This window comes from Amia ocellicauda, chromosome 7 (genome assembly GCF_036373705.1).
Source record: "Amia ocellicauda isolate fAmiCal2 chromosome 7, fAmiCal2.hap1, whole genome shotgun sequence".
NCBI classification, from domain to species: domain Eukaryota; kingdom Metazoa; phylum Chordata; class Actinopteri; order Amiiformes; family Amiidae; genus Amia; species Amia ocellicauda.
In genome coordinates this window covers 38,492,849-38,553,796 of record NC_089856.1, presented here as the reverse complement: position 1 = coordinate 38,553,796, position 60,948 = coordinate 38,492,849, and the positions used below count along the sequence as shown (strand labels likewise).

Sequence of the window (60,948 nt, the reverse complement as noted above, 5' to 3'; positions counted from 1 at the left end):
AAGTTTTAAATACAGATATTTTTCTTACACAAACACATCGCTTTGCTTTTACTCCATTCTCCATACGTGTCTGTCCCGCCGAAAGCAATTGGAAGAAATTAAGTGATTTAAAATTTTAATCCAATCAAGGTAGCGGAATATTCCATTGGATATAAAATAGGTGAAATCATAAAGCATTATTCATTTAGAGTGTTTTAATATTGTACAGCACTCAGGGAAAGTAGTATTAAGAAGAAACAATACCAAATTTAAATACATTATATTATGAAATGTTATCATTTAAACAGATTTTATACAAAACCCTATGGATGCAGCGCAATGGAACCGCCCTTAAATTTACGTCACTGGAACGAACAACCATTAACACTTGTGCCAGTTTCGCGTTTTTCACCATTTTGTGCACTTGAAGGTAAATGAGATAAAACATTTTTTTGTATTTAATTTCATTTTGTTAATCAAATTATTTAGTTTTGCATGGATGTAAGAAAGAAAGATATACATTCTTATAATTAGCGTGTATAAATAGTGCGTTAGAAATATTACATTGTATTCTTAGTTATTAGAAAATTACAGGTTAATACATTTATTTCCTTCTCTTTGATAATTGATGTCATAACCAAGTAAAAAGGTAGCCAACAGTCTTTTGATCATTCTAATTTCCATTCAGGTGGCATTTAAGGAGCAGCTTAATTCAGTGACACGGTCAACTTTACAAGGTACATTTTAATGTTGCTGTAGACTCAGCTATATTTGCTCAGTGCACATATCTATAAAAGACCAAAGCCTAACAAGGAAGCAGTTGCTCAACTACTTGACCTTGAGTTTGATGCTCGGAGAGCCTTCATAAACTTGGACTGTTTCAAGGATCAGGACAGACCTTCAAAGATACTGCAAGCATACCCCTGTTTCAGAGAGCTACATCATGTAAGTAATATATCCGATAATATATTTTAGTTCCTAGTGACTTCAGTTGTTTTTACAAATTTGTATGTGTGGGATTATTCCAGGTGATGGATGAACTCTAAACTTCTAAAGCAATTTATTTGATCCAAAATACAGCAAAACAGTAATATTGCAATTGTATTACAATTTAAAATAACTATTTTCATGTGAATATATAGTAAACTGTAGTTCCTGTATTCCTGTGATCAAAGCTGAATTTTCAGCATCATTACTCCAGTCTTCAGTGTCACATGATCCTTCAGAAATCATTCTAATATGCTGATTTGCTGCTCAAGAAACATTTCTGATTATTATCAATGTTGCAAACAGTTCTGTACCATTTGTTCAGGATTTTGTGATGAATAGAAAGTTCAAGAGAACAGCATTTATCTGTAATAGAAAGCTTTTGTAACATTATAGACTACTGTTCCAAAGTTTGGGGTCAATAAGATTTTTTTTTTAAATTAAAGAATGTATTACTTTTATTCAGCAAGGATGCATTACATTGATCAAAGGTGACAGTAAAGACATTTATAATGTTAAAAAGTTCAAATAAATGCTGTTCTTTTAAAATTTCTCTTCATCAAAGAATCCTGAAAAAATGGTACAACTGTTTGCAACACTGATATTAAAAATAAATGATAATAAATAATACATGTTTCTAATATGCAGCAAATCATCATATTAGAATGATTTCTGAAGGATCATGTGACACTGAAGACTGGAGTAATGATGCTGAAAATTCAGCCTTGATCATAGGAATAAATTGCAGTTAAAAATATATTCAAAAAGAAAGATTTTTAAATTATGAAAAATATTTCACAATATTACTGTTTTTGCTGTAGTTTGGATAAAAAAAATACAGGCTTGCTGAGAAGAAGAAACATTAAAAAAATCTCACTATTCTAAAACATTTAAACGGTAGTATTTTTGAAATCAGTAACAGATTGAAACAGATTGTTACGAAAAGCTTAATTAAAGTTAATAATCCTTTTGACTAAATCCCAGTACTTTCAATTAAGTTTTTATCCCTTTTAATGCAAAATTTTTATATGACTGTATCAAGATTAGGAGGCAAAGTGAAAATCTTAAAGGGATAGTTCACCCAAAAACATTCTTCAAAATATGTTCATTTGTGTTCAACAGAAGAAAGAAACTCATACAGGTTTAGAAAAACTTGAGGGTGAGTAAATGGGTGAACTATCCCTTTAATGCATGCTCAACTCACTAATTTCAGTAAATTGTAAAAGACTGTTATCCTCAATAGTGAAATGCTCCATAGCCTTGATGAAGGCTCTTCCAGAGATGTTCCCATCACCTGTAGCCCCATCAAAAAAGATGGGACATGCAAGTGAAGCAATGCTGCACATCCTTGAGGTAAGACATATAACCTTATTTATATTTCTACAAGACCAAGAGAAATAGAGGAGTGGTCATTTATATCAAGATGTATTGCTCAGTAATTTTTGTGTTTGTATTTCTAGCCAACAGAAAACCCAGATTCCTTCCTCAAGGGGAGACCACTCTTCAGGCCAGTCCTGATCGTGTCAGAGGACAACTGCATGTTGGCCATTGATACTACGCCTGTTACAACTTTTCCACAAGAAGACCTCCATGAAGGTGTGCTATACCTAATGGCATACTATTATGCACTTCATCTTGTGTACCCAAAGTGTGTTGCAACTCTACTGTCTGTGCTTTAGACAGAAGTAATTTCAGATGCAATCCATGGGCGTGATGCAACTTCCTCCAACAAAAAAGCTATTTCGGAGTGGAAAAAGTTCATTGGGGAGTAGTGAAAAAGTCAGACTTAGGTCCTTTGATCACTAATTGTTGACAGCAGTTGTTTTCATCAGGTTCTTATAGACAGTAGTTGTTTTAATTCTAAATCAAAATAAAAATGCAGTTTTTCTTGTTCATTTTTTTTCTTTTTCTTTTTGTATATTTCACTGTCTCAGTGATGTATCTGTGTAACCTTGGCCAAGCTTTGTTTTTAAAGGCTTACCATTTGCTGTGATATGATGAGTTGCAGTCATTTTCGAACAATTGTTTGCTTTACTTTTGCAGTTGGAGTTAATAAAGCAATATTAAGAGCATGTTTGTTGTACCTGATTGTATGTCTTTTTCAGAGCTTATTTTAGCACTACAGTCTAGATTGAGAGGGGACATCCATATTAGTTAGTCTTATTTTAAGACTTTATATACTTATTTTAAACCAAACCTTTCCCTCAAAATCAGCCTGACACTCTTAAAATGTGTATATATATTCTCATATCAAGACATTTTTACCAAGAGTATTTTAAACTAACCACAAATAAAAAAATAAAAAAATGCTACATTTTACTATTTTGTCATTGGTTTCTAGACATTTATACTGCTTGAATCTAGTTAAAATATCTAAATTTACTTATTTTTTTTCTTGTTTTCAGATTTTAAGAACTTTTTTATCACAAGTTTTTTGTCTTGTTTCAAGATGTCTTATCAAGTAAAATGTTCTCACCCCATTGGCAGATAATTTTGCTTGATTTGAGTTTTATTTTCTTAATTTATGTTTTATTTTCTTATTTTTGCATGTTCATTTTTTGCAGTGCAGAGGGGGCTGCTCCTGTGGTAAGTGAGGACACATGAGCTGGTCTCCTGTTGCTCCACTACATTATTTGGCTTTGATGTCACAGTAAATCTTGTCGTCACTCCTCTCCTAGCTGTTCTACTTGAGCTGGAGGTGACTGCTCCTGTGTTAAGCGAAGGCACAAGAGCTGTCTCTTGTTTGCGCCACTTTCTGCACAGTAGCTGCTATCACCCCACCCCTACCTGCTAGTTGGCAGAAGGTGAGTACGACTGTGTTCAGCGGAGGCTACATGAGAACATCTCCTGTCAACCCCTGCTCTGTATATGGTCTTAGTATTGTTGAAGGTGTGGGTAGAGGCGCTATTGGCCCTCCCCTCGCTGCATTACTGTTCCCAGTAGAGTGTGACTAATGTCCTTACTCCTGGGTCACCAGAAGGTGGTCCCAAGGGGCCCTCTGGCCGTTTTTACCTGGGGGACCGACATGTCTCACGTGTGATTGCGCTGTCTCCTCTATAAACCAAGCTTTCAAAGCAGCACCTCTCGCATTGGATTGTGGACACTATTACCATGGCCTATGAGTCCACTGGCACCCCGGTGTCTGGACACCTGGTGGCCAACTCGACATGGGGTGTTGCCACATCATGGGAACTTTTTCAAGGTGCCCCCTTTGCAGACATTTGTGCAGCTGCATGGGCTTCGCAGCTCACAATTGTCCTGTTCTACAGGTTGGATGTGGCGGGCCCTGTCCCTTCCATTGGGAACCTGGTTTTGGCTTCAGTGGCCCTAGTGTTACGACCCCAAGTGGCTGATGTAAGGGGATAAGAGGAACGTAACATAAAACACACAAATGCAGTAGCGGGAGAGTGAAGGGAGTGCAAAAACCAACACAATATCAATAAGATAGATATATATATATATATATAAGAAGGGTTTATTTACAATGGGGAGGGGAGTATGTACAAGTATGTACAGGATACAAAAACACATGATGATAATGATATAAATAATGAACAAATATACAGAGGAAAACACCCTGGGCAGTGTCGGCTAACACTGAAACAAAACAAAACCTATCTAAGCTAGTCTAAAAGAGTAAACCACTACCTGACTTGTATTTGTAGGATGACCCTAACTAGCTACACTAACTAAACTATCTAAACCTAACAACTAGTACAGAGGGGTGATCACTGCCCCTACCTAAATACCTAATGTGCTAGACAACATACATCCCTACGTGTAACCGTGTAACCCCATGGGTTTCTCGCCTATCTACCCGTTCTCCCCTGAACAGAGCACAATACAGAATACAATGTAAACGGAAACAAAACATAGAAGAAAACAGTGGGTATTTACACAAGGAAAAACAATCACAAAGGTATTTTACACAAACAGACAGGGTAGCAACACGAAATGGCATTGCAATCGGTAGTCTCCCGAAATGGAGGAATGACGGGGTATTTAAGCAGTAGTTGGAGACATCTGATTGGACAGGAACAGCAAGGAACAGCGGAGTTGAGTGACGGGGACAAGAGCCAATCACAGCGGGACACCTGCGTACAATAGGGATAGGAGGACAACAGACACAGAGCACCCCGCCAGTGGCCAGAACGCACGCACAAAACACCCCCACCCTTAAAGAGCAAAACCCTCAGGATTTGTGATACCCACAAGCACCCAATACAGTATTTTAGATATAGATAACAAATTCAGAGGGGGGGGAAGACACAAGTTGGACTAAAGACATTTACGTGAAGGGTATGGTAGTTATACACGAGAAAGGGCATCAGCAATAATATTTTCCGAGCCTTTCTTATGTCGGATGTCTACATTGTAATTCTGAACAATGAGGGACCAGTGCATAAGACGCTGATTTTGGTTGTACATGCGCTGCAGGAAAACCAAGGGATTGTGATCAGTGTATACAACAATCGGCAGAGCACTGGAACCGATATAAACTTCAAAGAACTGCAACGCTAATAATAATGCTAATGCTTCCTGCTCGATTGTGGAGTAATTGACTTGGCACTTATTGAATTTCCGTGAGAAATAACACACGGGGTGATCAACACCATCACCACCCCCCTGTAACAGGACAGCACCCGCTCCTCAAGCACTCGCATCCACCTCCAACTTGAAAGGACGTCCAAAGTCAGGGGCAGCGAGAACAGGAGTACTGCACAGGAGTGCTTTAGCCTGTTCAAAGGCATCCTGGCATTCATCGGACCAAACAAATGCAGACGAGGGACTAAGGAGACTGGTGAGTGGAACGACTACCGCAGAAAAGTTTCTGCAAAAACTACGATAGTAGCCCGCCATGCCTAGAAAACGCCGCAACTCGCGCCGGGTCGTAGGCGTGGGAAAGGAGACAATAGCAGTTACCTTGGTGTCCAGTGGACGCACCTGACCGTGGCCAACCTGTTTGCCAAGGTAGGAAACCGTAGCTTTTCCAAATTCACATTTATCCAGGTTGTGTGTTAATGACGCCTGGGCTAAACGCTCAAATACAGATCATAACGTCATGATATGAGACGACCAGTCGGATTAATAAACAACTAAGTCATCCAGATATGCATCACAGTGTTGAACGTCAGACAAGATTAAATTTCCCAAACGCTGAAAAGTGGCAGGAGTGTTGCGCATGCCGAAGGGCATGACAGAGTACTGCAGAAAGTTATCTGGGGTCACGAAAGCAGAGATCTCGGAGGCACGAGGGGTTAATGGTACTTGCCAATAACCTTGCAGGAGATCCAGTTTACTAACAAAGATGGCGGAGCCAACCTTATCTATGCAATCATCTAATCTTGGTAACGGGAACGAATCTGGGACAGTCACGGCATTCACCATCCGGTAATCTGTACAAAATCGGAAGGTACCGTTGGGTTTAGGGACCAAAATACAAGGGGAACTCCAGGGACTAGAACTCGGCATAGCAAGGTCATTTTCAAGCAGATATGCTACCTCCTGTTTCATGACGTCCCTTTTGGTAGAATTAACGCGATAGGCATGTTGTTTAATAGGAGCAGCATTTCCCACGTTTAAATTGTGTTCCAAAACTGTAGTGCGAGTGGGGACATCACCGAAAAGACAGGGGAAATCCTGGATTAATTCCATAATGTCCTCTCTTTGCTCACTAGGGAGATGGTCTAATTGGGAAGGGAAGACCAGCAACATTTCAGAATTAAGCAACCAAGCGCACTGCTGAGGAGTGTTTCGCAACACCAAGCCATCCTCATCACCAAAACTAACCTCCATAGTGTCAACCACAGAGACTGGGACAGCAGAGCAGACATCGGGCTCTGCAATCTTCTCTGACGACTTTACTGGAGGGTTCAGTCTCGAGTGATATAACTTTAACATGTTAATGTGGCACACTCGAGACTGGCGTCTGCGGTCAGGAGTTCGAACCACATGAGTGTCACTTAACTTTTTATCAACCAGGTATGGACCTGAAAACCGGGCAGAGAGGGAGGACCCTGGAATAGGCAACAAAACCAGAACCTGGTCACCTGGCTGTAGAGAACGTGTGACAGCGTGCTCATCATAGTGACGTTTCATTTACCTCTGTGAAGAGGAAAGGGAGTCTCTTGCTAGAGCGCACACCTTGTGTAACCGCTCATGAAAACAACTAACATAATCCAGCACATTTGTGGGTGTGGAGGAGTCAGTGGTCAGTAACTGATCCTTCAACACCTTCAGGGGACCTCGAACACTGTGACCGAAGACTAAATCAGCAGGACTAAAACCCAGCGACTCTTGCACTGTTTCACGTATAGCGAACAAAGCAAGGGGAACACCTTCATCCCATTCTCTCTCTGACTCGAGGCAAAATTTGTGCAGCATAGATTTAAGTGTCTGATGCCAACGCTCTAGCACACCTTGTGATTCTGGATGATATGCACTAGAGACGCGGTGTACAATAGAGAGGGACTGTAAATCCTGCTTGAACACATTAGAGAGAAAATGTGTGCCTTGGTCTGTCTGTAGAATTTTCGGGAGCCCAGATGTAGAAAATAACTTAATTAGGGCGTTTACAACAGACAGAGCTGTAATTCTACGTAGTGGAATAGCCTCGGGATATCGGGTAGCAATACATATAATTGTAAGCAAAAACTGGTTGCCAGACTTAGATTTTGGTAACAGTCCTACACAGTTTACCAATACATGCTCAAATGGTTCCCCCAGGACAGGGATAGGACATAGAGGAGAAGGAGGAATTACCTGATTAGGTTTACCGACAGTTTGACATATATGACATGTACAGAAGAACTGTGCCACATCTGCCTTCAACCCTGGGCAAAAGAAATCCCGAAGAACCCGGTCATATTTTTTCGTGATCCCTAAATGACCAGACCACGGGTAATCATGAGCAAGTGATAAAACATGCAGATGATAGGAAGTGGGGACAACGATTTGATACACCGCAGCCGAATCATTATCTCCAATGACACAGGTCCACTTACATATTAGGAGACCGTCATCAACAAAATAAGCCACGTTTTCCTTGATAACTCCCTCTGGAGCAACAGCGGCAGAAAAACACTTAGTAAGCCTGGAATCTGCCTGCTGTGAGACAACAAGCTGTTCACGGGTGACATTCGTTTCAGCAAGCAATTCTCCCACATTGGATTCATTTGGACACAAGGGGGAGCTCAAACTACCATTTACAAACCCTGGGGCAAGAACCGAGTCTGACAGGTCGATCACGTCACCGAACCTTCGGGACTGAGCACGGGTGACAGCACACGCTAGGGAAGCTCTGGGACAAATCATCTGACTAAGTGTCCGGACAATCCAACACTTCCAATACAGGCAGCACTTTACCTCCAGCAATATCATTCCCCAATATGAAGGTGACACCTTGCACCGGCAGTGTAGGCCGCACCCCCACTTTGAAAATTCCGCTAACCATAGGTCATAGGTCATCTGGTAAGATGGCAGCCATTTGTAAGGTCATAGGTCATCTGGTAAGATGGTAGCCATTTTGCTAGTGTGACATCCATCATGGTGAGGGTCCGTGGGTACCTCACCCTGCTGGTGTGAAGGTGTAATGTTTAATAGCATAAACTGTGTTTTTAAGGTTATATTGTTGTATGAACCTGTTTTAGTAAATTAAAAAATACAAGTTTTAAATACACACATATATATTAGGTTACAATGTTTTATGAAACTGTTTAAGTAAAATGAAAAAAACAATGACAGTCTTTTTATTGTGACCAATCTAAACATGACAACATGGTATCAGGTCAGAAGTAGACAGTGAGCTTAGATACTGACATGGGTGACCAATGATCTCCCATGCCCAACTCCTACAGCAGACAGGAAGAAACAGCTGAACTGTACTGCACAAGCAACACCCTCAACCTGCTTATTTGCAAGGGCAGCAACACAGATCATTGCTATTTTGTCTCGCACAGTGTAGAAATTGGACTTGGTCATGATAGGGATGGTGTTTCCAAAAGAACTCTGGAGAACTTTTTGAACAGCTGTAAAAGCAGGTACACCAGGCCGTGGATCTTTATACAGCATTCTCTTGAGCATGTTGGGGAGGGCATCCACTGTTTTCACAATATCCTGAACTAGCAATGTCACATTAGGATTACCAGTATCATACAAATCACCAAACTTGTGAGCTATTAGAGTGAGGATGGTATCTTCAAGCAGAGATTCCTCAAACATACGTATACGTAACCCCATGGCAGCAGTTTTCTTTCTCTGAAAAAAAAAAATATAATGTCTTATTGCACAAAAAATGTACAGCACACACAAACAGTATTTTATGCATGTTTGTAAAACATCTTATAAGGCTTGTTATTTATAACCTTCTCAACTAATTGTATCACTTGCTCATCTACACTTTCCAACAAGTCACTGAACCATCTCGAAGGTAGAGTGCATGTTTCTAAGCTATGCAAAAGAGATTTCACTTCTTTCTCAGTCTGTCTGGTGATGCATAGCCCACATAGGGCACGTGCAACACATAACACAACATTTAGCAAGTGGGTGACACTTATTTTGTCACATATAAGAGCGACACTACTCCAGACACTCCCTTGCTCGTGATCTAAAGTTAGACAGAGATGCTGTGCTTGGCTGGGGTCACCTATCAGACAGGCCTCACACTTATCAACTAATTCACGGCCTATACAATGTTGTAACACTAGTGCGATACTCCCCTTTATGGTGTGTGTCATAACTAGTGTTACATGATCATCATAGTTTTTACAATTATATCTCGCAACTTCCCTGTCTGAATCAAAACTCTTGTGGGCTCTAGCAAGGCAAGAACAGAAGCATGCAATGTTCAATCTTGTTCGGGGTCTTAAAGAGTTGACAGAGGAATCAATATCACTGGTGTCAGGTACTCCATTATTCTAATGAAGAGAAAAGAAAATAACACTTAAAACTGTAATGAGTGTTGGTAAGTAAAGAAGTACACGACTATACACAGTTGTAGGACCTCTATATTTACCTCTCTTTCCGTTGATGGACCGACTCCACCGTCAGTGTCTGAGGTTTTATCCTCACTGCCATGTTCATGGTCCTTGTCATCATCTTCAGACTCATCACCAGTGTTGACACCTTCGTCTTCATCAGACATTGGTAGAGCATCCCTGGGGCTCGGAGGAGGAGCGCTGACACCACTCTTTTGATAAACATACAAAGAAGAAAACAAGCATTTAGATTAACTTTTCATTGAAATTCATATATACACACTTACACCCTAACAGCATGTAAACACCGGCATAAGTTTAAAATTAATAATAATATTCTAAACATATTTTTAAAGTAAAATAAAGTGCTACCTCTTTTGGGTCCCTGTCTTCCACCCGTCTTGATTTTGTGTTAGACCCCACTGCACCTTCATCAACAGTGCTAACTCCTTCATCTTCATCAGACATCTGGGCAGCTTCACCAGGACTCAGGGGAGGAATTCCTACACATGTCTATTGATAAACATACAAAGAAGAAAACATGCATTTAAAATAACTTTTCATTGAAATTCATATATACACACATACACCATAACAGCATGTAAACACCGGCATAAGTTTAAAATTAATAATAATATTCTAAACATATTTTTAAAGTAAAATAAAGTGCTACCTCTTTTGGGTCCATGTCTTCCATCCGTCTTAATTTTGTGTTAGGCGCCCCCGCATCTTCATCAGCAGCGTGGTCGCTAGGGGGTGTCTTCTTAGCTGTTGTAGCCATAGTGCGCTATGGGGGTTTCCACCGGTTACCACAGACCTGTTCTGTCCTGAATGGGGTGACATGTTTTCTGTGTTTACCAGCGGGGTCTTTATACTGTAAATGGTGGGCAGCGGCTCTACAGAGGAGGAGTGTGGGCGGAGTTGGGTTGTGTGTATGGGGACACGTGGGTAAATGGGGGGGAGTGGCTCTACAGAGGAGGAGGAGTGTGGGCGGAGTTGGGTGCGTGTATGGGGCCACCTGGGTACCGCCAGCATCTGTACCCATTAGGCTCATGTCCAGAACAAATATGTGATAACAATTTATCTCTTCAAACGGTCACCTCACCCAGTGTGTACATGTTGTTTTTAACGTGAGACCATGACCATAGCACGCATAGATACAGATGTCTGTGGGAGATAAACTTTATCGGAGTGAAATAGACACCCCCAACATACGGCCCCCAACTGAATTCTGTAATGAGAACGACAGTTTTGGTGGTTTCCTGGTATGCTATGTGGAATACAATTTTGTGTGATTCTTAGAAAAATTATGAAATACCATTTTGCACCCCCATAAATAAGCCGCTCCAAGCAGTTAATTTTACACAGCCGATATAATATATGAAGGGACATACTCTTCATAATGGTATCTGATTGGGGTACATTTGATGAGGAAGAGCTAGTAAATGCGTTATCATGTATTGATGGTAAGAATGTTTTTTATAGTAATAGAGTTAGGTTTAAAAGTGTTAGTATATCATGCATAGTTCATGGTTTGTATAATTTAAGGTGAAACACCGGTCTTGGAGAGAACCGAGATATTACAGCACAGAATAACAGATCTGAGACTGTCAGGCCGAGCACCCCGCGGGGCACCACGGAGAGTGGAACTCACAACCCCTAATGCCTACGTCCCGAACAGCGCCTTCCAAACCGCAGGAGACACGTGTTCTGAAGGTCGGCCAAAGCAATGTGTTTAATGTCCCCGTTTTATTCAGATTTCATGGTATACCATAGAACAAGTTGTTACATATTATGAATTAATTACATCTTCTAAAACATAATAATGTGTAAATTTATGGGGCCAATGTTTGTTTTTTGATTTGACAGTTGTCAACGAGACCGTGTTTAACCTGCATAACTACGCACTCCCCCACCCACCCCAAGTCACAGAGCAAACTTTGAATGGAGGTGTGTAACATTCACCGTTTTTTAAATATGTTATTATTATTATTATTATTATTATTATATTTTTTACTTTTTCGAAATGTAGTGAAAAGTCACTGGATAAAGTGTAATTGACATGTTTGTTTTATTATAGCTAAAAATGCTGCACACCCTGCATTGCCCTGCTTGAGAGGCGTGTCAAGTGGTAAACAGCTGAAGAGATCCGATTGTGCTGATAAGGGGAGGTCCGTTCTACAGTGGGGGAGACAGCCACCAGGCACACAAAGGGAAAACACAGCGCCCAGAAAAGCCCTGAGTAAGACAAACCGGGTGGCACACGACACTACCGATGTGGGGGTGCAATGTGTGAAAGTGAACCAACCAGGCTCCGCTACTGTAAAAAGAGGTAAACGGGGTAAAAACACGGTTAAAGCCACCACTAGTGGGGATACTGAGATGAAATGTGATCAATCATCCTGGTGATTCTAGGGCCCTGGTGTTCAGCTTGTGGAGGCGTTAAACACCGCTCACGGCAAAATACATATTTTGACAAATTTGTTAAAACAAATAGGGAATTGCCCCGTTTCTGATGAGAGTTTGATGAATGGTGACACTGTGAATCAATCAGTCTCTCTGAAAGATCTAGAAGTGTTGTTACAAAAAACAACCAATTCTGAAAACAACAATTGACAAACAATGAAAAAGGAGAAACACAAAAACGGTCAGTCTGCTTGTGTAATTAGGGGGGTAATGAGAAATAAAATTAATGCTGCGAAAAGAATGCTGCGTAGGCTTAAATTTAGAACAAATGTGTCACAATTAGCACGGTCACAGACACTGTTGCACACTCTCTCAGGAATATATAGATCAGGATGTATCTAACGAACTAGCACTGGGTGGTAATAATAATGATCAACCAGACTTGGAAATTCAGGAATATATAGATCAGGATGTATCTAATGAACTAGCATCAGTAGCTAATAACAATGATAATCAGAACGGGGGTGGTGATGCTGCAATGTTAGAGATGAATAATGAAAATGATGAACAAATGGCCGAGGATGGCATTGGCGGGAAACCTCCTTGGGTGTTTTTGGAGATTATTCGTCGCTATGACCGAGAAATTAATAGGTTTCGGGTTATGGAGTTTTATGAAGAATTCAGGTTTGTGAACCTGGATCTGGTAGAATCTTATACGGATGCTGTCCGTATTGTGCATGGAGCTGTGCAAGGGTTGCTAAATGAAATATCACACAATGTGGGTCCTAATGATTTTGTACAGCTTAGACTGAGCTCGGGGTCATTAAATAATCCTTTCTATTCGAGGAGGCGAAATTTGGGGGAGCTGAATGCTGCAGATGTCTTAGAGAGCATAGCTAATTTACTACAAACTCACACCGAAATTCTAACAGATGGGAGTTTGCGAATAACGGTCACCGGGATTAGAAATATGCAAGGTGGTGGTGGTGCGCGGAGGCGTTTAAAAGGTATTTTATTTAGTAAAATAATAGACAAAAAAAGGCCTTGTCTCTTTGATTTCAAAAACCAAGGTAACAATTTATGTTTTGCTGCCAGTGTGTACCGTTTGTGGAAGGGTAAAGAATGCACAGATTCCGAAATGTTAGATGGTGCCAAACGAATGCATAGTCAGCTAGGGTTTTCAATTCAGAAAAAAATTTTTTTGCAGATATTCAGGCATTTGAATGACTATTGGGGGTCATTATCAAAGTATTGTACCATGAAAATGGGTGGGAATATTTTACTACCGGGCCTACACCTATAAATTCTAAAGTCCTGTTTGTGTTACTTCACGAGCAGCATTACTATGGGATTTTAAACATCAGAACATTTATAGGTGCTAGCTATTTCTGTGATTATTGCCATGCGGTATATGGGCATAAAAATAGTCACAGCTGCCGGAGCCGGTGCAGAGCGTGTTTAGACCCCCACTGTTTTGAGGTTAAAGAGACCATCACCAGATGCAGTTTATGTAAAATATTCTGCAGGGGCAGTACGTGACTCAGGAGACACAAGGCTAAAGCAGCGACCAAAGAGATCACTTGTGTGTAACACTTTTACTGTACACAGTGCCGGACTTTTCTCCCGATAACACACACTATGTCCGCGCTGTAAAACTGTTATCCAGACACCGGACATTCATTTATGCTATATGAATGTAATAAACATCCCCAAACAATCAAAAAAACATTTTCATTGATTTTGAATGCATGCAAGAAACAGGGACACATATCCCAAATTATGTTTATGCCTCACACATAAACAACAAACGCACATGGGAGTTTTATGGGGATTCTTGCTTATCTGACTTTGTGAAATGTTTCATCGACACGTGTTTTAAAAACTACACTTTTATTTCACACAATGGTAAAGGCTATGATAACTACTTGGTCATTAGAGAGCTCATACGTGAAAAGATAGATATAAACTTAATCACACAAGGTGGTAAAATTATGTGTATGACAGTGACCGCTCTGAACATTAGGTTCATTGATTCATTAAATTTCCTGTCTATGAAACTGAGTAATATGCCAAAAGCAATGGGGTTTGAGGGTGCGAAAGGACATTTCCCACACTTTTTTAATACTGTTGCAAACCAAAATTATGTAGGACCCTTACCCGCTGAACAATTTTACGGGGTAGACTACATGATAGGTGCTGATAAAGCAGAGTTTCAGGAATGGTATGACGGGCACAAACACTCTGAATTTAATTTCCAAGATGAATTGAAACGCTACTGTAGACAGGATGTGGACATACTGAGACAAGCTTGCACGATATTTAGGGATGAGATCTTAAGTATGACAGAGCAGATACGTCTGAAGTGTCCAGCAGACCCTGATTCAGACCTGATTAAAGTTAGTCTTGACCCGTTTCAGTACATCACCATCGCTTCAGTGTGTATGACAATGTACCGGTACATGTTTCTCAGACCGCAGACCATAGCATTAGTGCCGCATGAGAATTATCACAGCCAGAAAAAGCGCTTCTCGACCCCCACTATTCAGTGGCTCATGTATACTGAACACACCGACAACATCAGTATACAACACGCACTAAAGCCGGCTGGTGAGAGAAATATGGCCCGTACTATCTAGACGATTTCGCAGTAATAAATGGAGTGAACACGGCATTTGAGTACCACGGCTGTTTTTTTCACGGTTGTGATAGATGTTATAGTGAAAATGACTTTAACAGCGTCACACACACAACATTTGGTTGGTTATATCAAAAGACAATGTATAAAACCGAATTCTTAAAATTACACGGGTTTGATGTCAAAGTGATGTGGGAACACGATTGGGTGGCAATGCAGAATGAAAATCTGGATGTTAGCGCTTTTATTTCTGAAGCCCGGTTACCGGCACCTTTAGACCCCAGAGAGTCTCTGTTCGGTGGTAGGACTAATGCCGTAACCCTGTATTATCAACCAAAGCCTGGTGAGGAGGTCCGATACTATGATTTTACCAGTCTCTACCCTTTCGTGAATATAACCAAATTGTACCCTGTTGGTCACCCAGATATAATATGCGAGGGCTTTGAAGATTTACAAAATTACTTTGGGCTCGCAAAAGTCAAAGTTTACCCTCCTAGAAGGTTGTTTTTCCCGGTGTTACCGACCAGAGTTGGTAAAAAACTGTTCTTTACATTCTGTGGGACGTGTGCTGACACCCAGCAGGGCCCCCCCTGCACACACAGCGAGGAGGAGAGAGGTGTCTGGTGTCTGGTGTCTGGTGCACGCCCGAGCTGCTGGCGGCTGTAGATAAGGGCTACAGAATAGCAGAAATATACGAGATCTTGCACTTTAAGCACTCATCCAACACGTTGTTTAGTGACTATATTAAAACGCATTTAAAAGGCAAACAAGAGGCCTCAGGCTATCCAGAGTGGTGCAAAAATGACACAGACCTCAGAGTGGTGCAAAAATGACACAGACCTCGAATGCTACATCAGAGAGTATTATGACCGAGAGGGGGTACACTTAGATTATTTCAACATCACTAAGAATCCGGCCAAAAGACAGATTTCAAAATTGTTTTTGAATTCTTTATGGGGAAAATTTGGACAGCGAACCGATTTACAAAACACCAGTATTGTGAGAGACCCCAACAAATTATTTAAATACGTGTTTGCCCCATACCACGAGGTCTCGTCTTGTGATTTTATTGATGATGACTGCGCCTGTGTCACCTGGAAACGGGCAAAAGAGCACTACACACAGCTTTCAAATGTAAATATTTGTATCGCCAGTTTCACCATCGCCTATGCTAGGTTAGAACTGTACTCTCATCTGGATGCATTACAAGATCGCTGTTTGTATTATGACACTGATTCAATCATTTATGTAAGCAGGCCAGGCTAGTGGGACCCCAAGTTAGGAGATTATCTGGGTCAATTGACAAGTGAGCTGCCTCCAGACCAGCACATTAGCGCGACAGATGTATCCAGGCAAATCTCAATATTTTTTGGAAGCTTTTGAAGATGCCACCAAGAAGTCTTTCGGATACTTATTTGTCGATCTCATGTCAAAGACCCCTGATGAATAACGTTTAAGGACGGGTCTTTTCCCCCCTGACACCCTGGTGGTTTATGTGTATAAAAAACAAAGAAAGTAAAAGACTCTGGTTTTCCAGCTTTGAGCGCATTTGCGGTCTGTGACTCTGGCTGTCAGTATGTCACCGCGCATGAAGAGAAACCTGGTTGTCCTGCAGCTGCTGCTTAAAGCCGCCCCGCAACAGAGGAAGGCCATTCTGTGCGCCGCGGGGAGCGACCTGGTGCAGGCCGTGTCAGAAATTGCACTAAATACACTGAAAGGAAACATCCGCTTGAGCGCTAAACAATTTCGGAAACTCAAGAAAAGTGGGAACATTATAAAAACTCTTAGTAAAAAGACCGTGTCTGTTAAGAGAAAGAGAAATCTATTGAACCAGTCTGGGGGGTTTATCGGTAATTTTCTAAGTATTGCCCTACTCCTCATCACCAGCTTACTGGCCAAGTTAAAAAAAAAAATGCAGTTTACAGAAAAAAATGTATTTAGTTCCGCAGAAACAGATGGACAGAATTAAAGAGGACTTTCCAGATGAGCACGACATCCGAAAAATAGCCACCTATAAATTGGATGGGGAAATGAAAGATATTCTGCAAAGCTCTCATTTGGGTGAATATGAGAAAGCTAAACGCTATGCACAAGTGTTGCAGAGGTACTTGAATCAGAAAAGGCCGTGTTAACTTTGCAGATGCCTGATACGGACACCCCGGGTGAAATAACACATACAGAGCCTGTTTTTGATGATATTTTAGAGGCTATACCACAGAGGCAAAAGAAAAATGCCGAAATATTACTTAAGAGAATGGTATCCAACAATGCTGTAACTTCATGGAACGAGAATGGGGAGTTTGTGTACAAGCGGACTCCTATCCGCGGGTCTCATGTGATAGATCTGGTTAGGGCTGTCACACAGCAGCACACACTGGAAAGGTTGGGGGAGTTTTATGACTGCTATGGCCGAGATTAATATCTCCGGTTCTGTTTTGTCCAACAGAGTTAACCGGGAGTTATTGAAGAAACTAAAAAAGTTTCCTACTAGAGATAGATATCCTATTACTCCTGATCCAGAGTTTATCTCACTGGAAGGGGCTGTCGCCCCACCCGAAACTCCACAGAGAGACCACCCCGCAAAAAGACGCAGACTATTTGGGAAATTACCATGGTTATCTCTGTAAAAAATAATACGTTTTTTTATTATTATTTTGGTGGGGTGTTTGCTTATATATAGTTTATAGAAATACATAAGTTGTTGTTATCCATAAAATGTTTAATTATTGTGTGATTCTGATAATTAAAAAAATATATTTTTATTATTATTATTATTATTATTATTATTATTATTATTATTATTATTATTATTATTATTATTATTATTGTGTTTGTATACCAAATAACAATTGTCAGTGGTGTTTAATTGTTGTTTTTTATATTTTTTGTGATAATCGAGATGAATAAAAATGTAACGTGTGATAAACAATGGTGTTTGTATGTGTGAATTTATTAACTAGGTAAAACCGTACTTATTGTGTATATAATATTTTATTATCTGGTTAATAGGCATTACATATATGATAATTACAAATTTCATTAACAGGCACTATACATATATAGCGTTATTCATACATAGTTCTAACATTGCTCATTTCTGTTCATGACTGGTTTAGCAATTATGACAGATCCTAAAATCATACATTCGGTTACACATCTGACAATTTATTTACATGAAGCTTAAACAAATACATAGGTCTCGTTCTCCTGTTATAACTTGTAACAAACTGCATTACCATGTTGTCATTACTAATTAAATCTTCAGAATACAAATCCAATATCTGATTATAAGCTAAACCTTTACAACGCTGTTGTAAAAAATACACACAATGGTTTCCACATGTTGTGGACAAAGCATCTTGCAACTGGTTACTGTTATACATGGTTAACAAGGCATTTGTGTTTAAAAAAATGCATGATTGATTTAGGGAAAAAAGGAGCATTGGGAGGGAATCCATAAGAATCAAAGAATTCAGCCTTCCCATCTCCTCCTAGATAGATAGCAAGCCAGTGCTCCCCGGGTCGGTCGTGGGGGTGGGTGTTAATGATGAGACAGACTGGCCTCCTATTTGGGACTCGTGATCGTTTGTGGAGCTTATCAGATGGAAACACCCCCAGAAAATAGTCTCTTGTGTAAATGTCCTTAGTCATGATGGCAAAAAGTTGTTTGGTATCCATGGCCCGTTTAGTGAAAGGTACAAATCAATAGTTTTTTCCTTTTCAGCTGTAGTCATAAAGCACTTGGCATCTCATGTTAATTTTAACAATGTTATCAAAAACCGCATACACTATCATGTTCACGGTGGTTGGTAATGGCTGGGCAAAACGAATTTCTGCTCTCAGGTTCCCTGTTTTTATGAGCGAATAGTGCACTCTTGATCCGGACTCAGGTTGAATGCAAAGAGTGTGTAACCTCTGGCAAACTCCTTATGGTCCACTACCAGAGGCTTGTCTTTGAGGCGCTTTCCGGCTGTTTCCACCAGGTTAAAGTACTCCCGGACACAGTTATCATTTGCGAAGTCCGGTTGTAGCGGTTTAGTGGGGATCTGCTCCCCATCTGCATACAGGGACAGGAAATTAATATCACAATGTTTAAAGTTGAAGGGGTTTTGTGTAACGTCACCACTGAATGCTGCGTTATCCACAAAACCAATTACTATTATTTAAGGCAATTGGCCCAGAAACAAATTTTCCTGGTTGCACACCCGGCTTCCTCTGGCCAGACTGAACACTTTAATCTGAACCCGATCTACAGGGTATTTTGCATTAGCCACCTGCAGTGCATCGGCATGACCCAGCCTGACAGCGGGGGCCAACCGGACCCTCTTGACAAACAGAGCTGCTGAGAGAACCGACAGCTTGAAATCCTCAGCGTTCCTCATGAGACAGAATGCTTCTCTGTTACGGGTGAGTTTAATTTTTATATCTACGCCGTTCAGCATTAATTTGTCTTGAAAAAACATGTCTGCATGAATACACCCCAACAATTCTAGTTTTCGGCTTCCTGCTGTATAGGCAGCTCTATTTTTGAACCCCAGGTTTGCCCCGTTCAGTGCGGTTACTTCATGCTGGCCGGCAGTGTCTTTGACAAAAAGGCCTGCTGAGTACTGTGTGTTCAAAGTGCTTTCATTGTAGTTGAGAATGGATTCTATAATAGCTCTGTACGGATAACAGTTGTTGCTCTGGCTAATAAGTCTGTCCCCGATTGTGATGTCGACCTGGCTCAAAAAGGGAGGCCACGGGGTAATTTACCAGGCTCACCCGATCATCCAGGGCCAGTTCGGTGCCATCATGCCTAGTTATCTTGCAAGTCAGATAGATGACGGTGTTGTTCAGGTCTAGATAGTCTTCTCCGTTTCCAGTGATGTAAAATTCCAGTGGGGCACTGTCAGAGAGCGCTGTGAGGGGCGGCACCTCCACATAGAAGCTCTTTTCGATGCTCGTCTGTATGGGGGCAAGCTGAAAAAGGTCCAGTTCATATTTGGTGCACTCCCCAGAACTGCAGTGAACGAAAGCCATGTTTAAAATATATCCCGCGATGTTGTTGCCTGGAGCTCCTCTTCTTACTGGCCCGTTTCTCTTATGATTGTGTTTCTTCCGTACAGCCCTTCTTTTAACAGGGGCCGGGGGTCCTGTGAGCCCCAGTGGTGTGGTTGTTTTCCTTTTAATGCCTTTCCTGATATACATTAGTCCCGAGCCCTCCTGTTTCGGAGCATTTATTCTACTGGCCACCGCACTTGTAACCTGCCCGACCACATCTTTAGCTATGTTTGTGGCAGCCGATCTAACATGTGGTTTGACAATATCTAATCCGCGTCTCAGAAAAGGCATTGCTTTTCTGAATAATGCTCTAAATATACCCGCTACCCCCGCACCATATTGTACCAGCATCCCGGCGGAACCGGGGAGGCCGTTACCCACCTGATACTTGTAGTAGTTCCTATACATGTGCGGGTCTCCATAGTTTTTAACAATCACCATGATTTAAAAGTGGTTGTATCTAACCGGTCGGAAATGCAACTTCACTATCAACTTGCCGTATGCGAATGTGACATGTTCGTTCTGGTCAGTCTTTATTTCAATGCTGATTGTATCAAATTAATCCATGCTCAAGGGGACATAGTGAGGCTTATCATATAACAGTGTAACAAACTTGCCTTCTTCCCCTTTTTTAGAAGTGGGGCATAAGTGTCACCCACTAATTGGTGTTCAATGATATCTGTATAAACATACATGTGGTTAAAACCCGCAGTAATATCCGCAGGATGGGGTGATTTTTCCCCCCCTTCTTTACTTACTTACATCAAAGGTGTCAGCGGGATGAGCTGGTGGAGAAGACCCAGGACAGGCTACCGGAGAAAGTGCCTGCCCCGCAGTGCCAGCTGCAGGGACGTCGCCTCCAGTTCAAGCTTCCGCAGTTGTACCTCTTTCTCTGCCTCGATTTCCATCTTGCGGATCTCCAGCCGCAGATTATGTTCAGCCTTCCATTCCCTGTCCTGCGCCTCTAGATGAAGACATGCCAGACGGATCTTTAGTCTACTGCTTGCCGCGGACCCAGAAAACTCAGGGGAGAGAACCCAAAGTGTGGCATTGTCACCGGAGCCTTGGCCTCTACGGCAGCGTATGCCTCCGCATTCCGCCCCCGTATTATCGGCCTTCGCGCTGCACGCACTCTCCTTCAGACCGGGCACGGGCCGCGCCGCCGGGGCCGTCGTGCGTATCACCGGGGTGACCGGGGCAGAGGCAGGATCAGGGACACGGACAGGATCAGGGAACACCGGAGGCACAACGAGCACTTGCCCTTCCACCAACTTATCCATGACGATCTGTCTAAGCTGAGCTTTAACAATGTTCATCGGAACTGTGAAACAGAAGTGATCTGCTATAGCATATAAATCAGCCTTGCGACACACATCAAGCTGATCCAGAGACGGGACACTCAGAAAAGCACTTAAATCAAAACTGGCCATAACCGTGACAAAATACACCGCAAAAACCAATACCAATAATATAAATGCACCACCTGCACAGCACAACACCCACACAAACACTATCAATGTTTGCGTGCAACTACGGGAAAGAATAGAACTCCCGGACGAGCCCCCAATTATGTTACGACCCCAAGTGGCTGATGTAAGGGGATAAGAGGAACGTAACATAAAACACACAAATGCAGTAGTGGGAGAGTGAAGGGAGTGCAAAAACCAACACAATATCAATAAGATATATTATAGTTTACTAATACAATACAACAATATGTTGCAAAATCATGAATTAAAAAGTAGGGATTTTATCAATATAGAGATCAGTATGAGTTGCAGAAGCATACCTTTTAAAATTCAAAACAGTAGAAATGGAAGCAGCTGAAAATCCTGTGTGGTGGAAGAAAGTTTTAGAGTTGGGAGTTCTAATCAGAATTTATTATATGCACGGGAGAAACAGTGCAACACAGAACTCAAAGGATTTTAGGCTAGCATGACACTGTTCTCCAAAAGTTTTGAGGTAGTACAAAGCTTTTATACCCCCTCTGGGACATACCCACAAGGGGTTTGACATTTTATAACCAGCAGTGATTTAATTGACATTCTAAACTAAGCCTTCCCATCTCATCAGTATTATAATCATTACTCATGAATAATAATACTCATGAGTAATTTACAGATAATACATTGCAAGAAAGGAATGTGAACTGCTGATAACCAAGTTAGGCGTAACAGCACTCCAATGACAAAGGCAGGATAGGATAGGATGTTAATATATTTCACCCACATTTGTCATAAAATGGTTGAGCTTGGTGTATATATTTTTTGTATTGGTAGAGCCTGCTGTTGGCCTGCATCTAGCTGTGCTAGTAGGTAACTGAAGAACATGTAGTAACTATATAATGTTTTATATTAATACTACCATTAGAAATAATAGCATGTATGCCTCCATCCATCTTTGAAACTGCCTGATCCTGGCAGGCATAGGGTGCAAGGCAGGAATACACCCATGACCAGGATGCCAGGCGACACACTCATACACACACAGACATACCTACAGGGCAATTTGGCTTGGCCAATTAATCTAACCTGCATGTCTTTGGATGGTGAGAGGAAACCAGAGTGCCCAGAGGAAACCCACATGGACATGGGGAGAACATGCGAGCTCTACACAGACAGGTATCCCCAGCTGGGGCTTGAGCCTGGGACCCTTGGAGCTGTGAGGTAGTGGCACTAACCACTGTGCCACCATGCTGCCCCAGCATGTATGCAGACTGAGCAAATTAGATTTATCGGGCTAGCAAAAGTCAACAAGGCACATCTTTTAGAAATTCCTCTCTATGTTTGATTATCTCTCTTTTTGTGCCAAATCCCATTTTTTTTCCCTAGGCACACATATTGTGAGTGAGTTGTGATATATTGTGATATTTGAATATTGAATATTGGGGCCTTCATCTTTAATGTTAGATGCAATAAGAGCAAAGCCAGCAATGAATACTATCTCTGCCAAGAGTAGTATTTCAAGTCGCAGGTGGTTGGAATACATTGAAGGAAACATCTTGTCTCACAAAGACATTCATTCTCAGAGATAGATTGTTTCAATCTGTCTAGGGAGAAATAACATCTATATAAGATGCAAAGGAAACAATAACTGTAGAAGAGGATTTTTTATAGTGTTCACAATTTCAACAAATTTCCTATGAGAATAAGTTTTGTAAATGTCGTCTGAATAATTAATGCAAATTCCCTCCTGCTGGGCAGTTTTTATAAAAGTATCCATCCCATTGTTGCCATAATCATTGTCACTCCTGATGGCCCCAACCCAGGTCCATCCAAAGTGCTTCACGAGCTGAGCCAGGGCTCTGCTTTGATGGTAGTCACAGAGGATGGTTCTGAAAAAGGTGGGGAACTTGTTTCTGTCACTGAGGCATGAACACATAGCATACTGACTCACCTATATGGAAGAAAAATAATAAATGACCTTGAATTCCTGTCATGTCTTATTTTTTCTATTTATATGTGTATGTATGGAAGTTTAAAGATGCGTATTGACATTTGAGATACTGAAAATAATGTACTTCTATAATGAGCAGAAGTATTGATGTGGTACTATTAAACAAATATGTACTGACATTTCCTTTCAAAATATGTTGTGTAATGATCAATGAAAATAATTACACAGAACGGAAAACCTTTAGAGTTGTTTATTAAAGTGACTTTGAATGCATTTTACCAATCAAATGTTTTTTGGTATTTTTTTCTGGTTTTAATAACATAATGTAACATTTGGGGAAAAAAATACAAGAAAGCAACCCAAAACTGGAAGCCAAAATTGCGAATATCTCCACTGCTACTGTGAACTTCCCAGGAGAGCTGATATAAGCTGGGATAAATGTGACCCAGACTGCACAGAATATGAGCATGCTGAATGTGATGAATTTGGCTTCATTGAAGTTATCAGGCAGATTACGAGCCAGAAAAGCCAGCACAAAGCACATGGCTGACAGGAATCCAATATACCCTAACACAGCATAAAACCCCACTGCTGATCCTACATCACACTCGAGAATGATTTTTTCTTTGTAGTATTGTGTGTTTTTATGAGGAAATGGAGGTGAAATTGTCAACCAAAGGACACAAATCAGGACCTGTATGAGTGTGAAAACAAGAACACTTAACCTCTGCTGTGTGGGCCCAAACCATTTCATAATATTATTGCCTGGCAGTGTAGCCCTGAAGGCCATTAACACCACTATTGTTTTCCCCAGAACACAAGAGATGCACAGGACAAATGTGATGCCAAATGCTGTGTGGCGCAACATACAGGACCACTCAGAGGGCTGGCCAATGAAAGTAATAGAGCAAAGGAAACACAGAGTTAATGAGAAGAGCAGGAGGAAACTGAGCTCAGAGTTATTGGCTCTGACTATTGGAGTGTGTCTGTATTTATAGAATATTAATGCTATAATTATTGATAGACAGGCTCCAGTCAAGGACAATATAACTAACAATATCCCCATGATTTCTTCAAATGTGAGAAATTCTACTTTCTTTAAGATGCATAGATTTCTTTGTTGGTTTGAGCTGAACTCCACAGGGCACTTCGAACAATCACTGGAATCTGAAAAAATGATAACCAGTAGTTTAACTGAATACATATTTTGTCTTATTCAATTATACACTATGATAGGTGGTATGGCTCTTAATATGCTAGGTAAATTGCAGGAACTATATTGAATCAATAAGTATAAACATAGTGTACATGTCAGTGAGGTCTCAGTGTAAAGGACTTGCATTGATTACATACACAATATTTATTCTGTATGTCATATTTACATATACATTGTTTATATTTAAGAAGAAAGAAAAAACTAAACACATCTTTTATCTACTCACCTGTTGTATTACTGAATTCTCCCTCAGCACATGGAATGCAGTCAAAGCAGCAGATTGGCTTTCCTTTGACAATTGCCTTACGAGTCCCTGGGAGGCAGCTCTCACTGCAGACTGACTTTGGCACCTAGAGAGTGGTGGTATTATGTTATATACAGCTCTGGAAAAAATTAAGAGAACTCTGCATTTTTTTTCTTAAATCAGCATCTCTACATGTATGGCAGCCATTCCATTCATATTTTTATTTTGAATTTGGGAGAAATGTTGTCAGTAGTTTATAGATTGAAACAAAAATGTTCGTTTAACCCAAACACATACCTATAAGTAGTAAAACCAGAGAAACTGGTACATTTGCAGTGGTCTCTTAATTTTTTCCAGAGCTGTACATATACCTCTACCCTGATATAACTTGATCCAATACAATGTGAATTCGGATATAACCCCATAGGTTCATTAGATAAAAACAGTCTTGTCTGCAAGTCTTAAATACAGTTATAATGTTGACAGGTTAAAACTGCTGATTACCAAACGTTTGATGTATGATGAAACCTAGCCCACATGGTTTCATTTAGCAGTGTTTAGTACCTGTTGTCAATACACTATATTTTTAGAAAAGCTTATAAAATAAGTGTTGTAATTAAAGAAGGGAGATACAATTTAACCTGAATAGACTTATTTAACAAAAAATATTTGCAGATGATTTATTCCGGAAATGCTCGAGGCCAAAGCAAGTTCAATAGATCTGACTTGGAATATTTTTGTGTCAATTTATTGCAAGGAGGAAATTTATTAGATTTTCTGTTTACTTTAAATGGATTTGGAGATGCATTTCCATTGATCCTTATATTTACAAGCACTATAGGAAGCATTAGCTCCAAGTCATGCCAGTCAATATTTGTGTGGTATCAAAGGTTTATTGAAATAGATGATCATTTGAAATTCATTACAGGTGGTGAACTCTATTTAAAACGTTAATTAGAAGTAGACCCTACCTTATGTTGGTTATTTGACCACACTATGCTCACATTGTTCATTACAGTTTGCTGTCCTTCTGGTAAAGAGGCATCATACAGACCAACCATTTCAAATGTGGCGATTCCCTCCTTGTTAAGCTGCCAGTTCACTAATGCAAATTGTGCTGCTGGGTCCCCATTTTCATCAAAAAAGACCCTTTCTCCATTCCTGGTAGTAAAATTGACTTTTTTCAAGTATTGGAGTATCTGGATGAAAACAGGTTTTTAGCAATATGAATTTTATATATATCATTACTCTCAATAACAAATTATAAGGCTTTAACTTACCTGTAATGGTTCTATATTTTTCTTTGTACACTTCTTATCATGAAATGTCCCTTGGTCATCTTTGCATGTAATCAGAGCATGCAGTGAATGTGCTACAGCATACACTGCTTTATATGCATTAATTGCTATGGAGAGATCCGATACATCACTGTACTCATTATTTAGTTCATTCTCCTGCCCTGTACACAGGTTATCAGTAGCATAATTCTCTTGAGCAGTCAGAGTACATTTGAAATCACTTTCCCAAAGTCTTTTGAAAGTAGCATCTCCAGGGGTATCAGATGGACGGACACTCAGTAGAAAGTCTTTCAGTCCTGGTATATCCGCATTCTTAACAGCAAACCCAATAGCCCCACCTAATATTTTATAACGTTCTTTTGATCCAAGATACCTGTCTGAAATCCCAGACATACTGCCCACCCACTGGAAGCCTGTGACATTTTGAATTATCAATTCCTTTACCAAAAAATCCATATGTGTATAAGATACAAAGACAACAATAACTTTAGAAGAGGATTTTTTCATAATGTTCACAATTTCAACAAATTTCCTATGCGAATGAGTTCCACCAATGGCCTCTGAATATTCAATGCATATCCCTTCCTGCTGGGCAGTTTTTACAAAAGTATCCATCGCATTGTTGCCATAATCATTGTCACTCCTGATGGCCCCAACCCAGGTCCATCCAAAGTGCTTCACGAGCTGAGCCAGGGCTCTGCTTTTATGGTAGTCACTGGGGATGGTTCTGAAAAAGGTGGGGAATTTGTTTCTGTCACTGAGGCATGCACACGTAGAAAAATGACTCACCTACATGGCAGAAAATCAATAGATTAGATAAATGACTTTCAATTACTGTCATGTCTTAATTTTTGTATTTATATGTCTATGTATGGAGGTTTGGAGATGCTTATTAACATATGTGATGTTGAAAAGAATTAATCAAATGTAACAATATCTTATTACTTAAAAAGTTATGTTTGTTGTATTTGTATTGTTGTTTGCTCATATTGATCCCATAATATTGTTTTCATTTTATAAAGGAGAACAAAATAACACATTTCTCACCACTGGTATATGAAATGGTCCCACAGTTGTTGCAATTCCAATTGATGCTGGGGAACCATTATGTCCTATTATTGCAGGAACTGTCTGTGATTTGTTGCAGGACTGGTCTGATTCAATTGCGTCTTCTTGCCAATTCATTAAAGTTATTGCTGCCCTTATCCCCATAGTTACAGAATCACATGCATCATATATCTTAAATCCCAGGGACACATCAGGAAGAATCTCTGTACTGTTATTTATTTCTTCAATGGCAAAGATCATAGCCAGGACTGAATGATATTCTTTAATGTATGGACTATAACAACAAATACATAAGAATAATTATAATAATCCATACACTTCAATTTCTTAATAATAAAACAAACATGAAAGTAAAAGTTGTATACTTACTCTTTGCATTTTATGTCTCCTGGGATACTTTCAAATGTTGGATTATTAAATATTATGTTGTTATGTAATGTGAATATGCCTCCTATTATAATATCTCCATCCTGTTCAATGAGAGGGGACTCTATTGCTCCTTGTGGTCGGCAGACAGGCTTCTCCGCTCTGATGAAGAGAGCAATGAATACTATCTCTGCCAAGAATAGCATTTCAAAGTAATCCCTCTGTTAAGAGTCAAAATGCACAGAATTGCTGTGTTTATATACTGCACTGCAAGTCACAGGTGCTTGGAGTAAATGAAGGGAATGTCTTAGTCTAACTAGAGCTTTAATTCTCAGAGGTAAATCCAATCTTTGAATCTGCCTAGGGAGAAAAAAAACAGATCAAAAACATGCAAAAACAAAGTGCTATTATGATCTTTTGTTTTAATTGAAAATGAGGCAATTAAAAACATGTTACTAAAGTCTGTATGATGCAGTACTTCTTGTGATATTTTGAATATACCAATACATAAAAATCCATATTCAATGTAAGAGTAGCAGTGTAGTAGTCCATCATACAATATGTATTTTTAAAGTTGTAATTTACACAAGGATGACACACAGATTTGTGAACTGTTGCATGTTTTTTATTACCTGTAGGGGAGATGACCTTTAGGCCTAAGAATAAATTATTTCCTTTAATAGTGCAAGATTTTATGTGGAATGAGAAACCGACTCAAACATACAGTTATGTAATGTATTGAAAATACTAAAGTAACATTTTATATAAGAATGTTCTCCAAAGATCTCAACAAGAGATCCACCTAATACAGCACTTTTAAACATAAACCAAATACACAAACACATATCTTGTTTGCATCTCTGGCATCAACTTACAGTATCAATTCTCTGCTAAATACTTAGCTCAGGATTTCAGCAACACATGTTTGAATCTGTCTATCGAGGGATAAAAGCCAGATCAAAAAGAAACCAAATGCAATGATGAACTTTTGTTTTAATTATATGCTGATAGTAAATTAAAAGCACTTTTTCTTAGTTCATAAGAGTCCCTATACGTGAATACTTCTTGTGGTAATTAGAACATTCCAATAGTTAGTCCATATTCAATGTTAGAGTAGTTATGTAGTAGTCTATGATGCATTTTATAGTTTTCAAGTGACATAGGGCAGGATTAAATCAAATGTTCGAGCTGCAAGTCGCAGAAGCATTAGCGGCATGACTGCGAAAGGAAATCGTGCTGCTAAACTATCGCGGTATTAAATCTGACCTGAATTGCGCCGCAAAACGACCTTCTCGCAGCTCCTTTCTTGCACAAGGCGAGAGAATGTCAAGAGTGGCAGTGAACACCGGGTCCGATGTAGTCTGCTATGCCATCCCAATTTAGTTACGCGAGGTGGGGACTCACTACCACTCAGCTAATTCCCCATGCAGGTTTGGGAAGATCCCAGGACATACACCACCAGTAGATAAGAACCGTTTTATTCTAATTAAATAAAATGTCACAATGTAGTGCAGGGGCAACTAGCAGGGCACAAAGTCTGTCAGTCCCCTCAATTATTTCTTTTCACAATTAAAATTGCCTTTAATTAACTGGGCAAACCTATACAAACGCTAAAATATAGAAAATAAACTATACTAAAATCCCAAATAAAACTAAGCCCAGACAATGCCCACTATATTCACATTAAAAGAGATATAAACGGAGGAGAAAATAGAGAGGAATAATAATCTCAATGATACAGTCTCGTACGCAGTGATCTGGCACCAGTCCACTGTCCAACGTTGTGTGCTCTCACCAGTCCATCATTCTCCTTTGTTCTGGCCAGGGCAGCCTTTATCCTATGCTGAGTGGTAACTGGTGCAGTGGCCATGAGTGAAGGACGGGGTGTTGCTCAGTGATACAGGTGCGCCGCATTGGTGATCACAGTCCCGTTTAAGTGAAAAATGAATCAATCAATACAATTAGTGAAGAACTCAATCAGTGAATAACAGGAATTAAATCAAATAAACAATAATAACAGTAAAAGTGCAATAAGAAAAATAAAGAATCACAGAGACTTGGCACCCTCTGTGACAATAAAACACACCTTTCACACAGCCGCTACTAGAAAACTACACAACTGTGTGCTTTAATGTTTAGTTAGATGCTACTCTATTCTATTTTGTAATGTAAAACCCATGATGTACAGTTGTGTAGTTTGCTATTAGCATCTGGTTAAAGTTGTAATTAATCCCGCCCAACAATACAGTGGGAGTGGTAACATTTTCGCTGTATTAAATCAAGAAAATATCTGCGAGAGAACACCCTGAAAATGCTCTCGCAGCTGCTCTAGTTTTAGACACTGTGGAGTTGTCCTCTCGCGGTTGAGGCAAAGTGGGAAAAAAAGCCCGTCCGGCACAGGTTTGCGCAGGCGCAGCTCCGGGTTTATTCACAGCCTCCTTTGTGTATTCAGTGGAAATAACTGCTCACTGCTACAGTAACTACAATACAGGTGTACAGTGCGGGTAACAAATTTCATGTTGTGCCCAACATCCACACAAACGAAATGTTGCCTATTGTTTGTGCACAGAGAGAAAATATGTTATTGAATGTCATTTTATATATTGTACAGCAATGTGTCAGTGTTTCGATTATGTTTTTTAAGTATTTTTTCATGACTTATTTAATTCACCCATTCATTTATTCTGCTGTTGCTTTGTTTGTTGTTCTGAAAACTATTTGATGTCTTAAAAATGGTCTTTCGTGGGAGTAGTGCCTACAATCGAGTAAATATTAATCCTCACTCGTACTCACTACAATGTTATGTATATTCAGTCTATATCACATATAAGGGGGTTGTTTCCATGCATGATACATTTGGCATTAGTTTAATGTTTTACATTAACAGAAGGGTGGGCTGTGTTCCTTTCAATTTTAAAATGAGAAAATGCACTCACCAGTGAGAAACAGCTTATTCCAGACGGGTATATCCAACAGAAGAGCAAAGGTAATGCCGTCCAGTATCCGTTTATATTAGGTTAGCATATATATTGTTGTTAAAATATATCAGCCAGCAGTTCACAAGTTGAGCATTCACTGTCACTCACATCCAGATACCACCTAGAAATCCGTATAAGTATCCTTTCTTACAGTATATCTGTACCCTAGAAGCCCGTGCAGTAACGCACTCACCGCAGATTGAATGTGTATCTAATGTGTATCTACCCAGATAGCACAGCAGCATTGGGCCAACGTCGGCCCGATGGGTCATGAGTGGTTGGACCGACATTGAAAGATGATGTCGGGCTGTCGTCTTTTTGGTCATCAGGCCAAACGTCACCGTGCCTATGTTGGCCTGATGTTCAAAACAACGTTGGTCCGACGGTGGTCCAACGTCAGTCGGTCCATCCATGTTTTGAGCTGCAAATGTTAATTTCCCAAAAGTATCCTTTGCTCTTATCCATGCATATATCTCCTCAGAAGTACAAGATAAATCTAAATTAGCAGACATAGATTAATATCATCATTAAACCCAAAGGTTCCAGTGTGTTCAAAGTCAGAATCCAATCCGCTTCTCTACGTAACAGAATATTTACCAAGTTTCCCCCTCTAGCGAAACGAAACTCAGTGGGTGTGGAGAAGATCCATGTCTGGCCTTAATATAGTGCTTTGCCATTGCATACTCATGATTCTGGTTTAGAATAGCTGCTTTGTGTTTGTGAATAGCTGCAATCCGTATTTTCAGATTTCTTTTGGTTTGTCCAATGTAAACCTGACCACAAGGGCAAGTTAACATATTGTAGCGACCCCCGTCCTGAATGCTCTTTCCGAGTTACCTGTTCAGCGTCCCCCACGTTGATGCAAGAAGGAGGGGTGTTCCAGAAGGAAGGGGGCTGTTGACTGGACCTGCTGGCTCAGATGGGTCGGACCGGCAGCCTATTTAGTCAGCGGGGTTTGGCTGCTTGCTCTTTGACTTTTACAACTGCAGCGGGAGCCCCTGTCCCCCTCTCTACAGACTACCGTGTATCCCATCTTCCTTTTATTTCTTTGGCTGTGTTCACCGGCCGGAATAGGTGGGCTGTGTTCAAATAAACCGGTTATTTGGAACTTTATTATTTTGTACCAACAATTTTCTTTATTGTTTCCAACTTATTTTTCAATAACGAGTGTCATTACACTGGTATCAGAAGTGGGATTATGTTACCTACACAAAGGGAAGTGAAATCAGAACCGGCAGAGGGGGAGATCCAGCTGCAGCCGTGGAGGGAGGAACATCAGCGGCAGAGGGCATCTGAAGTGACCGAAGAAATGAGAAGAGCGACGGGAAGGTACACAGATGCGGAGATGAGTGAGAGTGTGGAGTGGGCTTTTGTCAGGGACATGCTAGACATTGCGGGGTGGAACATGATGACGACGTCAAAACAAGGCGTTGCGGGATGCGGAGATGTAAGCCAAGATGGCGGCGCCCAGGCTGAAAATGTAAACAACAGCTGTGTTCACCCCACGAACGCCACCTTCACCATCCACCTTTCTCCAGCAAACAGTTGTGGTGGTTGGCCAGACCTCAGTTGGGGACTTCTGTACAAATTGAGGAAGTCCCCTGCATTGCCTTGGTGGATACGGGGTCTACTGTGACTCTTCCCAGTGGAACCAACAACTGTGCAGCTGAAGACAGTAACCAGAGAATTGGCATCCATGAACGCGAGGCGGGTGCTTGCCATCAAAATTAGGGAGAGAACGTTTCATCACCTGGGCCTTGACCTTCAGTCCGGGACTTTAAGTTTTGCTGGGGGCTCCACCCAGAACCATGGCTTCCGCAAGGGACATAACCCCCCCTCTGAGAGACATCAATGCCAGCCCTAAACTGCCACGGGTTAGGACAGCATCCAGAAACCCGGCCCCTGCCAACTCTGTTACACCCTCGTCACTGGCCGAAGAAAACGAGACACTAGAGGCTTGTGGTTGCATACTACAGCTGGACGCTGAACAAAGCAGAGCAACGATACTGTGTGACCAGTCGGGAGCTACTGGCAGTTGTGGGCTCTATTCACCACATCCGTCATTACCTCTGTGGGCTTCCCTTCACCGTGTGCACGGATCATGCTGCACTACAGTGGCTGCGTGAGCCTGAGGGGCAAGTTGCCCGGTGGATCAAGCAGCTTCAGTCATTTGACTTCCAGATCCAGCACCGGCCTGGTGCGCACCACAGCATCACTGATGCTTTGTCACGATGACCCTGCACCGATCCGCAATGTAAGCACTGCCCACGTCAAGATGCCCTGGAGGAATAAATCTTGTGCCTGTCAAGGGAGGGCTTCCCTGCAGTGGATTGTCAGGAGCTGACTACAGTGAAATGATGGCTCAGCAGCATGAGGATCTAGAACTGAATCTAGTGTTGGAGTGGCTGGCAGAGGGAATGCAACCCCCTTGGAAAGAGGTGACGATGCAGTCGGCTGTGACCAGAGGGCTATGGTCGCAATGGACAAACTTGGCCACTCGAGACGGGGTATTGCAACGGAAGTGGAGGGTGCCAGCTACTGGGGAAGCATGTTGGCAAGTAATTGTACCCCAAGGCCTGCAGAGGGCAGTATTGGAACCCCACCATGGGGCCCCCAGCTCTGGACATTTTGGTGTCACCAAGACCCTTCGCCGCCTTCGCCATATCTTTACTGGGGCCGGTGTCGGAGAGATGTCGAAGACTTCTGTCGGAGGTGCGACCTCTGTACAGCCCGGAAGGGTCCACCTGGCCAGTCCCAGGCCCCACTACAGCAGTTTCCAGTTGGTAGCACCATGGAGAGGGCGGGGGTGGACATCTTGGGTCCCTTTCCCCCCTCTGAGAATGGAAACTACTTTGTATTAGTTGCAGTTGATTATTTTACTAAATGGCCCGAAGCATACGCTCTTCCCAACCAGGGAGCAGAAACAGTGGTAGAGGTGCTCATTGAAGGCTTCTTCAGCAGGTTTGGGGTTCAGCAGAGCAGGATCATCTCAGCCATGTGTCAGGAGTTGGGAGTGAAGAAGACTCGCACCACTCCCTTTCACCCGCAGAGCAACGGCCTGGTAGAATTGGCCTTTGGCCGACCTCCTGATGCTCCTGCCCTTCCAGCTGGTCCCGAGTTTGCCAGTCGCCTTCAGGACCGACTAGACACTGCTTACCAGTTTGCCAGGGAACATCTTCAAGCCACAGGGACCCGTCAGTGGAGAAATTATGATCTGCACAGTCAGGGCCGTCTGTTTAACGACTGAGAATTGGTTTGGGTGCATCGGCCCAATGAGGATTGTGACCAAGCCAAAGGTCGGCGGAGAGGGCGGCTGCGGTACGGTACTGTATAACTCCTCTCCTCCATCTCGTCTTCATTCATTGTGCATTTATCACATTTGTTTGTTTATGTCAACACGCAATACACAAGGAATTTATTTTCGATATTTGGCTGAGGCAGCATTCATTCCAAAACAAGGGTCGCGTTGAGAGGCGCAGCTCTGCGCAGAGATTCAGAGACGCGCGTTCTTGGAGTGGATCCCATTGGTGGAGCCATGCAGATCTGCGCAAATTTAAGTTTCACGAACACTGTCGGCGTTCTTTGATCAGATGCATCTCATGTCAGACAGCGCAGTCTCAAGCAGCCGGCGCAGGAAGTTGTGGGATACGGGAACACGATCGAGTTTATTGGTAGCTGAATGCTATGACTGCATAGAAAACTTTAAAATACCGATATGAAGGAGGAGAGCAGATGGGCGTGGTCAGTCAGAGTTCAAGATCCATTCCCCCAAGTTGATGCAAGAAGGAGGGGTTGTTGATTGGACCCGCTGGGTCAGATGGGTCGGACCGGCAGCCTATTTAGTCCGCAGGGTTTGGCTGCTTGCGCTGTGATTTTTTAAAACTGCAGCGGGAGCCCCTGTCCCCCCGCTCTACAGAGTGCCGTGCATCCCATCTTCCTGCCGGAATAGGTGGGCTGTGTTCAAATAAAGCGGTTATTCGGAACTTTATTATTTGGTACCAACAGTTTTCTTTGTTTCCAACTTATGTTTCAATAACGAGTGTTGTTACAATATAGATTACACCAGTGGTGTTACAATTTATAAATCCATGAATTTAGATTTTTTTACCAGATCGTGGATGGGAAAAATATTTTGTTAATAATGTTAGAACAATGTGCACAATGTCCGCATTTATAATTGCCATTCAGTGGTTTACGAGATGGAACATAGGATCGAGGATACAATGGACACTTCCCAGAAGACCTTAAAAGACTACAAATTAAAAAAAAAAAAAATAATCAAAGGGATGTTACGGATTATAAAAACTGGACAGTGTATAATTGGACAACAGATTTTTAGAGAAGGCACAATCACATTACAGATTCGGACAGAACAGACAAAGATGATGAAGAGGGGAAGAGACGTAACACCAGAGCTAAGGAGATCTCAGCGCAACATAGTGAAAATCATGTGGTAATTAATCTTTCTTCTACACCCCTGTCTCCCCCACAAATAAGCTTACTTAACAGAGGATTGTCTTTTGTTCCAACTAATAATGTGAATGTATCGGGCATAAAAATAGACTGTTTTAAACTAATACGTCAACTGCTTTTAAAAAAACTATATTCTTAAAAATAAAAATACTTCACAGACTGTTTCAGAACTACAGGACTCAGTTTAAAAATGAATTTTATTTTTTCCCCAATACAAACTTAAATCCGAATATTATCACTTTTGGACAACTTTTGAATCGTGAACTTTTGAACTCATTAAATAGAAACCTCGCCCCCGTTTTATAATTTAACGAAAGAAGAAAGATCTGCTTTGAAACAACTAAACCTAAACAAAGACATTACAATTAAACCTGCAGACAAAGGGGGAGTGATAATAGCTTATAGAAGGGAAGTACTGTCTCAATTGAATAATAACCAGTTTTACTGTCTTGACAAGTGACCCCACTTCCAAATTTCATGTGAAAATAGATCTTATGTTAGATCAATATCTGGAGAGGGGTTGGCTTAACAAATCAGAATGTGAATTTTTGAATGTAGACTATCCTGTATGTCCAGCATCTTATTGTCTTCCAAAAGTGCATAAAGATCCAGTTAATCCTCCAGGGAGACCTACTGTGTCTGGTATAGGTTCGATAATAGAATCCCTATGCAAATATATTGATTTTCATTTACAGCCGTTTGTATATAAACTTTCTTCACATCTTTCTGACACACGTGATGTCTTGAATTACATTAAGGAAATATATATTGAAGAGAATCATATTCTTGTAACATTGGATGTAACTAGTTTGTATACCAACATCCCACATACAGGTGGGCTTGAAGCCGTAACATTATTTTTAAGTTCTAGATCGATGTGTAGCTCAAGGTACACTTATAAATTTCAGTTAAAGAAGTGAATTTAAGTATCACCTTATCAAGAATCCTAGAATCTTGTAGAACTCAATTTCTGCAATAATTGGATGCAGACACAAATTCCAAACATATTAATTCTCAAATTTAGATAAAAATGTAGCACCACACTAGTTATACTAGTTATACTAGTTATACCAAAAGGGAAAAACAAATTAAAATTAAAATCCACTCAAGATCAACAAATCAAAGACAAATCACTTCCATGACCAAATCAAAGACCATGGAATCGCATATGATAACACACAAAACATTACACAAAATTACAAACACATTGACTACAATACCGGTTAGTAAGACGAAGGTGAGTCTCTCATTAGTATTGTTAGTCGGACATTAAATAACTAATGCAGGTTAGTATTTATGTCAAATAACATCTCGTTATACAGTGAGGGAAAAAAGTATTTGATCCCCTGCTGATTTTGTATGTTTGCCCACTGACAAAGAAATGATAAGTCTATAACTTTAATGGTAGGTGTATTTTAACAGTGAGAGACAGAATAACAACAAAAAAATCCAGAAAAATGCATTTCAAAAAAGTTATAAATTGATTTGCATGTTAATGAGGGAAATAAGTATTTGGTCCCCTATCAATCAGCAAGATTTCTGGCTCCCAGGTGTCTTTTATACAGGTAACGAGCTGAGATTAGGCGTACTCTCTTAAAGGGAGTGCTCCTAATCTCAGCTCGTTACCTGTATAAAAGACACCTGTTCACAGAAGCAATCAATCAATCAGATTCCAAAATCTCCACCATGGCCAAGACCAAAGAGCTTTCCAAGGATGTCAGGGACAAGATTGTAGACCTACACAAGGCTGGAATGGGCTACAAGTCCATCACCAAGCAGCTTGGTGAGAAGGTGACAACAGTTGGTGCGATTATTCGCAAATGGAAGAAACACAAAATAACTGTCAGTCTCCCTCGGTCTGGGGCTCCATGCAAGATCTCACCTCGTGGAGTTTCAATGATCATGAGAACAGTGAGGAATCAGCCCAGAACTATACGGTACGATCTTGTTAATGATCTCAAGGCAGCTGGGACCATAGTCACCAAGAAAACAATTGGTAACACACTACGCCATGAAGGACTGAAATCCTGCAGCGCCCGCAAGGTCCCCCTGCTCAAGAAAGCACATGTACAGGCCCGTCTGAAGTTTGCCAATGAACTGGGTGAAAGTGTTGTGGTCAGATGAGACCAAAATCGTGCTGTTTGGCATCAACTCAACTCTCCATGTTTGGAGGAGGAGGAATGCTGCCTATGACCCCAAGAACACCATCCCCACCGTCAAACATGGAGGTGGAAACATTATGTTTTGGGGGTGTTTTTCTGCTAAGGGGACAGGACAACTGCACCGCATCAAACGGACGATGGACGGGGCCATGTACCGTCAAATCTTAGGTGAGAACCTCCTTCAGAAAATCTGTGGAGGGAGCTGAAGGTTCGAGTTGCCAAACGTCAGCCTCAAAACCTTAATGACTTGGAGAGGATCTGCAAAGAGGAGGGGGACAAAATCCCTCCTGAGATGTGTGCAAACCTGGTGGCCAACTACAAGAAACGTCTGACCTCTGTGATTGCCAACAAGGGTGTTGCCACCAAGTACTAAGTCGAAGGGGTCAAATACTTTCTGGATTTTTTTGTTGTTATTATGTCTCTCACTGTTAAAATACACCTACCATTAAAATTATAGACTGATCATTTCTTTGTCAGTGGGCAAACGTACAAAATCAGCAGGGGATCATTTTTCCCTCACTGTATATTCCCAATGTGCAATTATTACCAGGGAATAGTGCTCACTTCAAAATACTGTACACTTCCAGGGGAATGGCATGGTAATTAAATTGATTTATTATAATTACCATGACACACAATGTAAGTACATTCCGGTTACCTTTTATTATTAGGGAACAGTGCATCACTTCAAAATACAGTACACTTCCATAGGAATTACAGTGAATTACAATATTTATATTGTAACTATCATGATACACATTTTAATTACATTTAATTACATATATCTTTCATAGAGGAATCATATCAGTGTATTACATATCAACACAGACAGCAGTGTGTGTAGCAGTCAGTCAGGGCTCTGGACTGAAGTGTGGAGGGTCGTGGGCTCAATTCCATGCGGGGGCACTGCTGTTTTACCTGAGCAAGGCACTGTACCTAGATTGCTCCAGTAAAAAAACAGCTGTATAAATGGGTAACTGTAAGTATAAAACAATGGGACATAGTGTAAGTTGTGTATAAGAGCAATTGCAAAGAAAAATATTCACAATTATAAAATTGAACAGAGGGTTAAATTAGAAGGCTTAAATTAAAATGGGTGTAAACAAGTTTTCATTGAGAGGTGATATACTTTTAGATATAATCTGGGGGAAACTAAGCGGAATTCAATATAGTTCACATGATTAATTAAATATGATAGTAATCACATAGTTAAATGTATTCACTGCAGTAGGTAGACTGTATTTATAGTGTACCTACACCAATGTTTTTTTAAAGAAATCATAATGTAATTGAGTGCAATGCCATGTTGTTATATATAATAATAGCACAGTGTAATTACTGTCCCGGTTATATGATTTAAACATTACTTACATACATACACCATGTATTTAATAATGTAATTACGGTGTAAGTACAGTGTAGTTAATGTACCTGTATTTTGAATTATATCAACTTAAAAAATAATTGAAGGTAAACTTAGGGAGTTGGCTATACTGCTCACAAGTGATATGTCTAAACTATAAATGTTTAATAGCACATGAACACTTCATAAAGCATTTAAAATTATCTAGGTCCAATCTCTCTCACAAGCTCTTACCGGGTTTTTAAAGTTATATGTTTTTTAGGTGTCTTTATGTACATTACCAGTTCTACCATTATGTTGTCCTGTTTTAAGTCTAATTTGTGTCAGTTGAATACTATAGTATGTAAATATATTATGAAGAACTATGCCAACTATAACTGCACATTTATTTCTAATAATAAGAATCACCTAATAATTTTACTAATGTGTCTCCTGTTACTAATATTGTTGTTTTGTTATAAATATTATTACAAATATTTATATAATGAGTGGAAGTATAGATGTGGTAAAGAATGCATTTGTTTTATGGACATGGAAAACTTGAATCCATTGACAGCTAATTGACAGCTTAGACCGATTTTCTGTTATCCTTACACTCAAGATGTGGGACCTGAACCACAGTATTACTATTAAACAGATATTTATTGACATTTCCTTTCAAAATATGGTGTGTAATTATCAATGAAAATAATTACACAAAACTGAAAACCTTTAGTATTGTTTATTAAAGTGACTTTGAAGGCATCTTACCCATCAGATGTTTTTTTGTATTCTTCTCAGGTTTTAATAAGATGATGTAACATTTTGGGGTAAAGATACAGAAAAGCAACCCAAAACTTGAAGCCAAAATGGCAAATATCTCCACTGCCACTGTGAACTTGCCAGGAGAGCTGATATAAGCTGGGATAAAGGTGATCCAGACTGCACAGAATATGAGCATGCTGAATGTGATGAATTTGGCTTCATTGAAATTATCAGGCAGATTACGAGCCAGAAAAGCCAGCACAAAGCACATGGCAGAGAGAAATCCAATATATCCTAACACAGCATAAAACCCCACTGCTGATCCTACATCACACTCGAGAATTATTTTTTCTTTGTAGTATTCTGTATTTTTGTGTGCAAAAGGAGGTGAAATTGTCAACCAAAGGACACAAATCAGGACCTGTATAAGTGTGAAAGCAAGAACACTTAACCTCTGCTGTGTGGGCCCAAACCATTTCATAATATTATTGCCTGGCAGTGTAGCCCTGAAGGCCATTAACACCACTATTGTTTTCCCCAGAACACAAGAGATGCACAGGACAAATGTGATGCCAAATGCTGTGTGGCGCAACATACAGGACCACTCAGAGGGCTGGCCAATGAAAGTAAGTGAGCAAAGGAAACACAGAGTTAATGAGAAGAGCAGGAGGAAACTGAGCTCAGAGTTATTGGCTCTGACTATTGTAGTGTGTCTGTGTTTATAGAATATTAATGCTATAATTATTGATAGGCTGGCTCCAGTCAAGGAGAATATAACTAACAGTATCCCCATGATTTCCCCAAATGTGAGAAATTCTATTTTCTTTAAGATACATTGATTTCTTTGTTGGTTTGAGCTGTACTCCACAGGGCACTTTGAACAATCACTGGAATCTGAAAAATTAAAAATAAGTATTTTGCCTTCTGTGATAGGTGGTCTGGTTCTTAATATGCAATGTAAATGGCAGAAACTATAATAAATAAATACGTATAAATATTGTACATGTCAGTAATATCTCAGTGTAAAGGATTAGCATTGATTACAAACACAACATTTATTTTAGAAGTCATGTTTGTATATACATTGTTTGTACAGAAGGTGAAAGAAGAAAAACAACATGTCATTCATATTCTCACCTGTTGTATTACTGACTTCTCCCTCAGCACATGGAATGCAGTCAAAGCAGCAGATTGGCTTTCCTTTGACAATTGCCTTACGAGTCCCTGGAAGGCAGCTCTCACTGCAGACTGACTTTGGCACCTAGAAAGTAAAGTACCTGTTGTTAATACACTATCAAGTAAGCTTACTAAATCAGTGTTTTAATTATAAAAGGATATACAATGAAGAACCCAGTCTTGATGCACAGTGGATAAATGTATTTATTTTACATGCCTGGCCTGAAAGGCCCCTGACATGGAAGCTCTCCACCAGAGCGGAGTCTCTCTCTTAACAGCAGGAGTTAACAGCTTTTATACAATGCATGACATGTTTTTCTGTAGGCAGGGTCCAGTCACAGGTTTCCCAAAGTGTTGTCTTGAGGTCAGGTCCCTGACCCTTGTAATGTTTGTGGTTGTCTTCCTGAGGAGGGGGGTCATCATGGAAGCAGGTGTTTTCCTGTAACATCTTCAGTCTTGAGAGAAGAACAGGAAACCACAAACGAATACTAACCAAACTGGCAACCGTGGGCTATATATCTGTTTGGATGTTCCTCTTATCATATTAAACAGAAGTCAAAGTGGAGAGAGAAATGTCTAGAGGGTATGCCCTGAACAACTGCCTTAGTGGCTGTCGCTAGCTCAATAAATCTAATTTGCTTGGTCTGCATACTATTATTAATATAAAACATTATACAGTTTATATAAAATATTAATAGCAGAATTAACAGCGGCTGAAAAATTTGCTGGCGATTAATACCCAAAATGCTTGAGGCCAAAGCAAGTTTGATATAATGCAGTTTCACCAATGTGGTAAGATTTTTGGCTCCAGAGGACAGCGTTATATTGCGGTAGAGGTGTGTGTATAAATGTATGATAAATGTAGATCTGAATTGGAATATTTATGTGTCAATTTAAGGAGGAAGATTTATGAGATTTCTGTTGACTTGAAAGGCATTTGGAGATGCATTTCCATTGGTCCTTAGGTTTACAAGCACTATAAGCAGCAGTAGCAACAAGACATGGCATTCAATATTTTTGTGGTATCAAAGGTTTATACAAATAGATGATAATCTGAAATCCATTAGAGGTGGTGAACTCTATTTGAAAGGTTAATAAGTAGTAGACCCTACCTTATGTTGATTATTTGACCACACTATGCTCACATTGTTCATTACAGTCTGCTGTCCATCTGGTAAAGAGGCATCATACAGACCAATCATTTCAACTGTGGTGATCCCTTCCTTGTTAAGCTGCCAGTTCACTAACGCATATCGTGCTGCTGGGTCCCCATTTTCATCAAAAAAGACCCTTTCTCCATTCCTGGTAGTAAAATTTACTTTTTTCAAGTATTGGAGTACCTGGATGAACACAGGTTGTTAGCAATTTGTCTGTCATTACTATTAATAACATACATTATAATGTTTTAGCTTACCTGCAAAGGTTCTATCTTTTTCTTTGTACACATCTTGTCATGAAATGTTCCTTTGTCATCTTTGCATGTAATCAGAGCATGCAGTGAATGTGCTACAGCATACACTGCTTTATATGCATTAATTGCTATGGAAAGATCTGATACATCACTGTACTCTTTATTTAGTTCATTCTCCTGTCCTGTACACAGCTTATCAGTAGCATCATTCTCTTGAGCAGTCAGAGTACATTTGAAATCACTTTCCCAAAGTCTTTTGAACCTAGCATCTCCAGGGTTATCAGATGGACGGACACTCAGTAGAAAATCTTTCAGTCCTGGTATATCCGCATTCTTAACAGCAAACCCGATTGCCCCACCTAATATTTTAAAACGTTCTTTTGAACCAAGATACCTGTCTGTAATCCCAGACATACTGCCCACCCACTGGAAGCCTGTGACATTTTGAGTGATCAATTCCTTTACCAAAAACTCTATATCTGTATAAGATGCAAAGGCTACGATAACTTTAGAAGAGGATTTTTTTATAATGTTCACAATTTCAACAAATTTCCTATGCGAATAAGTTCTGTAAATGGCCTCTGAATATTCAATGCAAATCCCCTCCTGTTGGGCAGTTTTTATAAAGGTATCCATCCCACTGTTGCCAAATTCATTGTCACTCCTGATGGCTCCAACCCAGGTCCATCCAAAGTGCTTCACAAGCTGAACCAGGGCTCTGCTTTGATGGTAGTCACTGGGGATGGTTCTGAAAAAGGTGGGGAACTTGTTTCTGTCACTGAGGCATGCACACGTAGAAAAATGACTCACCTACATGGCAGAAAAACAATAGATTAGATAAATGACTTTCAATTACTGTCATGTCTTAATTTTTGTATTTATATGTCTATGTATGGAGGTTTGGATATGCTTATTAACACGTGATGTTGAAAATAATTAATCAAATGTAACAATATCTTATTACTTAAAAAGTTATATTTGTTGTATTTGAATTGTTGTTTGCTCATATTGATCCCGTAATATTGTTTTTATTTTATAAAGGAGAACAAAATAACACATTTCTCACCACTGGTATATGAAATGGTCCCACAGTTGTTGCAATTCCAATTGATGCTGGGGAACCATTATGTCCTATTATTGCAGGAACTGTCTGTGATTTGTTGCAGGACTGGTCTGATTCGATTGTGTCTTCCTGCCAATTCATTAAAGTTATTGCTGCCCTTATCCCCAAAGTTACAGAATCACATGCATCATATATCTTAAATCCCAGGGACACATCAGGAAGAATCTCTGTACTGTTATTTATTTCTTCAATGGCAAAGATCATAGCCAGGACTGAATGATATTCTTTAATGTATGGACTATAACAACAAATACATAAGAATAATTATAATAATCCATACACTTCAATTTCTTAATAATTAAACAAACATGAAAGTAAAAGTTGTATACTTACTCTTTGCATTTTATGTCTCCTGGAATACTTTCAAATGTTTGAATATTAAATATCAGGTTGTTATGTAATGAGAATATGCCTCCTATTATAATATCTCCATCCTGTTCAATGAGAGGGGACTCTATTGCTCCTTGTGGTCGGCAGACAGGCTTCTCCGCTCTGATGAAGAGAGCAATGAATACTATCTCTGCCAAGAATAGCATTTCAAAGTAATCCCTCTGTTAAGAGTCAAAATGCACAGAATTGCTGTGTTTATATACTGCACTGCAAGTCACAGGTGCTTGGAGTAAATTGAAGGGAATGTCTTAGTCTAACTAGAGCTTTAATTCTCAGAGGTAAATCCAATGTTTGAATCTGCCTAGGGAGAAAAAAAAAAACAGATCAAAAACATGCCAAAACCAAGTGCAATTATGTTATTTTGTTTTCATTGAAAATGAGGGAGGTGATTAATTAAAAACATGTTATTTAAGTCTCTATGGTGCATTACTTTTTGTGATATTTTGAACAGACCAATAATATAAATCCATATTGAAGGTAAGAGTAGCAGTGTAGTAGTTCATCATGCATTATATATTTTTAAAGTTGTAATTCACACAAGGATGACACATAGATTTGTGAACTATTGCATATTTTTTACTGCCTGGAGGGGACGTGACCATTAGGCCTAGGCATTAAGACATGGACCCGAAGAGATTTTCTTTCCTTTAATAGTGTAAGATTTTATCTGGAATGAGAAACCGATGTATTGAAAATACACAATCAACATTTTATATATGCATGTTCTCCAATGATCTCAACAAGAGATCCCTTAATACAGCACGTTTAAACATAAACCAAATACACAAATGCATATCTTATTTGCACACAAGTCTGTCATCAGCTTACAGTGTCAATTCTCTGCTAAACACTTAGCTCAGAGTTTCAGCAACACATGTTTAGAGGTAAATTCAATGTTTGAATCTGTCTAGGGAGGGATAACAGCCAGATCAAAAATAAGTCAAATGCAATGATAAACTTTTGTTTTAATTATAAATATGTTGATGGTAAATTAAAAGCACTTTTTTCTAGTTCATAAGAGTCCCTATACATGAATACTTCTTGTGGTCCATATTCAATGTTAGAGTAGTTATGCAGTAGTCTATGATGCATTTTATAGTTTTAAAGAGACGTAGTTGCATTTTAGGGGGCTGACAATATTCATACAAAACTGCTTAATATACATTTGAGCCCCGATATTCAAAGGGTTTGCACACTTTTGGAGAGGGATATGTTGCATCACATATTTGCAATATCTGTAACTTTTTTAGATGGCACAATCCATTCTGCGCCATGCACAAATAAATTGTATGCATGGTGCAATAAGGGGGAGTGGCTGACAATATGTGTAATCCTGCTGTTTTCCAAGGTATGCGCCATGCACAAAGCCAGGTTTGAAATGCACAGATTAAGGCTTATAAAAGATGGAGTTAACTAATTCCACACACAGCACCATTCCAGCACACAGTCAATGATGGGAAGTGTGTGTGTTTTTTACAGCTCTGGAAAAAATTAAGAGACCACTGCAATTTTTTCTTACATGTATTTTTTCTCTACATGTATGGCAGCCATTCCATTCCATTCATATTGTTATTTGGAATTTGGGAGAAATGTTGTCAGTAGTTTATAAAATAAAATAAAAATGTTCATTTTACCCAAACACATACATACAAATTTTGCAGTGGTCTCTTAATTTGTTCCAGAGCTGTATATGGTTGCATATGTGCTGAACCAGAACAAATTCCTAATAGTCTTTTTTAACTGAATGGCATTAAATACAGAAAGAAAAATAATAGTTATTAGAAGCATGCAGCATGTCTGTCAACATCTGGACAATAATAATGCACCTGGTAAACAGCAACCCCAACATAGGCAAAGATATGTTGCAAGGGTGTTCCAATCCCGGCAAACATATGAGTAGCTCAGCAATTGAGCAAATTGTGCCCAGGTATCATCTCAACTAAGACATGCTAAAGAGCCGGTATTAATGTTTTATATAAACTGTATCATGTTTTATATTAATAATAGTATGCAGACCGAGCAAATTAGATTTATCAAGCTAGCGACAGGCAGTTGTTCAGGGCATACCCTCTAGACATTCCTCTCTCCACTTTGACTTCTGTTTATTATGATAAGAGGAACACACAAACAGACAAATAGCCCACAATTGCCAGATTGCTTAGTGTTCATTTGTGGTTTCCTGTTCTTCTCTCAAGACTGAAGATGTTACATTATAGTGATTGATTACCTCGTTGTTCATCATTAAAGAAAACTGTGAGATCGGGAAGTTTGTATGCCAAAACAGGAAAACACCTGCTTCCATGATGACCCCCCTCCTCAGGAAGACAACCACAAACATTACAAGGGTCAGGGACCTGACCTCAAGACAACACTTTGGGAAACCTGTGACTGGACCCTGCCTACAGAACCACATGTCATGCATTGTATAAAAGCTGTTCACTTCTGCTGTTCAGAGAGAGACTCCGCTCAGGTGGAGAGCTTCCATGTCAGGGGCCTTACAGGCCAGGCATGTAAAATAAATACATTTATCCTCTGTGCATCAAGACTGGGTTCTTAACATACTGAATTATCTATGTAAATGTTATCTATCTATATAGATAATATTATTATCTATCTATCTATGCTTATTTTGTATATGTGTCATGGCAACAGGGACCTTCCAGACTGTAGCAGGTGATACAGTGGAGTGATGGGTGTCATTGACTGCACCCACGTCACTATTCGGTCACCTACAGGCGCTGAAGCAGGTGCCTTTATTAACAGAGAGTGCTAATACTCCCTCAACATACAGGTTGTCTGAGGTGCTTCAGGTCGCATCATCAATATCCTGGCAAAGTACCTGGCGGGGGCACAATGTGTAGTGCAGTGCATTCGAGTCTGGACATGTTACGGCATGTTCTTTGTACATATCCCCATATGTCCATGGCTTATGGCACCGGTAATCAGACTGCAGTGGTGTGTATATTAGAGTATATTATATTGAAGTAGACAATACAGAATGTCCATAATGCATGTATACACACCTGATTCCATGCCACCCTCCACCCCATGGATGGAGAAGCACCCTAAAGAGACAGCCATCCTCTGCGGCTCGCGGCGCAGTGGTGGCTCAGATGTGGGTCCTCCCCCAGTGCCTCGGGGGAGAGCAGTCAGGTGCTTCTTGGTGCGGATGCAGGCAACTGACCCTCCACAATGGACATGCAATTATGTATTTGAATGGTCTAGTGTGTATGTGTGCAGGATATATTTGTGTCATCTCCTCTGCTGTCATATTGGCACAAACTCTGGTGACACCACTGATAGTAGCTTGTGTAGTTAATGGTACATTTTGTTATTAGAGCAATGCCAATTAAGAGTGTGCCCAGAGGGGGAGGGGTGAGTGTATACCCAATGCGTCGTGTGGAAAGCTGGCAGCAGAGAGATAAGGAGGCTACCGCAAGGCTGCAGCCAGATAGGGCAAGGCTTCAACTTAATCGGTAGACCAGCCCAGGTAGGGGAGAGGCCATGGGAACCTGCAGTTTATGTGGTAGGATATACTGAAAACAATATAGCTGACAATCTGGGCTTTGTAATAACAGTTAGTCATTGTGAGAGATATAATCGTGTTGATTATGTCTGCCTGCCCTGTGATCGGCTCTAAATTCAGTCTCGATCGCGTTGCAGACCCAGGTCTCTGGATCAATATTTGATCAGTTACATGTTTGATGCTAATTATTTTATATTATAGGGCACTGTAGTGTTGAAAAGCGCGTTTACTGCATTGATGTATACAGCTGTAATACTATAGACGGAGCCATTTCAAATACTGTAGGCTATGTAATATTTCAGTTTCATGCTAATTTTATAACTGGTTCTTTGTTTTGTAATTGTCTATGTCTGCTAAGATATGTGCATACCGATTTATACAATGTATTGTGTAAAGTTTGTTTTATTATTATTCTTGTGTATGTGTATGTGTATGTGCACGTTTTGATACACAAATGAATAATCACAGGTAATATAGCTCGTCAGCCTGTCCTCTGATCAGCTCAGCGAGTTTCTAACGCTCCTTGGAATTCAATCCTGACAACTCCAGAAAAAACTGTTCATACAAATCTAGAACTACTTAAAGTGCATTAAATTCTTTCATAAGCACTTACTGTTAATTTACTGTTAATATACTGTTATTGTTGATTGGCTGGCAGTGTTCAAATAATGCCCCGTTTCCACTGGCGGACGCGTGTTTTGTGGCCGGTTAACTTGCTGGTGCTGGACGTGTCCGTAAGTGTCCGTCCCACTGAGCGCATGATTCGCTTTCACAAGAGAGCTGTGCGCTTGACTTGAGACACAGGGAAGAGATCAGATACATTGTGTCGGAAGATATAATCTCAAGTGCCGTGTGCGATCACGAAGAAATTAGTTTTATTAGCAGCATGGAGTGAAATCCACGTACAGAAACAATGACTGCTTATAGTTAATATCCGAGTGCATTAAAAACTTGGATTTCACAGGACCGGTGCAGTGCCTGACTAGTTAAAATAAACTGAAGGATAATAATCGGATCGGTAGCAGCCGATTTTATTAATATTGTATGAACAGCTGGCCGGTGTTTCAGGCTGTGTTGTGTGAATGGTGTGCAGGACAATCCGCACAGACAGTCAGTATGAAGGCGAACACGATTTAGTTAACGTGTCCATTTACAATTTAAATGAATGAATAAATAAATACAGCAGATCTGGGTTTCCCTCTAAAATATTAAGGACTGGTTTAATAAATGCGTCCATAAACGCCATGACTGAGACGTGCAGACTAGTTCAATTATAACCTGCTATATTTTAACTGGATGATTAATCGTGAAACGTGTGTATTTTGTTCCAACTGTAACTTGCCCTGGTTAAGGACGTCTGATAAGTACATTATAAATAATACGGAAAAAAGTGTTGTTTGCATTACAAATCTGTAGTAAGAATAATCAATTAACGGAGTCACGCTGTGCCGTTTAAAATACATATATACTAGCACAAATGATGACGATAAAAATAACAATACATATTTGATATTTAGTATTATTGTTGCACATGGAAACGTATTCTTATGGGAACATGCTTGTCTGAATATAATGTTGTCGCTACACGTTTAGCTCTTACTAATATCTCTTAACAGAAACGTGTATTTATTACGCTGTCTTCAATCCTGTAAAGCACAAAGAATAAAACAGACACACAAGTCCTCTCCACGTCAGGCTGTATCGCTCGTAGTGTTGTTCTCTGTCTCTGTTTTTAACACAAACCAAACCCACAGTCGCTGCTCCTCCATCAGAGGGACGGACTTCACAACAGCCTGGTTTTGCAAAAAAAGCTCTGGGACGCGTCCGACACGGCATGGCAGACACGGACGCTTAAGCCAGTGGAACCGAGGCATAATTGTTCAATTTTTGTCAAGAAAGGTTATTAATTTAGAGAGAAGTGTGTGAAGAACAATAAGAAATAAAATTAATAAATAACCTAATAAAAACCTAATCAAAAATGTGTGGAATAGTTACAGCCCTATTAGTGAGCAAACATTTGAAGAGCTTGGTGGCCAAACGTGATAAAAGCCAATTTCACACATAATTCAGGTTCTTGCTATGGATATACTCCTACAGGGTACCTTTTTCACGTAGTATACAGTTTAATCTAAACCGAGTTATATGTCTTGTAATCCCAATGTTAAAAAAATGGTGACATTTGACTTTCCTGATTTATATCAAAACGAAGTATATCCATTTTAGCCTATCAGCATCATGCTACTTTTTTAAAACAGCACTGATCTCTGAAACAGTGAGCGTTCACATGATCATAATGAATACATAATTCTTCAATGTTGACAACATATCAGACAATATCACAAATTACAAACCTGTACTTAATAGAAATTTGCTTTTTGGAAAGAGATGTTTCTGTAAAATACAGGGGACAGACTAAAACGAATGACAAAACGGAATGCCCAATGACAGAAGCCCGGTCTATATCTCCAAATCCCACACAGGAGTTCTAAAATCCTGAATACACTTTCTTTAAAATAATATCATATAAAACATAAAAGTGGAATGACACGTATATATATATATATATACACCGATGAGCCATAACATTATGACCACCTGCCTAATATTGTGTAGGTCCCAAAACAGCCCTGACCCATCAAGGCATGGACTCCACTAGACTTCTGAAGGTGTGCTGTGGTATCTGGCACCAAGACGTTAGCAGCAGATCCTTTAAGTCCTGTAAGTTGCGAGGTGGTGCCTCCATGGATCGGACTTGTTTGTCCAGCACATCCTACAGATGCTTGATTGGATTGTAATCTGGGGAATTTGGAGGCCAAGTCAACACCTTGAACTCATGATTCATTAGACCAGGCCACCTTCTTCCTTTGCTACATGTTCCAGTTCTGATGCTCACGTGCCCATTGTAGGCGCTTTCAGCAGTGGACAGGGACAGCGGAGGGCATGGTGCTGGTCTCCCCAATGTGAAGCTTCCAAGCTAGCTTGTAAATAAAGTTTCTATTTGCTTTATCTGAACAGACTTTTCCATTTATTTTCAAAAAGGGTTCAATAATAACAACTGCTCCTGTGTTACGCGGAGGGTGCATGATCTGCTTCCTATACCCCGCGATAAATATTATTATTATTACTAATCAGTGGAGCAAAATTGCTCCTGTGCTGTGTGGAGGTGGCATGAATGTTCCTGCTGTCCGCGTTGTATTTACTGTTGTGCTCAGCTGTGGCTGCTCCAGTGTCTGGCTAGCCAGCTGTATATTATGTTGATTTACAATGGGTCTGTGGCCCCAATCCTGTGGGATCAGGGGTCCACTGCCACAAGGTATTGCAGGGGACTCAAGAGTTGCTCTGCTTGCCCTGTGCTGTGTATGATACAAGTAGATCTGTGGCCTCATCTAGTGCTGCACTAGAGCAATAGGCCTTTGCAACTGTGTAAGCACAGAGCGTAAGAGTTGACCTCTGTAGCCCCGCTTTGTACATGCTGATTGTAGACAGTTACCAGTAAGAGCGTGACTGCGGTCTTTGCTCCTGGGCAGCCCAGGTGTGGCCCCAAGGGGCCCCTGTGGCTCCTGTCTGGCGTTGTTGCCGAGGCCCCATAATGGTACACCTCGGGGCAGGCTCTCTTATCAGCTGGCTGCCTCCTCCCTTCCAACAGTTTTGTTATACAATAACCCCTCCCTCTTGGGCAGTGCTTCTGACTTGAAAGATAACGATAGGTTGCGAATGCAGCCCCGGTTATCTGAAGAAGGAAGCTCTGCCCAAGGGTTGCAATGTCACTCGGGAGTTCAAGTCTCCTGGCAAAAGAGGAAGTTCCTGAGCAGACATCGCCTCTTATACAAACAGGAAGTAGGAAGGGATGTGATTTGAGTGTCATGCACAGGGGCCAATGGCAGCTTTGTTTTATTTTAGCTGATTCCATTTTTACTGTTTTTCATTTTAAAAGGTATGTTTCTGCAACTCATACTGATCTCTATATTGATAAAATCCCTGCTTAATTCATGATTTTGCAACATATTGTTGTATTGTATTAGTAAACTATGAGGAGGCACAGTTATTTTTGTCATTGCTGAGGGAGGCTCATTTTGATAACATTTGAGAACCCCTGGTCTAGATAGACGTATTTAATCCTGAAAAGTGTGTAATAAATATCAATCAGGATCTTTGTTGACTGACAGACTTCAGACTACACATGATGGGGTGCTGCTGACTACAAGCCACTTGTGCGTCTAAGAAGTTCCAACCAGACGAAAATGGGGATGAATGTAAAGTGTTAAAAACAAGGCTAAGTGAACATAGAAGTGCAATAAGATGCAAAGATATTTAAAATACTTTGATCATAAGATCAACTCTTCGACCTATATCGGTATAGAGTATAGAAGAGGAAAAAAATGTTGCTGTTAAATTATTGAATTGAGATTTTTATTTTTATTTTTTAACTGAACACCATGATGCCAGAAGGACTTTAAAGATTTAAAGTTACCTCAATTTCTTTACTTTTATTTATGTATTTATGTATAGAAGTGAATTGTTTAATGCAATTTCTGTATTTTTTGTCTGTTTGTTCACATTGATTTTCTTGTATTTGGTTTGGTGTTTGTTTTGAGTGTCGTTTCCTGCTGTTCTGATTGGAATACAGATTAGTCCTTTGTCACGTACGATTGAATTTCCTATAGGTATTTGTCTAATTCTCCAATTTGTTTTCTTTAGCTATTTTGGACACAATTGGTTAGGGCTGATAACATTAACTAGTGTTTCTTTTTTATGTACATTAATGAATTAAATACTATGTCTGAATTATTTAAATTTGTCTATTATGACCTTTAATTGATCAGGGATGTAAACTTGATTACTGTGATTATTTTAGATTATTTCACACGTTTTTCATATAATATTGAAATTCTTTTTTCAAAACATGTTTGTTTCTTGTTGCTAATGGCTGCAATATGTTTCTGAAATTATTAAATATATGGCTTTTGAAAATGAATGTTATTGAGCGGACCCTTTTCCGTATATGATGATACAACATGTTTTTGGTCTACACACCACACAGCTTAGAACATGATTCGATAGAACACGATTCTGGTTATAATGTGGTTTGACAGTGTTTATTTTCATTATCATTATTATTATTTTTATTTCTTGGCAGACGCCCTTGTCCAGGGTGACTTACAACATAAGTGCAAAACAAAGTGCAAAAATACAGTTAAGTAAAGGCATCAAACATTACAAATTCAATTTACATAAAACATAGCAATTCAAAATATAATACATTTTACAACTTCCAATTTACACAGGCAAGTACAGTAAGTGAATTCATACATCCTGGACAGTAAAAGCAAAGTGCCGTCAAGATGTAAGGTACAGTCAAGGGCTACAGGAAAGGGAGCAAGTAGGAAAACAATCAAAAACGTAAGAAGCATAGTAAAACTCTGTGAAGTGATACCTAAATGGGGATTAAAAGGTCTAATATGACAAGTACTGTCTGAAAAGATGTGTCTTGAGTAAGCGCCGGAAGGAGGTCAAGGACTCTTCTGTTTTGACTTCGGTGGGAAGGTTGTTCCACCATTTAGGAGCCAGGGATGAGAAGGAGCGGCTCTGGAGGAAGGAGAGTGGAGAGGAGGCAGAGTTAGACTTCTGGCTCTGGAGGAGCGCAGTGGTCTGGAGGGGATGTATGGAGAGACAAGTATCTGAAGGTAACTTGGTGCAGTGTGGTCGAGACAGCGGTAGGTGAGGGTCAGTGTCTTGAACTGGATGCGTGCTGGTATTGGGAGCCAGTGGAGGGAGCGGAGCAGTGGAGTAGCGTGTGCGAATCGGGGCAGAGAGAATACCAAACGAGCCGCAGAGTTCTGGATGAGCTGGAGTGGCGGGTAGTAGTTGCAGGCAGGCCGGCCAGGAGGGAGTTGCAGTAGTCCAGGCGGGAGAGGACCAGTGACTGGACGAGCAGCTGAGTCAAATAGTCGGTGAGGAAGGGATGGATTCGGCATATATTGCTCAGGAAGAATCTACAGGTGCGTGTCAATGTGGTGATGTGCTGGGTGTAGGAGAGCGCAGGATCGAGAGTCACTCTTAGATTTTTAGTGGAAGAAGAAGGAGAGACAGTGGTGGATTCCAAGGGGATCGAGATGGAGAGGTCAGCAGAAGGTGAGGAAGAGTGGGGGAAAAACAGGAGACCCGATTTAGAGAGGCTGAGCTTGAGGTGGTGCGAGTGCATCCAGGCGGAAATAGCGGACAAGCAGGAAGAGATGCGAGAGGGGATGAGAGGGTCAGAAGAGGGAAAAGACAGGAAGATCTGGGCATCATCAGCATAGAAGTGGTAGGAGAAACCATGGGATGCGATGAGGGGGCCCAGGGAGCGAGTGTAGAGAGAGAACAGGAGCGGGCCCAGGACGGATCCTTGGGGTACACCTGTGAGGAGAGGTTGAGAGGTGGATGAGGAACCTCGCCATGTCACTTGGTAGGTCCAGTCGCTGAGGTAGGAGGAGAACCAGGTGAGAGCAGTCCCAGAGATTCCAAGGTCAGCGAGGCAGGAGAGGAGGATGGAGTGATCGATGGTGTCAAATGCTGCGGAGAGGTCAAGGAGGATGAGGCATGAGGAGAGGGAGGCCGCCCAAGCACAGCTGAGGGAATTAGTGACTGCCAGGAGAGCCGTCTCAGTGGAGTGAGCTGTGCGGAAGCCGGATTGCAGAGGATCAAGGAGTGAGTGTTGGGACAGAAAATCAGAGAGATGACTGTGGGCCGCCCGCTCGATAGTCTTTGACAGGACGGGGAGTAGGGAGACAGGGCGGTAGTTCTGAGGAGAGGTGGCATCAAGGGATGACAGCAGCTTGTTTAAATGCAGAGGGGAAACAGCCAGAGAGGAGTGAGGAGTTGAGGAGGGAGGAGATGAAGGGGAGAAGATCAGGAGCGGTTGCTTGGAGGAGGCGAGAAGGGAGAGGGTCCAGGGCACACGCTGTAGGTTTGTGACATAGGAGGAGTGCGGAAACTTCAGCATCTGAGAGAGGTGAGAATGAAGAAAAGGAAGCTTGATTGGTGGGAGGTTTGGGTGTGATGGGAGAGGAGTGGGGATTGTTGAAGAGCCTGCGGATGTCTGAAATCTTAGAGGAGAAGAAGGAGGCGAAATCATCAGCAGTGAGAGATGAGGGAGGAGGAGGGGGAGGGGGGGCAAGGAGGGAGGAGAAGGTGGAGAAGAGTTTGTGGGGGTTGTTGACAGTGGATTCAAAGAGTGATTGGAAGTAAGGCTTCTTGGCTGAGGTGAGTGAGGAGGAGAATGTAGACAGTAGAGAGTGGTAGACTTCGAGGGCAGCTGGGAGTTTGGTCCTTTTCCACTTCGGTTCAGCGGCATGCAGACTAGTTTGGGTTGAGTGGAGAACAGCAGAGATCCAAGGCTGAGGAGGGGAGGGACGGGCAGGACGAGACGTGAGAGGACAGAGAGAGTCAAGGAAGAAGGTGAGGGAGGAGAACAAAGAGGAGGTAGCACAGTTGACAGATAGATGGGAAAAACAGTCAATGGAAGGTAAGAGAGTGAAGGCAATGGAGGCAAGGGTGGAGGGGGAGACAGAGTGGAGATTACAGCGGAAGGTGACAGAAGGAGTAGGTGGAGTGGGGAGGGAGGGGAGGGAAAGGGAGAATGAGATGTCCATGGGTGTCACGGAGAGTGTTGAAGGGGAGCAGCCTCTAGAGAAGATGAGGTCTAGCTGGCAGCCAGCCCTGTGAGTGGCACTGTCCTTTTGTAATTTTCCAAGACATAAACACATCCTAGTACATGACTTCGCTGGTAGAGGCACATGTTTTTTTGTATTTGACGACTGATTTCAAGCATCGATTAATAATAAATGTCTGCAATGATTTGATTTGTATTTCAAATTAACAAACTGACAAGTGAACATGTGTTAATAATGCACTCATGCACAATGGGACATTGATTTCAGGAACAATACAAGCTTTTTGTAATCCTGTCCTCTGTCAAAATCTACTAAAACAAAGCTTGGTAAGTTGCTATCAGCTCAATGCAACGGTATATACATTTAGCTGTTCTTAACTTTAACCATACATTTTTTCTAGAATGGGCTCTCTCTCCTTTCATACAAATACTTTGAATATTTGAACAATAACTTTAGAAGAGTATTTTTTTATAGTGTTCACAATTTCAACAAATTTCCTATGAGAATACGTTTTGTAAATGGCGTCGGAATAATTTATACAAATCCCCTCCTGCTGGGCAGTTTTTATAAAAGTATCCATCCCATTGTTGCCATAATCATTGTCACTCCTGATGGCCCCAACCCAGGTCCATCCAAAGTGCTTCACGAGCTGAGCCAGGGCTCTGCTTTGATGGTAGTCACAGAGGATGGTTCTGAAAAATGTGGGGAACTTGTTTCTGTTACTGAGGCATGAACACGTAGCATACTGACTCAACTAAATGGAAGAAAACTAATAAATTACCTTTAATTCCTATCATGTCTTATTTTTTTCTATTTATATGTGTATGTGTGGAAGTTTAAAGATGCGTATTGACATTTGAGATATTGAAAATAATGTACTTCTATAATTAGCAGAAGTATTGATGTGGTACTATTAAACAAATATGTATTGACATTTCCTTTCAAAATATGTTGTGTAATGATCAATGAAAATAATTACACAGAACGGAAAACCTTTAGTGTTGTTTATTAAAGTGACGTTGAAGGCATTTTACCCATCAAATGTTTTTTGGTATTTTTTTCTGGTTTTAATAACATAATGTAACATTTGGGGAAAAAAATACAAGAAAGCAACCCAAAACTGGAAGCCAAAATTGCGAATATCTCCACAGCTACAGTGAACTTCCCAGGAGAGCTGATATAAGCTGGGATAAAGGTGATCCAGACTGCACAGAATATGAGCATGCTGAATGTGATGAATTTGGCTTCATTGAAGTTATCAGGCAGATTACGAGCCAGAAAAGCCAGCACAAAGCACATGGCAGAGAGGAATCCAATATACCCTAACACAGCATAAAACCCCACTGCTGATCCTACAACACACTCTAGAATTATTTTTTCTTTGTAGTATTGTGTGTTTTTATGAGGAAAAGGAGGTGAAATTGTCAACCAAAGGACACAAATCAGGAACTGTATGAGTGTGAAAGCAAGAATACTTAACCTCTTCTGTGTGGGCCCAAACCATTTCATAATATTACTGCCTGGCAGTGTAGCCCTGAAGGCCATTAACACCACTATTGTTTTCCCCAGAACACAAGAGATGCACAGGACAAATGTGATGCCAAATACTGTGTGGCGCAACATACAGGACCACTCAGAGGGCTGGCCAATGAAAGTAAGTGAGCAAAGGAAACACAGAGTTAATGAGAAGAGCAGGAGGAAACTGAGCTCAGAGTTATTGGCTCTCACTATTGGAGTGTGTCTGTATTTATAGAATATTAATGCTATAATTATTGATAGGCAAGCTCCAGTCACGGACAAAATAACTAACAATATCCCCATGATTTCCCCAAATGTGAGAAATTCTATTTTCTTTAAGAGGCATTGATTTCTTTGTTGGTTTGAGCTGTACTCCACAGGGCACTTTGAACAATCACTGGAATCTGAAAAATGATAAAAAGTAGTTTAACTAAATACATATTTTTATTCAATTGTTCACTGTAAATTGCAGGAACTATATTGAATCAATAAGTATAAACATAGTGTACATTTAGAACATGTCAATGAGGTCTCAGTGTAAAGGACTCACATTGATTACATACATGATATCTATTCTATTAGTCATATTTACATATACATTGTTTGTATTTAAGATGAAAGAAAAAAACTAAACATATCTTTCATTTACTCACCAGCTGTATTACTGAATTCTCCCTCAGCACATGGAATGCAGTCAAAGCAGCAGATTGGCTTTCCTTTGACAATTGCCTTACGAGTCCCTGGAAGGCAGCTCTCACTGCAGACTGACTTTGGCACCTGGAAAGTGGTGGTATTATGTTATATGTGTGTATATATATATATATATATATATATATATACAGTGATCCCCTGCTCATTTTGTATGTTTGCCCACTGACAAAGAAATGATCAGTCTATAATTTTAATGGTAGGTGTATTTTAACAGTGAGAGATAGAATAACAACAAAAAAATCCAGAAAAACGCATTTCAAAAAAGTTATCAATTGATTTGCATGTTAATGAGGGAAATAAGTATTTGACCCCTTCGACTTAGTACTTGGTGGCAAAACCCTTGTTGGCAATCACAGAGGTCAAACGTTTCTTGTAGTTGGCCACCAGGTTTGCACACATCTCAGGAGGGATTTTGTCCCACTCCTCTTTGCAGATCCTCTCCAAATCATTAAGGTTTCGAGGCTGACGATTGCCAACTCGAACCTTCAGCTCCCTCCACAGATTTTTTATGGGATTAAGGTCTGGAGACTGGCTAGGCCACTCCTGGACCTTAATGTGCTTCTTCTTGAGCCACTCCTTTGTTGCCTTGGCTGTGTGTTTTGGATCATTGTCATGCTGGAATACCCATCCACGACCCATTTTCAATGTCCTGGCTGAGGGAAGGAAGTTCTCACCCAAGATTTGACGGTACATGGCCCCATCCATTGTCCCTTTGATGCGGTGCAGTTGTCCTGTCCCCTTAGCAGAAAAACACCGCCAAAGCATAATGTTTCTACCTCCATGTTTGACGGTGGAGATGGTGTTCTTGGGGTCATTCCTCCTCCTCCAAACACGGCGAGTTGAGATGATGCCAAAGAGCTCGATTTTGGTCTCATCTGACCACAACACTTTCACTCAGTTCTCCTCTGAATCATTCAGATGTTCATTGGCAAACTTCAGACGGGCCTGTACATGTGCTTTCTTGAGCAGGGGGACCTTGCAGGCGCTGCAGGATTTCAGTCCTTCACGGCGTAGTGTGTTACCAATTGATTTCTTGGTGACTATGGTCCCAGCTGCCTTGAGATCATTAACAAGATTGTACCGTGTAGTTCTGGGCTGATTCCTCACTGTTCTCATGATCATTGAAACTCCACGAGGTGAGATCTTGCATGGAGCCCCAGACCGAGGGAGACTGACAGTTATTTTGTGTTTCTTCCATTTGCAAATAATCGCACCAACTGTTGTCACCTTCTCACCAAGCTGCTTGGTGATGGACTTGTAGCCCATTCCAGTCTTGTGTAGGTCTACAATCTTGTCCCTGACATCCTTGGACAGCTCTTTGATCTTGGCCATGGTGGAGAGTTTGGAATCTGATTGATTGATTGCTTCTGTGGACAGGTGTCTTTTATACAGGTAACGAGCTGAGATTAGGAGCACTCCCTTTAAGAGAGTGCTCCTAATCTCAGCTCGTTACTTGTATAAAAGACACCTGGGAGCCAGAAATCTTGCTGATTGATAGGGGACCAAATACTTATTTCCCTCATTAACATGCAAATCAATTTATAACTTTTTGAAATGCATTTTTCTGGATTTTTTTGTTGTTATTCTGTCTCTCACTGTTAAAATACACCTACCATTAAAATTATAGACTGATCATTTCTTTGTCAGTGGGCAAACGTACAAAATCAGCAGGGGATCAAATACTTTTTTCCCTCACTTTACCTCTACACTGATCTAACTTGATCTGATATAATGCGAATTCGGATATAACCCCATAGGTTCATTAGATAAAATCAGTCTTGTCTGCAAGTCTTAAATTAAGTTATAACGTTGACAGGTTGAAACTGCTGATTACCAAACGTTTGCTGTAAGATGAAACCTAGCCCACATGGTTTCATTTAGCAGTGTTTAGTACCTGTTGTAAATACACTATATTTTAGAAAAGCTTATAAAATAAGTGTTGTAATTAAGGGGCATACAATTTAACCAAAATAGACTTAATTAACAAAAAATATTTGCTGATGATTAATTCCAGAAATGCTCAAGGCCAAGCAAGTTCAATAGATCTGACTTATTGATATAAGTTCAATATTATTATTTTCTTGTCAGACGCACTTATCCAGGGTGACTTACAACATAAGTGCAAACAAAGTGCAAAAATACAGAGAAGTAAAAGGCATCAATCAATTACAAATTCAATTTGGCTAAAACAGCAATTCTAAATAAATTTTACAAACTCCAATTTACAATTTACACAAGTACAGTAAGTGATATGATCTGACTGGAATATTTTTGTGTTAATTTCATGCAAGGAGGAAATTTATTAGATTTTCTGTTTACTTGAAATGGATTTGGAGTTGCATTTCCATTGATCCTTATATTTACAAACACGATACGAAGCAGTAGCTCATGCCAGTCAATATATGTGTGCTATCAAAGGTTTATTGAAATAGACACATTACAGGTGGTGAACTCTATTTAAAACGTTAATTAGAAGTAAACCCTACCTTATGTTGATTATTTGACCACATTATGCTCACATTGTTCATTACAGTCTGCTGTCCTTCTGGTAAAGAGGCATCATACAGACCAACCATTTCAAATGTGGTGGTTCCCCCCTTGTTAAGCTGCCAGTTCACTAATGCAAATTGTGCTGCTGGGTCCCCATTTTCATCAAAAAAGACCATTTCTCCATTCCTGGTAGTAAAATTTACTTTTTTCAAGTATTGTAGTACCTGGATGAAAATAGGTTGTTAGCAATATGAATTCTATATCTATCATCACTCTCAGTAACACATTATAATGCTTTAACTTACCTGCAAAGGTTCTATATTTTTCTTTGTACACTTCTTATCATGAAATGTTCCTTGGTCATCTTTGCATATAATCAGAGCATGCAATGAATGTGCTACAGCATACACTGCTTTATATGCATTAATTGCTATGGAGAGATCTGAAACATCACTGTACTCGTTATTTAGTTCATTCTCCTGTCCTGTACACAGCTTATCAGTAGCATCATTCTCTTGAGCAGTCAGAGTGCATTTGAAATCACTTTCCCATAGTCTTTTGAACCTAGCATCTCCAGGGGCACCAGATGGACGGACACTCAGTAGAAAGTCTTTCAGTCCTGGTATTTCTGCATTCTTAACAGCAAACCCAATTGCCCCACCTAATATTTTAAAACGTTCTTTTGAGCCAAGATACCTGTCTGAAATCCCAGACATACTGCCCACCCACTGGAAGCCTGTGACATTTTGAATTATCAATTCCTTTACCAAAAACTCCATATGTGTATAAGATACAAAGGCAACAATAACTTTAGAAGAGGATTTTTTTAAAATGTTAACAATTTCAATAAATTTCCTATTCGAATGAGTTCCACCAATGGCCTCTGAATATTCAATGCATATCCCTTCCTGCTGGGCAGTTTTTACAAAAGTATCCATCGCATTGTTGCCATAATCATTGTCACTCCTGATGGCCCCAACCCAGGTCCATCCAAAGTGCTTCACGAGCTGAGCCAGGGCTCTGCTTTGATGGTAGTCACTGGGGATGGTTCTGAAAAAGGTGGGGAACTTTTTTCTGTCACTGAGGCATGCACACGTAGAAAAATGACTCACCTACATGGCAGAAAATCAATAGATTAGATAAATGACTTTTAATTCCTGTCATGTCTTATTGTTTGTATGTATATGTCTATGTATGGAAGTTTGAAGATGCTTATTAGCATATGTGATGTTGAAAATAATTGATAAAATGTAATGATATCTTATTACTATTTGTTGCATTTGTATTGTTGTTTGCTCATATTGATCCCGTAGTATTATTTTCATTTTATAAAGGAGGACAAAATAACATTTTTCTCACCACTGGTATATGAAACGATCCCACAGTTGTTGCAATTCCAATTGATGGTGGGGAACCATTATGTCCTATTATTGCAGGAACTGTCTGTGATTTGTTGCAGGACTGGTCTGATTCGATTGTGTCTTCTTGCCAATTCATTAAAGTCATTGCTGCCCTTATCCCCAAAGTTATAGAACCACATACGTCATAAATCTTAAATCCCAGGGACACATCAGGAAGAATCTCTGTGCTGTTATTTATTTCTTCAATGGCAAAGATCATA

At 40.4% G+C, this 60,948-nt stretch overlaps 3 protein-coding genes and 2 long non-coding RNA genes across 5 annotated transcripts in view; 1 reads left to right on the top strand and 4 right to left on the bottom strand.

Moving 5' to 3' along the window:
* The first annotated feature begins 822 nt into the window (after positions 1-822).
* On the top strand, positions 823-3,006 carry LOC136753412 (uncharacterized). The gene is made up of 3 exons (XR_010817428.1): positions 823-924; positions 2,210-2,319; positions 2,427-3,006. It is a non-coding gene; the product is annotated as an uncharacterized LOC136753412 (long non-coding RNA).
* A 5,730-nt stretch (positions 3,007-8,736) lies between these two features.
* LOC136753411 (uncharacterized) lies at positions 8,737-10,453 on the bottom strand. The gene is made up of 3 exons (XR_010817427.1): positions 10,314-10,453; positions 9,980-10,153; positions 8,737-9,222 (listed from the first exon to the last, which is right to left on the bottom strand). It is a non-coding gene; the product is annotated as an uncharacterized LOC136753411 (long non-coding RNA).
* A 13,218-nt stretch (positions 10,454-23,671) lies between these two features.
* On the bottom strand, positions 23,672-29,480 carry LOC136753916 (extracellular calcium-sensing receptor-like). Its single transcript, XM_066710297.1, has 3 exons — positions 29,406-29,480; positions 24,861-24,984; positions 23,672-24,585 (listed from the first exon to the last, which is right to left on the bottom strand). The coding sequence occupies exons 1-3, from the start codon at positions 29,478-29,480 to the stop codon at positions 23,672-23,674; spliced, it is 1,113 nt and encodes a 370-aa protein (XP_066566394.1).
* Positions 29,481-39,310: 9,830 nt separating this feature from the next.
* Positions 39,311-41,708, bottom strand: LOC136753915 (extracellular calcium-sensing receptor-like). The gene is made up of 3 exons (XM_066710296.1): positions 41,652-41,708; positions 40,468-40,591; positions 39,311-40,224 (listed from the first exon to the last, which is right to left on the bottom strand). The coding sequence occupies exons 1-3, from the start codon at positions 41,706-41,708 to the stop codon at positions 39,311-39,313; spliced, it is 1,095 nt and encodes a 364-aa protein (XP_066566393.1).
* Positions 41,709-55,616: 13,908 nt separating this feature from the next.
* The window catches only part of LOC136753914 (extracellular calcium-sensing receptor-like), a 7,042-nt gene continuing 1,710 nt past the window's right edge, over positions 55,617-60,948 (bottom strand). Inside the window, exons 2-6 of the mRNA XM_066710294.1 lie at positions 60,687-60,948; positions 59,633-60,439; positions 59,324-59,551; positions 56,780-56,903; positions 55,617-56,530 (exon numbers count right to left, since the gene is read on the bottom strand). The exon at positions 60,687-60,948 is cut by the window's right edge and continues 33 nt beyond it. Of these exons, the coding sequence (XP_066566391.1) occupies positions 55,617-56,530; positions 56,780-56,903; positions 59,324-59,551; positions 59,633-60,439; positions 60,687-60,948 (2,335 nt within the window). The remainder of the gene's footprint in view (positions 56,531-56,779; positions 56,904-59,323; positions 59,552-59,632; positions 60,440-60,686) is intronic.

What these genes read in the sequence shown, in the direction of transcription:
- LOC136753915 (XM_066710296.1), bottom strand. Translation starts at nt 41,708, where the DNA reads ATGATTGGTCTGTATGATGCCTCTTTACCAGATGGACAGCAGACTGTA. An exon ending in AGCAGACTGTAATGAACAAT is followed by an intron (nt 40,592 to 41,651) that starts GTGAGCATAGTG and finishes TTTACTTTCTAG; the next exon opens with GTGCCAAAGTCAGTCTGCAG. An exon ending in AGAAGTCAGTAATACAACAG is followed by an intron (nt 40,225 to 40,467) that starts GTGAGAATATGA and finishes TTAATTTTTCAG; the next exon opens with ATTCCAGTGATTGTTCAAAG.
- LOC136753916 (XM_066710297.1), bottom strand. Translation starts at nt 29,480, where the DNA reads ATGGCCACTGCACCAGTTACCACTCAGCATAGGATAAAGGCTGCCCTG. An exon ending in CAAAGGAGAATGATGGACTG is followed by an intron (nt 24,985 to 29,405) that starts GTGAGAGCACAC and finishes ACCACTCTCTAG; the next exon opens with GTGCCAAAGTCAGTCTGCAG. An exon ending in AGAATTCAGTAATACAACAG is followed by an intron (nt 24,586 to 24,860) that starts GTGAGTAGATAA and finishes TCATTTTTTCAG; the next exon opens with ATTCCAGTGATTGTTCGAAG.